The sequence below is a fragment of the Polypterus senegalus genome, chromosome 6 (genome assembly GCF_016835505.1).
Source record: "Polypterus senegalus isolate Bchr_013 chromosome 6, ASM1683550v1, whole genome shotgun sequence".
Classification (NCBI taxonomy): Eukaryota; Metazoa; Chordata; class Cladistia; order Polypteriformes; family Polypteridae; genus Polypterus; species Polypterus senegalus.
This window is the reverse complement of record NC_053159.1, coordinates 3,823,919-3,896,007: the sequence shown is the minus strand read 5'-3', so window position 1 is coordinate 3,896,007 and position 72,089 is coordinate 3,823,919. Positions and strand designations below refer to the sequence as shown.

The 72,089-nt window shown below is 45.4% G+C and overlaps 1 protein-coding gene and 1 long non-coding RNA gene across 3 annotated transcripts; both read right to left on the bottom strand.

Annotated features, from left to right (window-relative positions):
• Nucleotides 1-14,686: 14,686 nt before the first annotated feature.
• LOC120530745 lies at nucleotides 14,687-21,850 on the bottom strand. Its single transcript, XR_005634012.1, has 4 exons — nucleotides 21,795-21,850; nucleotides 21,649-21,676; nucleotides 21,417-21,439; nucleotides 14,687-14,907 (listed from the first exon to the last, which is right to left on the bottom strand). It is a non-coding gene; the product is annotated as an uncharacterized LOC120530745 (long non-coding RNA).
• Nucleotides 21,851-34,038: 12,188 nt separating this feature from the next.
• On the bottom strand, nucleotides 34,039-69,593 carry mrasa (muscle RAS oncogene homolog a). 2 transcript variants are annotated; one of them, XM_039755293.1, is made up of 6 exons: nucleotides 69,279-69,593; nucleotides 47,129-47,334; nucleotides 40,276-40,429; nucleotides 37,602-37,701; nucleotides 36,021-36,100; nucleotides 34,039-34,884 (listed from the first exon to the last, which is right to left on the bottom strand). In XM_039755293.1, the coding sequence occupies exons 2-6, from the start codon at nucleotides 47,319-47,321 to the stop codon at nucleotides 34,785-34,787; spliced, it is 627 nt and encodes a 208-aa protein (XP_039611227.1). In that variant the 5' UTR covers nucleotides 47,322-47,334; nucleotides 69,279-69,593; the 3' UTR covers nucleotides 34,039-34,784. The 2 variants fall into 2 exon arrangements, with proteins under 2 accessions (XP_039611227.1, XP_039611228.1); XM_039755294.1 differs by lacking the exon at nucleotides 69,279-69,593 and adding an exon at nucleotides 54,302-54,515.
• Between the last annotated feature and the right edge of the window lie 2,496 nt (nucleotides 69,594-72,089).

The following is a 72,089-nucleotide window of genomic DNA, read 5'->3' as shown; positions in this document are numbered from 1 at the left end:
TTTAGTTCAGTTGATTGTCTTTGCTTTCTTGTTAATCATACAATTAGGTTTAGTGGCTCTTACCAGTGGGGTCTCCAATTAGGTTACGGCCCCAGAGTGCTGCGGTCATTAGAGCTGCAGTCTGTTTAAGACCCCTGCTGCCACTGCCTCTGTGCTGTGCCATTAATTGCCTGGCAGCTCCCCTGTGCCTTTACTGACCGTTTGCTTCTTTCGACTGTTAATTTGTTTTGGATTTTTGTTTCATTTGTGGCCACCACATTGTGTTCCGTTGCCTAGGAAGCTTTCCCATCGCCAGGGTACGCACCGGGTCGTGACCCTCAGGCAACAGGGATTGAGAGGTCGCCCAGTTCATTGTGTTCTCACTCAGATTGTGGATATCAGACCCGGCTCCGTTCTTTATAAAGAATATTGATTTTTTTTCTTTGATCTTTGGTTTTCCGACTTTTGATTATCAGCTTCTCGTTTTGGTTTTGACCCTTCGGTTTCGGTTTTCTCGAACTCTCAGTTGGGACCCCCTTATTGTGTCTCTCATCCAGAAAACAAGTTGGCATGCTGGCACAACACTGACTGTTTTTTTTTTTTATGTTCGGCTCAGATTTGCGATTGACGTCTTCTCTTAATTGCTTGGTCCCTCATTTTGGTTTTCTTCATTTTTTTTGCTGTTTGCTTTTGTTCTTCATGAGGAGTTTTTGTTTTTTTGTTTTTTTATCCTTATTGATTTATTGATTTTGTTTTTGGATTTTGGACTTCAGTATTTACTATTATGAATTCCGTATTAATTTAATTTGCCATTTTGCGAGTATTGTGTCTCATGTTTCAGTCAGGGTTTCTCGCCTGGCTGGGGTTCGCATCTCTTTTCTTCATTTTTCATTCTTTACGTTCTTTTTGTGTCTCATTTTTGGTTTTCTCAATGCATGTCAGCTGTCTTTGGTATATGCCATGTGCTTTGTGGGTGGTCCCCCAGGAGGCGGGGCCACCTGCCCATCACCCGCTCGCCACCATGTAAATCTGGAGGGTCTTCCACAGTCTCCGGGGGTTTGTGGTGAGTCGGTGGCTCATTTTCTGTTTGTGCTGTGCTTGTGCCTTTCATAAATTTTGAAACTTCGACTTTCTTGACTGCGATTTTGGATTTCTGCATTGGGATTTTGTTTGCGTCGCACCACGTTGGTGCTTTTGAGCAATTCCAGAGCTTTGTTGTTATTGAAGAGCATTTTAACAGAATAAACTTATTATTTTATGAAGACTCGCTAGCTGGGGTTGGATGGTGATATCCCCCTCTAGTGGGCTTTTTTGGAAGTGCTTTTGGAATCTTTAGGAAGAGATGTGCTTTGGGACTCCGGGGTCTCGACTTCGTGTGAGCTGTGAGTTTTGACAGTTCTGGCCATCCTGTTGGCTCTGTTATCCCCACACATGTCACTCTGGGCAGCACAGAGCCCGAGGTGACAGTGTCTCTGCTGCTCCAGGTCACGGATATCATGGCATTTAATAGAACAGCAGCAGTATCTGTGAACCTCTCGGCCTCCTTCATGGTCTTCACATCCACTGCACCCCTTCACGGTGGCAACGGCAGTTCAGGCAGTTGGAAGAGAACCCCCATCTCTGCCTCACACCGCCCGCCTCACTTTTTATAGATATCAGGACATTATGTTTCTTCACCACCGTGCCTCCGCAAAACTTCCCAAGTTTTATTTTTTTGTTTCTATTTTATTTCTAGAAACTCCAGGGACCCTACTGAAAGAACACACTGTTGATGCACATTCTGCCTGAGAGACCGAAAAACTGAAGCAAATCAGCAGCACATGGCGTCCACAAAGCCAAAAGCAAAAACACGCCAAGCCTGAAATAAGCACCCCCCCTCCCCCTTACTGGTGGGCTTCCACTGTGGAGCCATTTAGGTGATTAGACAAGAAGATGGGATAATTGGAGGGGCCGTCACTTGATGTGGAGCGGAGTCTAATTAGAAAGACGAGCGGAGAACTGAGGATGACAGGTGAAGAAGGCAGAGGGGCTCACGTTCAGACCATCGATAAAAAAGAAAAAGAGGCGAGTGACACAGAAGACCAACTTCATAAAACTCACCGATGACAGGCATGAAAGCTGCTATATAACAGATAGATAGATAGATAGATAGATAGATAGATAGATAGATAGATATGAAAGGCACTATATAATAGATAGATAGATAGATAGATAGATAGATAGATAGATAGATAGATAGGCACTATATAATATTATATAATAGGTCTAATCTACTATAAAATGTTACATAGATAGATGTGAAGGACACTATACAGTCAAGAGACTAAAGGCACTATATAACTAATAGATAGGCAGGCAGCTGTGCTCAAGGCTTTGAATTTGAAACCCTGAGGCTGTTGGTTCAAATCGCGCTGCTGACATGGTGTGGCCCTGAACGTCACTTCACTTGCCAGCACTCAAACTGGGGAAAAAAAAACTAAAGAAATATAACGGATTTTATCTCAGAAGCTGCAAGTCGCCGTAGGTAAAGCTTAATAATACCAGAATCACCGTTTTTGTAAAGCATATTAGGACGGTGGTCTTTATTGACAGGTCAGTACCCACCACCTTTACAAAGATGTCTCCCAATGCCGACTGGCCTGAGCTGTGGGGCGCTGTGAGCTTCGCGATGGACGAGCGCCCCCTAGAGGTGAAAACTATTAAGGCACGCAAGAGAAGAGGAAATGTATGGCGGTGTGGTGCCTTGCAGGTAAAAAGGAAGCTGAGCCCTCGAAATTCAACAATCAGTGGTTGCCCCCAACCCCACAATACCCATAAAGAGAGTGTATGGAATATGAATGACAAACTAGGAGAAGGTGGTCGCGTGGCTCTGTGGTCGGTGCAGAGGGGACTGGGCGGTCTCATGGTCTGGAATCCCTACAGATTTTTTTTTTTTCTCCAGCCGTCTGGAGTTTTTTTGTTTTTTCTGTCCCCCCTGGCCATTGAACCTTACTCTTATTCGATGTTAATGTTGATTTATTTTGTTTTATAATTATGTCTTTCATTTTTCTATTCTTTAATATGTAAAGCACTTTGAGCTACTGTTTGTATGAAAATGTGCTATAGAAATAAATGTTGTTGTTGTTGTTTTGCTTTGTGGCTTCCTCTTCCTGGGTTTGAACCCCGGCTGCTCGTTGTTGTTGTGAAGTTTCTGTGTTCTCCTTTTGTTTCCGTGGCTCTTCCTTCCGTGCTCCTAAAGACACACGCGTTTAGTTGATCGGTAATTCAAACTGGCGGGCAGCTTCACCCTCCATGAGCGGCTACTTAAAAAAAAAAAATGAAATCGACAGCTAAACGCCCGAGTCGTCGGACTTTCGTTTCGCGTCTTTTTCTCAATCGGAATCCGCAGCCCATACATTATAAACAGGGCGGCACGGTGGCGCAGTGGTAGCGCTGCTGCCTCGCAGTTAGGAGACTTGGGTTTGCTTCTCCCCGTGTCTGCATGGGTTTCCTCCCACAATCCAGAGACATGCAGGTTAGGTGCTTTGTGTTTGTGTGTGTGTGTGCCCTGCGGTGGGCTGGCGCCCTGCCTGGTGTTTGTTCCTGTCTTGCGCCCTGTGCTGGCTGGGATTGGCTCCAGCGGACCCCCGAGACCCTGTGTTAGGATATAACGGGTTGGAAAATGATTGACTGCCTGACATCATAAACATCTCTTTAACTAACTAAATAAATAAATGAATAAATAAATAGGAAGAGAAGCGCGAGATCACTGAGCTAGAGAGAATAAGATGTATCGACAGAAGCTCATTTAACGACTGCAAATCGATTATTGATGGCAACTTCAAAAGAGCTAACGAGCGACGAAGATTAGCAAGATGTGTGCGTGTCATGAAACAATCAAAGGCCGCTGAGAGCAAAAGAAACAAACTGTCAGCATCTGGGAGGACAAAGCGACAGTCCGGCGAGCAGAGCAGAGGAATCAGAAGGGCGCTCCGCAATAAATACATAGAAGAAAGAGGCTATATAATCGATAGGAAGCCGCTATATAATGGATTGATAGATGCACAAAACACAATATTGTAGCGACCCGTGGAGGAGTCTTTTAAGATTTCGAGCCGAACTCTGCCGTGCACCTCTCCGAAGCTGTCGGCTAGCGGCTTGCCAGCGTCATGCACGCAACTGCACCCAGCTCTTTAAGAAAGAGAACACTCGTGCCCCATACACCGCACGACTCCGAGTGTCTCGGTAGTTTGCTTAGATAACATCTTAGCAAATAAACAGCTCTGTCCTGTTGTATCTTTTTATTACAGAAGATAGTCAGAAACAAAAGCTCAACATTATTGCGCGGCCATTGCCAAGGTCAAGCACGAAGACACATTTCAATAAATTGGTACTTTTTACAAAATAAATAACCCCCGGACGGCGATAACCCAAACCCACCCAACCAATTAAATACAAACACACCATTATTTACAACACAAATGACAATACGTAAATTCCGACATACAATAAGCTTTTTATAAATTACCCATAATTTCCCCGCAAACTATTTACATAAATTACCCATGAGGCGTCACTCCGCCAGCGCTTGCTGCCGGGTTGTTACACAGCCCCCTCCTAAGAGGGTTAGTGTCCCCACAACCCTACTCATCACAGATAAAATCACGTAAATGTCCTGGCCGTCGACGGACACGCTTTGTCCTGCCGGAGGTGCCATCACTGGTGTCGGGCTCAGTCCTGTCACTGTCTGACTCGGTGCCGGGGGTGGAGGTTGGAGAACCGCTTATATTTTCGAGTTGTTGTTGCTCTGGGGCCAGTGGGTGGTATGGTGCTAAACGGTCCTTGTGCAGCACCACCCGTCTGCCTCGTCCAGGCATTCGGACTCGGAAAACTACCTCCGATATTTTGTCCAATATTTCTCCCGGTCCTTGCCAATGGTGGGCTAGTTTTGGGGACAATCCCCGTTTCCGTTGCGGGCAAAATACCCACACTTTGTCCCCTGGCTTCAGCGTCGGGCCATGAGCCCGCGAGTCATAAGCCCGTTTTTGGCGTGCTCCAGCTCCCTCCAGGGCCTCCCTGGCCAGTCGATGAACGGTGTCCAGCCGCTCTTTTAGCCGTCTAAAATAATCCATTTCGGGCCCACCAATAATCTCAGGCTCAGGGGGTGAGCCAAACACTAAATCCACCGGCGTGCGAAGTTCCCTTCCAAACATCAGCCCCGCTGGCGTGCATTGGCTCGACTCCTGCACTGCTGTCCGATATGCCCATAGGACCAAAGGCAGATGTTGGTCCCAGTCCCGCTGGTGTTGACTGGTCAGAATTGCCAGTTGAGTGGCCAGGGTGCGATTAAATCGCTCGACCAATCCATCACTTTGTGGGTGAAGGGGGGTGGTCCGGGTCTTTTTCACCCCCAGTCGCTGACACACCTCTCTGAACAAACGGCTCTCAAAGTTCCGCCCTGATCGCTGTGGAGCTCGTCCGAACTCCAAATCGAGTGAACATTTCATCCACGAGTTTTGGGCAGCTGTGGGGCACTCTGATCCGGAACTGCATACGCCTCTGGCCATTTGGTAAAGTAGTCCATTGCTACCAAAACGTAGCGATTTCCGGCTTCCGTTACAGGAAAAGGACCCAGTATGTCCACGCCAATTCTCTCCATGGGTGCCCCGACCAGGTATCGTTGCAATGGCGCGTGAGAACGTTGACCAGGTCCTTTTTGTGCAGTGCAGACGTCACAGCAGTGGACGTGTAGCTCTGCGTCTTGCCGACACCCGGGCCAATAAAACCGCTGCCGTAGTCGACGCACTGTCTTAGCGTTCCCGTAATGTCCGGATCCAGCCGCTCCGTGGACCCATCGGAGGACCTCGGCGCGCAAAGCCTGGGGAACCAGTAGTTGTAGCCGGTCAATTCCTCCCGGGTGCGTGCCACCGCCTGTAGATTACGCCATCGTGCAACTCCAAGTTGCCCAACTGAGAGTGGAGTATTTTGAGTTCAGGCCCCTGTGACGACACGGTTTGCCAGTCGGGACGTTCTTGTGTCTCCAACCAGCCCTTTACCTTTTCTAGTGCTTGATCGTTCGCCTGTAACTGCCTCAATTGGTCAATAGTGTACGGCTCCCCTACTCCAACAGTGTCATCTATCCTTGCGGATGCGGACGATGGCCCCAGCCCCCTTTCTTCCTGTCGGCGGCAATATCGACATTCATTGCTGAGGCATGGACGCCTGGAGAGGGCATCAGCGTTGGCATGCTGCCGTCCCGGTCGGTGCTGTATCTCAAAGTCATATTCTTGTAGAATCTCCATCCACCTTGCCACCTGGCCCTCTGGTTGCCTGAAATTCAACATCCAGGTGAGGCTAGCATGGTCAGTCCGCAGTGTGAACCTAGTGCCCAATAGGTAGGGCCGAAAGTGCCGTACCGCTAGGATCACTGCCAACAGTTCCCGCCGAGTGACACAGTAATTCCTCTCCGGTCGACTGAGGCTGCAGCTGTAATAAGCTATCACTCTTTCTCCAGCCTCCCCCTTCTGTGAGAGCACGGCCCCAATCCCCACATTGCTAGCGTCAGTGTCCACCACAAAAGGTTGGTTGGGGTCAGGGTACGCCAGGACCGGCGCGCTGACGAGGGCAGCCTTTAACTGTTGGAAGGCGGCTGTGCAATCCTCCGTCCACCCAAACTGTTGGCCCTTACTCGTTAGTCGGTGCAAAGGGCTGGCAATGGTCGCAAAGTTTTTCTGAATCTTGGTAGTAGGAGGCTAAACCCAAAAGCTCCGCAGTTCAGTGATATTGGCTGGTGGGGCCAGTTGCTCACGGCAGTCACCTTGCGGGTCTGTAGCCACCCCACTCTCGCTGATTACGTGCCCTAGAAACTGAGTCTGTCGGGCGAGAAGATTGCATTTCTCAGGGTTTAACCGCAACCCGGCGCTACGAATGGCGGTCAGGACCTCCCTTAAATTGTGCACCGCCTGGTCAAAGTCTCTGGCATGAATCAGCAGGTCATCTAAATAGACCACACAACGGGTTCGGGGAATGTCTTTTAGGACCCGCTCCATTAGTCTTTCAAAGCGTGGCGGCGCATTACAAAGTCCAAACGGCATTACCTTAAACTGCCACAGCCCTTGTCCGATGGTGAATGCAGTTTTGGGTCGGTCCTCTGCTGCCAGTTCTACCTGCCAATATCCACTGCGCAAGTCCAAAGTGCTGAACCAACGGGATCCAGCCACATAGTCCAATGCATCATCGATGCGAGGCAATGGGTAAGAGTCTTTTCGGTGACTGCATTTAATTTACGAAAGTCCACACAAGGGCGCCAACCCCCCGTTTTCTTCCGCACCATGACCATGGGTGCGGCCCAGGGACTGTCAGAAGGCTCAATGATGTCGTTGGTTACCATCTCGCGAATCAATTCTTGGCAGCTTGGCGTTTTGCAAGAGGCAATCTGTGGGGCAACCGAATGGGGCGTGGCCAGTGTCAATGTGGTGTTTGACTAACGAGGTTCTGGTGCAGTCCTCTTCTCGAGCCGCAAAAATGTCCACAAAGTCGTTCAATACTTTCTGGAGTTGCTCCTGCTGTGGCGTGCTCAGCTGTTCACCACTTCGATGGCCCAATTCTTCCACAGCAGCAACCGTCTCAGTGGATGGGTGGTCGTGTGAGGAAAACCGTTGGGGAGCACTGGTCTGAGCTGCAATACTCTCCTGGGGGTCTTCTTCAGTCCCTGCATCTTCCGAACAACGGTCGGGAGCCGGTGAGCCGTGGTGTCCAGGCAAATCCAAGCTAACAGCCCTTCCAGGATGATTCCAGCCCGATTGGGCGACACAGTCTCATTACCTACGCGGAGGATGGCCCTGGACACATCAACACATGCTCCCCAGTGGGCCAGCAAGTCTAACCCAATTATGCATTTGTCTTTAATGTCCATGAGCCAGAATTCGTGGCTGGTCTGGCTCGTCCCTACTACTACAGTCAATAGTTTCTTTCCGGGCATTTTTGTCCGTTCACCCGTAACGTGCGCAGTTCGATGTTAGAAGGAGTCCAGTCTTTTGGAAGAGGACCAGCTGTTTGGGCAACACTCCTCTCTGTAATAGACAAATAGTGGACCCGTGTCCACTAAGGCACTACATGGCCGTCCGTCTATAATGCAGTCTAGGTACAGTCCACCTGAAAACCCACAGCGCCCCACTTTAGGGCAGTCATTGCGGAGGGATGATGATGGCTGGGCGCGACTGACCTCCACACCCTCAGGTTGGTCCCTTTCTACCACTCGCTCAACTGCTCTCGTTAGCCGGCTTGGGCGTGATGATTGACGTGCCGGAGACCCAAGCTGTAGTACCTCTTCAGCCCGTTCAGCCTCCCGTAGTGCCTCACTCAAATGTCTGGGCGACAGCAGACAGGCGTGCTGACGGAGACGCTCTGGTGTAAGGCCCGCAGGAAAGCATGAACACTGAGTTCTTCCCTTGCTGCTGTCGAGAAAGTAGGGTAACCTTTCCGTACATAGACCCTGATGTCAGCTGCAAATGCTCCCACACTCTCACCTTCACGCCGATGTCGGTTTGTCAGCTCCTCCCTGTTGTGTTCCGCTGAGGTTCTCTGTCCAAAACGACGGGTGAGAGCATCGGTGAGGGCCTGAAGATCACGACACTCCTCAGGCGGCAGGTCGATGAGTACCTGAAGTGCGGGACCCTCCAAGGCAAGGGCCAAGTGTGTTGCAGCTTCCTCGCAGCTCCAACCATTGTGAAGAGCAGCCAGATCCACTTGTGCAAGGTATGGCTCTAGGGGCGTCAACCCGCTGTATCGTGGCAGCTTAGCGGGTGACCGTGTGGGGAGGACCGGCCGACTGGTGATTTGGGGTGTCGTTGCGGCAGCTACAGGTTCATTCCGGCCGTGCCTAGAAGATCGCAACACTGTCCGGGGAATACTGGCACCCTCAGGCCAGTTTGTCCTTTTCTCCGTGCAGTTCTGCTGATCAGGCGCTCCAACATAACGCTATTTTCGAGATGGCACGCTCTATTTCTTCAAGACTCTGTTCCATGACGGCGTCTTCTTAACAGCCTGGTCTCCCACTTCTGACACCAATGTAGCGACCCGTGGAGGAGTCTTTTAAGATTTCGAGCCGAACTCTGCCGTGCACCTCTCCGAAGCTGTCGGCTAGCGGCTTGCCAGCGTCATGCACGCAACTGCACCCAGCTCTTTAAGAAAGAGAACACTCGTGCCCCATACACCGCACGACTCCGAGTGTCTCGGTAGATTGCTTAGATAACATCTTAGCAAATAAACAGCTCTGTCCTGTTGTATCTTTTATTACAGAAGATAGTCAGAAACAAAAGCTCAACATTATTGCGCCATTGCCAAGGTCAAGCACGAAGACACATTTCAATAAATTGGTACTTTTTACAAAATAAATAACCCCCGGACGGCGATAACCCAAACCCACCCAACCAATTAAATACAAACACACCATTATTTACAACACAAATGACAATACGTAAATTCCGACATACAATAAGCTTTTTATAAATTACCCATAATTTCCCCGCAAACTATTTACATAAATTACCCATGAGGCTCACTCCGCCAGCGCTTGCTGCCGGGTTGTTACAATATGAAGGCAATATATAATGAACAGATAGACTCCATATAACAGACAGATATGAAAACACTATATAATAGATACATAGATGTCAAAAGCATCTATGAAAGAAAACAGATATGATAGCCACCCAGATCGAAAAGGGACTATATAATAGAACTGAAAGACAATGCATAATATTTCATAGAGAGACCTGAAGTATATGATACTTGAAAGGCACTATATAGTAGATACATCCGGATTGCAATATATAAAACGTAGATGGAAAGGCACTAAAATAGTATATATATGTATGTGTCTATGTGTGTGAAGGCACAATATGACAGATGTGAAAAGCACTACATGGTAACATCAAAGGCAATATATAATAGATGCAAAAGGTATATGATAGATAAATGTCTGCGGTGGACTGGTGCCCTGCCCGGGGTTTGTTTTCTGCCTTGTGCCCTGTGTTGGCTGCGATTGGCTCCAGCAGACCCCCGTGACCCTGTAGTTAGGATATAGCGGGTTGGATAATCGATGGATGGATAGATAAATGTGAAAGGCACTATATTATAGATAAATAAGAAAGGTACTATATAACATACCTAGGTAGGAGAGGAACTATATACAGGGGTGGGCAAAAGCAGGTTTACTGTTGTTCGTATGTAGAAAGACATGCAGGTTATGATTATTACAATAGCTTTATTAACTCAACAGCTTTAAGAAGACAAATAATGCTAAGAAATAATACAATAATTAATAAATAATAATACAAGAATAAACTCTGTGTTTCCTTGTTCTCAAAATTTTAAACCTTCTTTTGCCCACCCCTATATAATGGCTACATAGACGTAAAAGGCACTGTATGCCCCGACGACGAGTCATCTCCGCCCTCTTGCGGCGCCACGCTGCATTACACTCTCAACGGTCAACAGGCTTTTGCTCCACCCCTTTCTTCATGTCACTCTTATTGTAAGTTAAACTCCTTGTCCAATCAGACGTCTCATTGTCTCTCGGGCGCTCCCAGACGGGAGTTGTGCGGTCAGTCTAAAGGATCTCGGAGGTTTAGAAGTGACGCTAACCGTTGCCGCTTTATCTTTGACTGGCCAAGGATTTCTTTATTTTCTACATTTGCTGCTTTACTTTGCCTCCTATTTAAGACTTTAAAGATGTTTTTGTTAATTTATCAGAATTCACAATACGAAAAAGACGTCAAGGACTAATCCATCAAAGTGGGCGGTTGTTTTGCTCCCGTTTGCAGTGTCATCGTTAAGTAGCTTCTTTTAATGAAGTATTATAGAAAAGAAAAAGAAAAAAAAGAATATTACAAGTTCTAATTCTAACACGAGTTGGAAGAACTTACGGGCATAATGGAATGACAAAAGACACAGTGAGTGGACTACAACATCAAATGTCCAGCTCCTTAAATTCAAACACCTGGATTCCCATTCAGGAAGTGGCCTGAACAAAAGCTGCTGCGACCCACAAGTGCCCGCGCTGTTGTGAGTGTGCCAAGGTCAGCAGAGGGCCAAGCGCGGGCTGCATACTTCATGGAGGATTCTGCTTGCACTTTATATTTATTGTATTTGAGAGCACAGCCACTGAGACGACATTTATGCAAGTTAAAGGGTACCTGGTGCTCAGTCCTATGACGGGGACAAACTTGTCATCCAAGTCTAATAATACCCGCCATAGAAAACAAGGGGCGCTATTTGTCTATCCTCCCCACCTAGGGCTCCAAGTGGGCTGTTGCTGGCACTCATGTGTTTCTTTAGGACTTCACGTGCTGCTTTATTTTAGCAAGAGTGCACTGAAAGCCGGACTGACAACTCAAGTCCGCCTTCCTCCTCAGCGACTGACACCACGCCACCCTACACCACTTTTCTGTCGATTTTCAGTCGCAGCCTTCGTTTATTTTCTTCTTTGGACTCATTTGGAACTTCAATGCAGCGGCAAGGAATTAACAACACGCAGATATTGGACCTCGCAGGCAGAAGAGAAGCTCATCTGTATTAACCTTTTGTACCAAAACAGAATTATGGGGTTGCTGAACTCCCCTCATGAATGGACCCTTTGTCCAGCACCGGCTCTGTCATTCAGCCTACTACTGACCCTACCAAATGGCCAGAGGACTACACTGGAAGGTGGGCACCGAGTCATTAGGCACCGCCGGCAAGCATTCAGTCGTGTAAAACCACACAGTGCGGCGTCGAAATCAGAAACTGCGGTCAGCAAGGCCGACATACCCTACAGCTAGGGGTCACGTAATGTGCCATCAGCTTGAGATGCAGTGTCTCCAAAGGTGCCACCGGGCGTCCACGGAGCAGCATGCAGATGTCAAGGTCTTTTGTCCGAGTCTGCAGATCGACAATGCTGATGAGGCCTGAGCGGACATTCGGAAGTCCAGCAGAGAGCCCACTCAACAGACAATAACACATGGAGCTAATTAAGACCTGCTAGTCACCCCAAGGTCTACATCTCCGGAAAGAGAGACAGAAATCCCTTGAGGTGGTACACACCGGTGGTCTCAGGCAACACAACCGAAAATCAAGGAGGCGCCACCTGTGGAAATAAAGCCGATTGGTTTACAAAACATGTTACTTGTCTCGCAAACGCAAAACTATTAAAAAAAATGAGCTGTGGCATAAGCCAACAGTGCCACCTAAATGCCACTCGTATTATCTGGTAGCCAAGAGAAACAGGAGCTAAATGCATCGAGTATTTTTTTCCAAGAATGAGAAATTGCGCAACAGACTCGTGCAAATAAAATGAACATAAACCAGGAGAGGCACGTCGCATGTCCACTGGTGTACTGATGGCCATTTAGCACATGTCTTTAATGTTCTGAAACATCTCTAATCCTTATGCAAGATTCCAAAAGCGCTATCCAGTAAATGACTTGAACACCAAATCCTAGTACAGAAAACAGCAATGATCTGCTTGTTAACGTGGACATCTGCCACAGATCTGGGCTTGTGCTCCGAGACCCGAGTGCAGCGTGTGAAACCGTAGACCACCTTAGACAAGAGGCGGGTTTAACTGGCAGGGGCTTTAATTGGTTTCAGTCCTGTTCAAGAGGTAGAAGCTTCTGCTACGTGTGGTGATATTAGTTCGGAGGTCCACGATTGTGAATATGGCCTGCCACAAGGACCTTGTCTGAGCCCGCCGTCCTTTTCAGTCTCCATACTCCCATTAGCTCCGATTACCTTGAAACACAAAGCGAGCTGCCACGGCACCGGTACTCGCCGTTCAGCACACGACTGCCCTGCACTCAGGACTCTCTCTCACACCAAATGTCTGCTTTGTAGTAGTAATTAGCTCAAGCAAAATGTAGAAGGGTGTTTTAGCCTTTTAGCCATAATGGATGAAAAGAAAAAAAAAGTCGAGTAAAATGACACCTTGAACAGAACAGACGACAAAATGCAAACTCTCAGGGCAGGTTAGGCCACGACGTCAGGCAAGTTCCTTTAAGGGCGGCCCCAAAAACTGGCATATTGTCACCTGTTCTGTCAGACAGTAAAGTGTCAATTTGCGCAAATTAAAAATCACCCACCCACCCAAGGTTTAGTTGTTGGTGAAAATGGAAATAAATTGGACCCCATTAGCAATAAAATCAAGGAGGAGGAACCGAGTGTATCACGGAGTTGGACTTGGACTTCAAATGGGGAAACATGCGGTCCTGGTAATCTGGTTAAAGAATACTTCAAACAATACACCACCTAGAACAAAGCAAGACAAATTCAGAGTTTTAAGTCGGTTTGATTAATGGAATGCACTCCTAGCTGTTGTACCCAAGATGGCCATTAATTGCTGTTAAATTTCAGAATGCAGCGGCAGGAATCTTAAACTGAAAACCCGAGCACATCACACCACCTTCAGCATGGTTATATCGGCTACTCGTGTCCTTTTAAATTCATTTTAAAATACTTGAGCCTTAAATTTTGCTCTCTCTGTTTTGGAGCACACATCTCCCTACACTCCAGGTTGTATCCCCGTTTGATCTTGTAGTGGTGGTCCGCTTATTCCAAGAGTATAAAAGTGGCGAGGTGACCTTTTGCTGTTATACTCAAAAATCTGAAGTACTTTACCTACCAACAGAGAAAGCAACACTGTGGATTTATTTTATATACCACACCCACCTATTTACCTCTATATCTCTAGAGATAGAGATATATATATATATATATATATATATATATATGAGATAGATCGATATACGTCTCTCTCACCAGTAACGTTGTAATGCACGATAACATGCTGTGAATACACGACTCGGCCATTCCTTGTTTGCCTCCCCTTTCTCATTCGTGTGTTCAGAGGTTGATGCGCTTGCTGCTTCCTGAGCAGCTTCTTCTCTTCTCCGCCCTAGCGACCCGCTTCTTCTCTTCCTTCGTCAGCATCTTTTCACGTTAACACTTAAGTTAGTGTTTGTATTGCAATTAATTACTTTTTAATTTTTCACTTGTCTCCAATCTACTTTATTAATCCCAAGGGGAAATTCACAATCTGCCTCAGGAATGATTCGCGAAGGTGGTAGGGAATGAGAACGGCGCCCAAACGCATGCGCACCACGGCCGCCCTGCTGCGGGCTGTCGAGAGTTGATTCTACAATAAAAATATCACCCAAAAGTGGACTGTAGACGTCACGTAGTATATGTGCACCAAATTTCAAGTCAATAGGTAAAACGGTTTGCGAGCTACAGGCGATTTAAAATCCTGGACAGACCGACGAACAGCCACGGTAGCTCGAACGCACGCACACGCACATATAACCCTAAACACCCACCATTCCCATCGCTCGCTGCATTTCACTTCTTCGCACAGAACTTTCATACTCTTCAATGAAATGTGGAACCTTTGAAATTGAAGTCATTTCTTCACAAACTTGTGTTCTAGAAGTTACTTTTTCTCCATTACATTTTAAATTGCATAGCCAGTCCAAGACATTTTATAAAATTTGGCACTCCAATAGAAAATAAAAGCCTAAAATCTTTCGCCTTCCTTGACATGTCTTTGTATGCAACTGCTTAAGAAATGGCAGCTGTGCAGGATTACAGATTAGTTTAGAGACAACATCACTACAAACAGAATTTTACCACAGACATTTGAATCAGGAGTTTCACCACAACAGAAAGAGCGACTAACAAAAGAGGGCACAAAAAGGACTTTTCCCCTTCTTCAGAGTTTGGAGGATACATTTTTATTGTGGCATATCAAATGAAAAGACCAAAGACTGAACATTTTTTTTTTTTAAGGGGTGAAATCAAAGGGTCAGAGTTCCAGAAGCTTCTGAATTCAGAGTTTAAATCAGGTCCTGCCAACAGGTTTGAATGGCATGGATTTACTTAGACCTCTGCCTCATCTTTCTCCTTTTACGCTTCAGTCTAAATGAATTGAAAAGAAAACAACATATTAAACCTAAATTCAACAGCAAATCGTGTAAAAATTATGAAGTCTATAAAAACATTCACATAAAATATAAAAAGTCAAATCATTTGTTCACGCAAACTCCAATGGCACAGGTCTACAGGTTCACCTCAATGTCTTCCTTTGCACAATGTCTTGTTTGTATTTTAATTTTAATTACACTTTTACTTGCACGTCATGTTACACTGTGGACCCTGGGCGTCACGATTTCGTTTGTCTGTATACTTGTATATGGTTGAGATGACAAAGTTCGCTTTGACTTTGACCTACAATACTAAATATTCACGTCACACATGAGCGGCTGCAGGGTCTTTCACGCCAACTGCTTCAAATGAGACCAAACCCACCATGAAATGGCCCTCCTGTTCAACTAAAGCATGCAGCTCCTCTCTCAATGTGCAAGTAATAAAATTCTTGTTAAGCAACAAAGTCAAAAGATATGTAGGGAGAGGAGCCCAGACAACGTGCTGGATAAACAGACTGACCAGCAGGCCACAGTCCGGGAGACTTTAGGACGGTGTGATAAAACGCGAGGCATGGGCCGCTCTCATTTCTCTTCAACCCATACAACAGCAGCAAGGTCACGACACAAACTCTCCGATGATTCTGCACTAATGGGGTTATTGGCAAAAGGACAGGATTCAGACAGAGAATTTCATTTTTGTTTTGCCCGTGTTGAGCATCAGCGAGACCTCTTACAACACTGCAAGATGCCAAGAAATTAACTCGCAATTTTGCCTTTGGTCAACTTGATTGGTTTCCTGATCATCTGACTGAAAAGATTCACGCACGATCATGTATCACCATTCCATACTGCCAGTCCACAAAATGCAGGCTGGGAATCTACTGGTCCACAGAGGTAAATTGTTAGCAGTTGAGACGCTCAAAACTCCACGGCGGACACAATCAAGAGGTAGGCAAGTCCACTGTAAAACAGTCTGCAGAACGAATCTCAAACTGAAACTGGGGCACTTGAGGTTAAAAATTGGACTGGATTACTGTAATGTACCTACCGTTACAGCCTGCCTGAGGCTATCAAAAATATATTACAAATAAACTTCATGCATTAGGATTAAAAGTCAAGACGGAGGTAAAAAGCTTAGGGGTAACCATTGACTGTAATCTGAATTTTAAATCGCATATTAATCAGATCACTAGGACAGCATTTTTTCACTTAAGAAACATAAGTTAGACCTCTTATATCACTGAAAGATGCTGAGAAATTAGTTCACGTGTTTGTTTTCAGTCAATTAGATTACTGTGACGCACTCCTCTCAGGACCACCCAAAAAAGAGAAATCGTTTGCAATGAGTGCAGAATGGAGCTACTAGAATCCTAATTAAGAAAAGAAAATCCGAACACATCACTCCAGTTTTAATGTCACTACACTGGTTACCTGTGTCATTCAGGATTGACTTTAAAATTCTGCTTATGGTTTATAAAGCCCTAAATAATCTGCTCCATCTTATATATCGGAATGTCTGACACCTTATATTCCAAATCGTAACCTCAGATCCTCAAATGAGTGTCTCCTTAGAATTCCAAAAACAAAACTTAAAAGAAGTGGTGAGGCGGGCGACCTTCTGCTGCTATGCACCTAAAATCTGGAATAGCCTGCCAATAAGAATTCACCAGGCTGATACAGTGGAGCAGTTAAAACACTGCTGAAAACACGTTACTGTAACATGGCCTTTTTATAACTTCAATTTAACTTAATCCTGATACTCTGTATGTTCAATTCCTCATAATAACTATTCATGGTGGCTCTAAAATCCGTACAGACCCCTACTCTCTCTTCTGTTTCTTTTTCCGGTTTCTTTGTGGTGGTCCACCACCACCTACTCAAAGCTTCATGATGCTCCAACAATGATGGATGGATTAAAAGGCAGAAGTCTACGTGACCATCATCATCATCAAGCCCTTCCGTGAGAACCCTAAATCCAAAGAGGACTGTTTCATTTATGTTAGGTAGAATGTCCAGAGGGGACTGGGCAGTCTCATGGTCTGGAATCCCTACAGATTTTATTTTTCTCTCCAGCCGTCTGGAGTTTTTTTTTTTGTGAATTCTACACTGTTACTGCCTGCCATATTTGTTTGTTCACCAATTATTGCTTTGTGATTTATCATTTTCTTGTTTTTATTTTATTAAATAGCACAATTTTAAATTGTTGTTTAACTCTATTGTAAGGTGACCCTGAGTGATAAGAAAGGCGCCTATTAAATAAAATGCATTATTATTATTAACTGAAGATTTCATACAAAGACGCCTATTTGTCTTGGGAGAGGAGGGTAAACTGAACCTAACAAGATCAGACATCAGAGTCTGGTGTTTGTTTCTCAAAAGTATCAATTTCTTTTAAAAACAAAGAAAAGCCAAGCAAAATGACACCTTTTATTGGCTAACTAAAAAGATTACAATATGCAAGTTTTGATTACATCTCACCTGAAGAAGGGGCCCGAGTTGCCTCGAAAGCTTGCATAGTGTAATCTTTTTAGTTAGCCAATAAAAGGCGTCATTGCAACTTTCTACATTCATAATGGCTAACACGGTACAACAACCTTTTAAAAACATGTAACTTCTAGGGGTGTCCATATTGTAGACTGGCAATGTAATCATCCTCACGTGTGTGGGAGTGAATCCTGAAATATGCTGGCAGGCTGGAGAGAGCCAGCCTAAGATATGCTCTGTACCATCAATCTGAAACGGATTTAAGTGTGTTTGGCAAAAAGTACTGAACTGCTCTGGGACATGAGAGAATAATCTAAAGCAATACGCACACTATAAACCAATAATGAATACTAAGTGGCAAAGCGTTAGCACTGCTTCCCCAAAGTAACTCCACATGACAGTATTAAATCAGGCACGAAATCTAACTTTAGGTTTTACCACTGACTGGTGAATGTCAATGCATCTGAAATTATAAGTGGGCTTAAATGTGCAAAGAGTGCTCACCACGGCTTAACTAAGAACGGACTATACGGGTGCTAAAAGAAAATACTGACCACAATTAACCAGAACTATCTGGAAAGACTGCACCCTGTGAAGCACCTAATCAAAGGAGAGAACACTTAAGTTGTAATGTAACCCACTAGCGAGGCTTTATCTGGAGTCCTGTGTACAGTTTTAAAAAAATAAAAAAGTCAAGGCAGTGCTAAAGTCCAGGGGTCACCAACTCCAGTCCTGAGAAAATGCAGGTTTTCATTCTAACCCTTTATTCAATGAGTGCCCCGTTTGGGCTAATTAACTTCTTGTGAATTCATTTTAATTCACTTCTCTTTCAAGTTATGGTCCCCCCTGAATTTCTTCATTTCTTTCCTTAAATGGCACCCAAAGAGAAATGAAATGTGAAGTAAGGGAGCCAAGAGAAGACCAACCAAGTCAGGGCCTCAAACTCCAACCAGCTGCTTAATGAGGTGCTGATTCTTGTTAATTAAACCCGTTCTTTTAATTCTGTGGCTTCTTGCTGCTCTCATGGCACATTAGCAGACATTTACGAAAAAAATGTTCTCTTTTCTAGCACCGATAAAAGGTTTTGTAGACCTGAGCAGAGGGACATTCCCGAGACCTTCACCTTTATTTTCAGATATTGTTTGATGGACACCAGTTGTTTTGCTGCTAATTAAGGAAAAAAAATTAAAAGGCTTGAGTCTTCAAGAGCAAGTCAATTAAAAGGAGTTCAAGAAAAGTTAATTCAAGTCACTCATTAAGAAGGTTAGAATGAAAACCTGCAGCCATGGTGGTCATCCAGGACTGGAGTTTGAGCCCTGAATCTAGAGGACAGCAACTGGGGCAATCATGGGACTATGAGGTACGACTTACGAGAGAATATTGGAGTTGAACCTTTTTGGTTTCAATTAACAGCAAATTGACCCGACTGAAGTGTTTAAAATGACCAAAAGGCATTAGTGCAGTAGACCCAGGCTGTTAATTTAAAATAAATCCTGCAGCAAGAACACGCGAACACTGCTGGCAACTAAGGGAAGATTTTACAAAAGTGTTGTTTTCTTCACGCAAAGAAAAACAGACATGGAATAAGTGACCAAACAATTTGGTGGACTGTGGGTCTTTAGGGGATTTCAAGTCTCGATTTGATGCCATTTTGGACAATCTAGGTCGGGGTATCGATCACCGATCCCGAAGGGTCACAGTAGCAGGCTTTTGTTACAGCCAATTTAAATAGTAACCACTTACTGCTTATCTTATGCCTTAACAATAAGTTAACTTTCCCTTACTGGTAACCAAAGATACAAAGCAAGCCAATGGATGATTATCTTACTCCATTTTTACTAACCAATCTAATCTAGCTGTTAAAGGAATAATGTCCTAAACATGATATTTTTTATTATGTGCACCATGTACTTTGTAGTGATAGCCAGGAAAAACTTGTTAATCTCATCTCATGTTTTCAAGGGAAAAATCACATTGAAGATTTAAACTTAATGGAATCCTGCATTGATCTGTTAGGGACAATGACAAATGTTGGGGGAAAAAAACTCAAAATCCACATCCTTTGTCCAGTTGCAGGTGTGCACAGTTTGCTTAAATACTGTAAAATTCCCTCCTGAAAACTCGGCATTGAATGTCAGCAGGAAAGACCAGAGCAGATTCTTGGACCAACGAACGAGGGACAGAAGCGGATCTTCAAATGCTCTGCACTGTGGGAATGAAGGAATCTTTCCAATGCTGAGCTTTCAAGAGTCAATATTTAAGCAAACAAGCCATTTTGACCATATGAATGGATAACAGATGTGGATTATGTAACACTAGGATTTTTTTCTTCTCTTCACTGACATTTTGTTTCGCCCCCATTGTCCAGAACTGGTCAGCACACAGTTCCGATGGAGTATAAATTTTCAACAAGGTCTCCACTAAGAGCGCGAGAGAGACACATGGGTTGCGAGACTGCACGGAAACATCTCAGGATCCCAAATTAGGACCCGAGCGCAGTTTGAATGAAATACAGTAAGGCTGGTTTACAGTGGCTGGAGTGCTAATCCTACCACCAACCCATGAGGTTTCCTTGCAAGTCAGAGGACCTGCATGCAGGTTAATGTCATACCCAGGACGAAGTCGAGTCACTTCTGGCATTTATGAGATTCGAAACGAAAAAGCTTCCAATTGCTGGCGCAGAATCCTAGACTCAGAGCCAAGGGCTCCTTTTCTTGACCATCACTACAAACTACATGGTAACAAAGTAACAATCATTTTGGGCGGAGTATTCCTTTAACATGGATTTTTTTAATTTTGTCATTTTAGTGTCCTAATTCTGCAACACCTTTCATTTCTAAAACTGATTTTCTTCACCAAAATACCACAAAAAAAATTACACATTCACCATTTTATTTTCAGATATCTTATTGAGACAGTTATATGAAAAACAAGTACAAATGAAATCTAACTGATCTGGTCATCTGTCGGTTCACTTTACCTTTCATAGTTTGGCTGCTGGGTCAAGAAATAAGCAATTAAAATGCAAATCAATTAAAACCAAGGACACGCAGAATGTTCAATCAACATTAATAATATTTGGCTGCTATTGGAGGAAAGTGGGCAGAACGAAGACCTGCAGACACAGCAGCCCCCCCAAGAAACAGTCTGACACCCCCAGCCTAGGTGCTCTTTGGGCTAAATGGCACGTTCTCCTCACAATTGTACTAATCGTACATTATGATAATGGGGCCACACAATAAGCACATCATTGCAAACCCCCTCTATGATGCTAGCAGGCCAAGTAACTTTGCCCCAGTTGGTTTCTCACTCCAGTTGACAGACGCCCAATTCATGGTTCTCACGGTGGAAGTGGACCAAATATCTTTACGACTTGACTGAGAAATTGCAAGTGTATGAACATTGATATTAAAAGGGGGGCTTAAAATACATACTTGTCAGCACTGGAGAAATAAAACGGCGCCTCGCTTAAAAGGGTCAACTGCCACTATTAATTTGCTAAGAATAAGCACCGCGGTCAAATGGTCAACGTAATTTTTCTCAGCAAGCACCAAAAATAAAGAAAACTGTACCCATTTTGCCAGATTTAGAGAGGCAGACACCAACCCACCGTTTCGGAATTCACTCTGACGGATGCCGCTTAAGATGCCATCAGAATACCCACGTGCTGCTCACTTGTTTTAAAAGCAGCTTACAATTTTTTTTTTTATATCAGAATAAACAAAAAAATTAACGAATTCAATTACTGGCGAGAAAAAAAATAATCATTTTAAGTCTATGAACCGCCACTTTACTGCATTGTTTTGAGAATCATTACGATTGACGGCATTAAAACGCAGATGTTTCGACAAATGTCCAGTCCTGTAGTTTTGCGCTCAAGTCATTTTAAGTATTTTATAGCAATTCTTTTTTGTGTCTATACACTGAACAAAACCCTGATATAAAAATCGCTGTGTGACTTAAAACGTTTATGTTACAGTAATGCAAAAATGAAAGAAACCATTTGAGTCAACATACCTGCGCATGCGCTTCTTTCGCCACTGAAAATAAAAGAAAATACAGTAGTTTAGACTCAGGACAAAAGGCGATAAAAATCAAAAACATGCTTGCCAATACTTAAACTAATCTAAATGGAATTACAAAGAGGAATCACGATTATATAACGCTTTGTAAAGCCATTTTCTAATTTTCTGTCGGTGCCGCGTGTGGCCGAGGCTTAATTTACACAAAAAAATTAAAAATCTCTTACCTTGGCCCTCATCCCGCAATGCAGGAAGCTGGAAGAGAAATTTATGCAGTGTTATAACTTCATAAAAATAGAGAATACGTGTTTTGCAAGAAAGGATTGCTTTGGATAAAATTCATTCGCGAAGAGACGCACAGTCTTCAACCTACCTCCTCAACAACGGAGACCGGAAGAGAGAGAGAATGCACTTTCACCCGGAAAAAGGACTCCAAGACTCGTGAGACATGTGATGGTTACCGTAACGAACGTAATATAAGGTAAGTTGCACGAGCCGCAATCGAAGTCCACTTGTTGGTTAGTTTTTATTATCGTGTTTGTAGATTTGTACTTATATAAATGTGAATAAACAGTTTATCAAAAAAGTCATATGAGCTCCAGCTCCACTTCTAGTCCTTACAATACAATACAATACCATTTATTTTTGTATAGCCCAAAATCACACAAGGAGTGTCGCAATGGGCTTCTTGACAGCCCCCCAGTCTTGACTCTCTAAAAAGACAAAGAAAAACTCCCAAAAAAAACAGTAGGGAAAACAAAAATGGAAGAAACCTTAAGAAAAGGCAGTTCAAACAGAGACCCCTTTCCAGGTAGGCTGGACGTGCAGGGGGTGTCAAAAGTAAGGAGATCAATACAATACAATACACAGAACAGAACAGAACAAATCCTCGTCCTGCGCTGGGTTTGCACCCTGCCCAGGATTGGTTCCTGCCTTGTGCCCTGTGTTGGCTGGGATTGGCTCCAGCAGACCCCCGTGACTCTGTGTTTGGATTCAACGGGTTGGAAAATGGATGGATGGATGAACAAATCCTCAATACAGTATAAAAATAAACATTTTTCAAGTACGGAGCAGAATTTAACAGTAGATGATATCCCATAATATGATTTGGATTTGTTTAGAGTCCTGGAGACCTCGTTCATCAAGCTGCCTGCCCCATTGGCCATTCCATGGCTGAAACAGTGCTGGGCCAGCCAATCCAATGAAAGGACCCCTCTACCCTACAATTCCTGCGATCCTCCATCAGGGGTGACTTTACCTTAGGCAGGCAAAAACAACTTGGCATGTGGGCTGTGGCACCAAGTGGCACATTTGAGTACCGAGAAGAAAAACAGAATAGGTGAGCGTCAGTAACAAATTCTAACTATCATATTACTTCTGTTTTAGTGCTAATGACTAACAACAGAGATGCAGTCTGTACAGTTAATCAGCAGCTCTAGTCAGGGTGTGCTAAACTGAAGTAGCGAGTCTTAAAAGCTGAGACCGAAGGGGCATCTCTTATAGTAGCAGGCCGACCAGTCCACAGTTTAGGGGGTCCTGTAACTAAAAGCTCGACCTCCCACTGTTATTTTATTAAACCTTGGAATCATAAGCAGACCGGCATCTTCAGATCTTAGACAGACAGACAGATAGATAGATAGATAGATAGATAGATAGATAGATAGATAGATAGATAGATAGATAGATAGATAGATAGATAGATAGATAGATAGATAGATAGATAGATAGATACTTTATTAAGCCCAAGAGGAAATTCACAAATGTGCACTCTGGTTTGTAAGTCATGATAAGTTCAGACAAGTAAGCCGGACCTTTGCCATTTAATGTTTTATATGCAAAACATGCAGTTTCAATTGGATTTTGTTATACGTCTTTATCTGGCATATAGGATTCCATTTATCTGGATTACAGAAATCAAAGCACATTCAAGTGGAATCTCTGGAAAAAAAAGTTGTCACTTATGGAGAAAGGTGACATTGCTGTGCAGTTGAGATTAAACAAATGATTGAAGAAATGAGTCTGACTTATTGCCGCCAATGCGAACCGAGGTTTTACGAAGACCAAATAACCCGCAGCGGCTGGTCTGGTATCCCATACCCCCGAGCCACAGGGCCGTGTGCCTTTAAACCGACAGACTTTAACAATGAAACATAAAGTTGAGTATATGCTGTGTGCCAAATAAAAAGAAGCTGTTCAAAAAGTTATAACACGCATTTATAAGCCTAATGCACACCTACATTACATTGAGCTAACTAAACAGCCCAATAAACGCTATTGTCTTGCTCTTAATGTAAACCACTCGTTTTAGTCCAATAATAATGCTTAAAGTAAAGATAACAACATCATGCTTGATTAACACTTACATTTTTTTTGTTAAGAGGTAAAGGCAGAACATTCATTAATACTGCATACACAACAATGGCCAGCAGAGGTCGCCAAAAGACTCAAACATTGAACTCTGGCCTGGGAAGAACACAGCATGTCGGGAAAGGCGGCGAAGACCATCGCGAAACAGCAGATTCCTGCTTTTATTCCCAAAGTGCAAAGCTCTGCCGCCAATCAGCAGACACATCGAATAAAAAAGCGTAATCCATCCAAATGCCGATGTTTGTTTGTATTTATATCACATAAAATACAGGCTAATAATTTTGCTCTATTCATCTACTAATAATAGCACGTACTACATCGTTCACAAACAACCATTTGGGTTGTGATATTAATTTTGTAGTGCCGTTCATATAGTAACTATCATTTATATATTGCTTTTTCTATCTATCTTCAGCGCTTTCATATTTTCTGTTTTATAGTGACTTTCATATTGTGTATCTATCTTTAATATCTAATCTGCTATTCTTGCCTACTTGTCTATATAATGTATATAGTACCTTTCCTATTCATTTATTGACCTATTTAATCTACAGAGTGTAATTCTATTATATAGTGCCTTTCATATTAATTTATTGATCTATGTAATTTATAATGTGCTATTCCTATTTCCTTTCGTCTCCTCCTTCAATTCCTATCTATTATATAATGCCTTTCTTATCTATCTTTTAAACAATAGTTCTCCTGCCTGTCTATCTAATTAATATATGACTGTTCTTTTTAATTTTTCTATATAATGTATAGTGCCTCTCTTAATTATTTATTTATTTATTGATCTATGTCATTTTATAGAGTTCTATTCCTATCTATTATATAATGTCTTTCCTATCTATCTGTTAAATAGTACCTCTTCTGTCTGTCTATATAATTAATATGCTGCTATTCTTGCCGATTTGTCTCCATAATATACTAGCAGCAGCCCCCGGCCTTACCCCGGCAAGTCATTTCAAGTTCGGTTCCTTTTTGTCCTTCTGTCAGCTCAGGTGTTTTACTTTCTGTGAGACACTAGGTGGCACTGTCGTTCAAACTGCAGGAAAAAAAAACCCAAAACAATTCAAAAGTACCCCCCTTGGCAAAATTCTGGCTTTCAAAGTAGTGTAGGGTCTCCTCCTGACAAAGAGGGATAAGTTTGCAAAATGTTATTGAGATTGGACCGATGGCGTGGAATTGTATAAAGAACAAACACACAAACACACACATTCGCTTTATGTATTAGATAGCGCCTTTCCTGTGTATCTCTACATCTGTATAATTCAAAGAGTGCTATTCCTATCTATTATATAGTGCCTTTCTTTATCTATCTCTCTATCTATCTCTCTATCTATCTATCTATCTATCTATCTATCTATCTATCTATCTATCTATCTATCTATCTATTATATAGTGCCTTTCATATTCACCTATGTATTTATCAAATATTTTTAAAGCCTAGTTTTAAAAATCGTAAAGCCGGCTGCAGAAAGGCACTATGGTGGCAGAGCCGTAGCGCACTGGCAGCCTTTGGCATGAAGGTCACAATAACAACTCACCTCCTGGCCGTGCATTAAATCACACGTTTCAAGCTGCTTGGATGTGGAGAAGGAATGCTGGAGTTTTTTTTTTTTGTTATGTGGATTTTGTATGTAATTGTTGTAATTGCTGTGAAGACCACCGCATAGGGAAACGTCAGAGGATGGGGAGCTCAAAGTGGGACTGTGAAAGATCAGTGGTAGAAAAGCCCCTCGATGCTGAAAGGAAGAGTGGAGAAGGCGCCAGCAGGTGGCAGCCTCGAGCAGCCAGAGCTGAGATGCGCCCACCTGCAGAGTTTCAGCACCATACGTCACCGCAGGTCTATGCCAGCAGCTAAGCGGTGGAGGTGACGTCACTGCGTGTTGTCACGCATGCGTGTCCGAGGCTCCCTTTAGGTATGTGGTATCCCGTTGATGGGGGGTGGGGGTTGCGCTGTCGCTAACGCTTTGTTCTTCTTTTCTCGAAGAGAGAAACTGCCCAATGAGGACACTTAGCCCCGCCCCTTCTGTCTCGCATGCTATAAGAAGCCCGGCTGCCCAGTCAGAGGGGTCTGTTTATCAAGCTGAGCAGACCACCCGACGGAGCTCCCATGAAGGACCCTATATTATTTTGTGACGGCAGTATGAGCCAGTGGAGTTTCTTTTTGTTTTGCCCCCTGATTGCTGTTTATTTAAGTTAGAGGATTTTATTAAACGGGATGGCCCAGGTGGTGTGCCAGCTATTCTGCGCCGTTGTGACCTGTCACTACTACACCTGGTCACAATGCCTGGACCAGCATAGGTTGGCACCAATCAAACTGAGTGACTCGCTAACCCCACTAACCCCTAATACAAGCACCTAACCCCCCTGATCTTAGCTGTTTGTACCACACGCCATCCACTGCGGCCCCTAATGTTAACTTCTGTTCTGAAACTGCTGCTGCAAACCTCCGGTGTGACATGTGATGGTTGGGGTCAGCTCCAGAGTTTTTTTGCTGCCCCAGGCTAAGTTGTAAAGGACGCACCCACCACCCCATTTGCTTTGAGTGGCATCGACAGTGCCAGGCCTGTCCATAGAAACCTAGAGAGAAGAAAGAGGAGCCAGAACTGCGGATGGCAAAGTACGGCGGGCATGGAGGCAAAATAGTGCAGTTACACTTTGAGGACACGAGAGGCGAGTTTGGCAGCCGATTGAAAACAAAGTAATAAAACAAAAGCAGAGCAGACGGGAAGGATGAGCTCGCTGTCACCTCCAAGAAAGTGAAGCCGCCGTGGATCACCGGGTAATCCGGCATTGTGAGCTGCTAAGTATGCGGCTTCACTTGTTTAACCAGTGCTGGGCGGGCAGCTTATCTGATTCACAGTTTCGGGCGTCGCGCCCCTCTCGAGTGACTTTGTGTTTACGTCTCGAATTACAGAACGGTCACTTGGAGACAAGCGGTCAGGCTGTGGCCCGTGTACAGCTGGGGCAATTTCTTTGGGGTCCTCCTCCTACGTTCTGAAGACTTGTGTGCCGTCTAAATGAGCCCCTGGGGTGTTGAGCAGCTTGTCCTTCAGGGTCAACGTTGCTGTGGTCTCTCCATCTGCACAAGATAAGACCCCATCTGATGGCGTATGCAGCACAACCCTCGGTCCAGCCTTCAGTCATCTCACCTCTGGACCACTGCAACCCTTTGTGCCACCAAGCCGCTGTAGATGACTCAACACTCAGTGGCACGTCTGGTGTTCAGATCAGCACACTGGCACCCTATGGCAGCTGTCACACAGGGTGCATTGGAGGGTCTCCTCACAGGCTCTGGTGAGGAATGTCATAACACTCCGGCACAGTAGGGGGCGCCATTGCTAACGTTGTCATCTCCTTCTCTCTCTCCACAGTGCCGTGAATCCGCCCAATGGGGGCAACAACTGACTCCGCCCCTTTTAGTTCACACTCCATGAAAGCTCGGGCGAGAGGTGCCCGCTGGATGGAGCTCCTGAGAAACAGACTAATCCTTATGGGCTAACCAGCTGGTTTATTTACTTTATTTTGCCCAGATATTTGGTGGGCTAGTAAATCCAAGGGAGTTTACTTTTGTGGGACTTGAAATCATTAAGCAGGGAAACCCAGTTGGCACCCCAGGTATTCATTCCTTTTTGTGGATACTGCACCTGGTCACACAGTGCATGTTAAGTTTAAATCCCTGATGCGTGTCTACAGAGTGGTCAACTGGTCAGCACCTACGTATATGAAGATGCTAAAGGGGTCCTCTGCTCCTCCTCGGGCCCTCAGGTCTGCGGGGTATCAAATCTCAATTCAGACTCTTTTCATGTGAAGCTCCTGGCATCCCACCCAGTATGAACCCTGCTTCCTATCTCAGCAAGGAGGCTGGCATGGCATGCCAACATGGATGGAGTGCCATCCCAACAGGTTTGGGCAGAAGACCATTCCAGAGCTGGGAGGCCAGTATAATGGAAGGACCACAGGACACAGCCTTTCAAGAATATGTACTCCCCCAATACTCTAGGTGGCAGTGCTCCTGGTACAGTGCATCCATGCACACATTTGCAGGGAATGCTGGGACATGTAGTCCCATTGGACAACCCAGCTTAGTCATATGGTGCTTCTTGGGGGGACTGCAGGGAAGGAATGTCTCTACTTTGAGAGGCTTCTACCTCATCTAGAAGTACAACCTTCAGACAATGTCCTGGCACTGGCAAAGGGGGGCAGGGAGAGTCAGGAGAGGGGAAGGAGAACATTTACCTGGGCAGGAGTAGACGAAAAAAGGAGAAAAGAAAATAAAAGAAGAGAAATGTGATTGTGAAGAGCCTTTGACAAAGGTAGTTGGTGAAAAACAATTTTATTTGAACCTGGGACAGTTGAATTTGTAGTTGTGTCTGGGGTTTTGGACTCTCAGACGCCCCCTGCAGGCCACTATACCTATCCATATATACAGTATTTTTTATACAGTATAGCATAACCATCCATCCTTCAAATCGACTTATCCTATAAACCACATAAATAACTGCTATGTTTTATGACAGAGAAATTATTAATGCTAATATTAATAATAATACAGGCAGTATTTGTGATGCACCATCTGTTGGAATGACAACTGCAATGCATATGTCTCTGTAATATGCCATTGGTGTGGGATTTGTAAAAGCAGTGTTAATGTTTTTAATGCACCATCTGTTAAAATTGCTAATGCAATACATTTTATTACTATAAATGTTTATAATGCACCATCTGTTGGAATGATAAGTGCACTGCATATGTCTCTTATTACCATATATGCCATTTAGTATGGCATTTGTAAAAGCAGCGTTAATGTTTGTGGTGTGCCTTCTGTTGGAATGATAAATGCAATGCAATTCATTGCTATGTCTATGATGCACCACCTGTTGGAATGCTATATGTCTATATTATATGCCATTTGGTGTAGCATTCGTTAAAGCAGTGTTAATATTTGATGTGCCCTCTGTTAGAATTGCTAATGCAATACATTTTATTACAGTAAATGTTTGTGAGGCACCATCTGTTGGAGTAACAAATACAATGCATATGTCTCTGTTATATGCCATTTTGTGTGGGATTTGTTAAAAAAACAGTTTATTATATTGGTTATTATATTTGTGTTTATACATTTTGTAAATAAAAATATTCAGCTCTAAAATCCATCCATTTTCAAAATCCACTACTCCAGGGCACAGTTACAGAAAAGCTGGAGCCCATCCCAGCAGGCACTGGCTATAAGACAGGCACAATCCCTGGGCAGGACCCCAGTCCACTGCTGGGCAAACACACACATCAGGGGTCAATCCAAATGGTCTGATGCCAGACTGATGCTGGCACTATTATCCCAGTGTCCGACTGATTTTGTGTGACGTGAAAGGTGTGCGGGTACGAGTTGTCTGCCATGCATTAATGCCAGACCCTCTGGGTGCCAGGCTGTTTGAGCTTGTTCCTGTCATGTTTATGTAGCATTGTTGTGTGTGCCATCAGTTTTAATGTGGTTGAATACGTTACTATTGGCACTATAGCAGAGAATTAGAAATGACAAAAAAGTAAATTACACGTATGGGCCACCATCAGCCAGTTAGGCCGACAGTCCTATCCCACAGCCCCGGGTCCGACTACGTCATCCTCCAATAATCCAGCCTAACGTTCAAACTGCTGAATGAGAGTGAGCCCCTCGGCTGCCGTCTGGGACTTGTTAAGAAGCAACACTCTGTGGGAGACGCTTCGTCTGCTGTTTCTAGCTGCGTGCCAAGGCACCGCGGTCAGCTGGTCGTGGGAATCGTTTCTGTCGGAAGTTCGAGAGCCCCACTCTTGTAGCAGGAGGTGAGAAAGTCAGGCCTGGACGCCTTCATGCTTGGATTTTCTGTCCTCCTACTCCTCCTCCTCCTCCTCCAGGCTGTCGACTGTTTATTCAACAGAAAGTTCAGAAGATGATCCATCGTCCAAACCCGCTTATCCAGAGCAGGGCAGCAGAAGCCAATCCAGCAATCATCAGGCACAAGGCAGGAACCATTGCTGGACGGGGTGCCAGTCAGTCATAGGGTGAACACTCACACACACACCCAGATTGGCCATTTTAGCATCACCAATCCACCTAACCTGCATGTCCTTGGACTGTAGGAGGAAACCCACACAGACACAAGGAGGACATGAGACCTCCACACTGGGAGAGCCCAGAGCTTGAACCCCAATCACTAAACTGAAAGGCAACAGCAGCATCTTGCCACCCGTCACGGCATGATATTCCAAAGAACTGAGGGCAAGAGAGGACCTCATTGTCAGCATAACGGCGTATGTAGACAAAATAGAACTCCACTCACATAACAACTGGGCACAAGATTTGAACCCAGGACCCCGGGTTTGTGAGCCAGATGCGCTACTTCGCCTTGTTAACACAGCATAACATTCTCACATCTGTTTAAATCAAGTCAATGTTACAAGGGGACCAGAGCTCAGCCCAGCAGCAGTGGGCACAAGGTTGGCACCAGCCACAGACAGGGCACCGGTTTACCACAGGGCAAGGAAAGGCAAAGAGGCCAGAAGTGAAGAGTGAAGGCTGAAACAGTCCGGTGAAGTGAACTGAGCAAGGGGTGGCGTCAGAAATTCCACTGGGGGGGGATTCAGGAAACGATTAGGTGGGCAAGCCATTTTTAAAATCAGAATTTTTTTGTGGACCAGGAGGGCAAGTTCAAGGACAGGAAGAATATCCACCTGGGAGATTAGAGCAGCTCAGTTCATTGATGACCGTTCGAATGTCTGGGGGGCTTCAAGTTTAAAGCAGCTCGATTCATTGCTGTATCCCCCCTTGGAAGCAAGCAGCTCAGTTGATTGACGATTGATCCACGCAACAGTCCCGGACTTACAAAAATCACATAGAAGCCTTTGGTGGGCCCTGAGTTCTCAATAGGGATGGCCGGTGCCCCTGTAGCTTCACCCCCTGGGGTGAACAGGAAGCCCAGGAGGTTTAGGTTTGGATGTTTGCAGCTCTTATGTTGTTGTTCTTCTCTTTTGTTCTTTTGGTCCTCATAGGGATGACACACTAGGTCCCCCTACAGGCCGCAGTGTCACGGTGCTAGTAAAATGAGACCAATGCCCGTGTTTATCAAGCGTCTCAGAATTAATCCTAGGAATTGCGCCAGGATACGACGTGTCCTACACCCACTCCCAGCATGGAGCATTGAGGCGGCCATGTTCAAGAATGGGTGACGTCACAATTCGTGGTGCCCCCTGCTGCAGATTGGTGCTCACGGTGACATTTAGTAGTTTTGTGATACCGGCAAAAGAGGGGGGAATCCCATCAAAAACCCCGGCTGAATACAAATAGGGCCATCTCGATTCTTGATAAAATAAGAGATTTATTATTCCAAAAATGTTCTTAAAATACATAAAGCTTCCAAGAGCAAAAAGGAGCTTCCAACAAGTGAACAAATCTGCACTCTGAGAGAGAAAAAAAAAAAACACGAGAGACCTTTATATTTTTGGTTTTTCATTCATTTAATGGTGGAAAAATTCAATAAATACGCCATCATCTCCAGTGCATTTTAAAAATACATAAAACAAGAACGTGTCCGAATGAACCGCCTAATATAAAACAGACACTCCATCATCTGGAGGGAAACGAATGTCATCAGCTCACAGACACCAGGGCCCATGGGGGGGGGGTGCCACCCCCTACTGGCCGGTCCGCTGCCTTCATCCATGATTTGTCCCAAGGTTGGCGTCCTTCAGGGTGTCTCGTGACATTCAAGATTTCTAAGAAATCGCCTCAAAGCAGAAGGCAACTTTCAGTCACTTTTTGAAGAACCTTATAGATAACGGTGGGAGAATTCAGACCCTTTATCCCCCCCAACAGCCCCCGACAAAGACCTTCCAAAATAAAAAGAAGAGAGAGAGAGAGGTGTCGGAATCGAGAGTTACAACCAAAGTCACAAAACGCTGGGCACACCTCCATCGGGCGGGCACGTCTTAGAGAGGGTGGTCTTCTGTGTTTTGTTTTGAACGAGTGGGCTACACGCTGGATGCCTTCCAGTATTTGACACAAAGTCTCAAGTCCCACGCCGGCTGCTGGAATGAATCCTGACCTCCATATTTTCTTTTTCTTTCATTCCTAACACAAACAGGCTCTCCGACTCCGCCATTTCTTCTTCTCTATTATTTTTTCATTTTCAGTCCTCGCTCGTCGTGTTCTTCTTCACGTTTTAAACGCAGACAAGATGGCAGAGCACACCTCATTCTGAGTTCACCAAAAGTGGGGTCTGACAAAGCCAAGTCAACCCTCACGTTCTCCTGAAAAAATGATAGAACACTGGATTCAATAGTTTGGAGCTCTAGAACATTCTACGAGAATGAAAGCCCAAGGTCCACTTATGAGGGAGGGCCCGTGACGGGGGGCCAGGCACCTAAATCATGACGGGGGGCCTTCATAATATCCAAGGATTTTAAACCGGCCTGAAGTGCTCAATATGGCTTAGTGGCTAAGGCATTCGTTGCTGGTTGAATTCTGTGTGACCCCGAGTAAGTCACGTAGCCCACTTGTTGTTAAACTGCACTTGAAGAGTTAGAAAGTGCGTCGGCACCGACTGCGTCCACTTCTCTGTACTTTCGTTTTTAAGCCTGGAGTGCAATGCAGCGGGGCTTCGCAAGTTCAGTCCTAGGAGACCCCACTGTGGCTGCAGGTTTTTGTCCCAACCAACTGCTTCTTCTAATTGGACTCTCTACTAAGTTAAAGAAAGAGTTTGGTGTTTTTCAAGTCAAAGTTATTTCTTCACAATTGTAGCGCCTATGAATTTACCACAAGAAGTTGCGTTCTAAAGTGAAGGGCATCTACCTTAATAAAAGGACAAGCGCCTGTGCGTCCATCTGGAAACTACAGTATGTCTCTACAATTCCAACAAATGGTGCATCACAGATGTCCACCTTAATTAAAAGGACAAGTGTCTGTGTGTCCATCCGGAAACTACAGTATGTCTCTGCCATTCCAACAAAGGGTGCATCAGAGATGTCCACCTTAATGTAAGGGTAAGTGCCTGTGCATCTGTGTGTCCATCCGGTAACAGTATGTCCTTACAGTTCCAACAAATGGTGTATCACAGATATCCACCTTAATAAAGGGCAAGTGTCTGTGTGTCTGCACATCTTTGTGTCCACCCGGTTACTATGTCTGCCATTCCAACAAATGGTGCATCACAGATATCTACCTTAATAATAGGACAGGTGTCAGTGTTTCCATTCGGTTACCAAGTCTCTGCCATTCCAACAAAGGGTGCATCACAAACATCCATCTTAATGAAAGGACAACTGTCTGTGCATCTGTGTGTCCATCCGGTTGCTATGTCTCTGTTATTCCAACACATGGTGCATTACAAACATCTGTAGTTATAAAATGCATTGTATTTGTCATTCCAACAGGCTGTTTTTTTACAAATCCCACACTAAATGGCATATCACAGAGACATATGCATTGTATTTGTTATTCCAACAGGTGGCGCAACACATAAACATTTGTAGCAATGCTTTTTATTATAAGAACTTTTTGTGATGCACCATCCATTGGCATGACAGATGCAATGCATTTTACTGCTGTACGGATTACATAGATGGTGCACTGCAAATGTTAATGCCGAGGCCTACATTGATTACTCACATTCAGTGTCATTTGTCCATGTTGTCTGCTCTGCTTGTCACTTATTGTCACCATCGGAATAAAATAAAGGGAGCAGGCAACACAAATACGAGAATTAAATGAAAATGACAAAGCAGAGTTAAACATTTAAAATATGGTGAAAAAATACAAATATTTCTCATATATAGTTTTCTAAATGCAAAATATGTGGGGGACCAAACAGCTAAGTGACCAGCGAGACAGATTGGGGTACTGGTTGGAACAAAAGCCTACAGCCACCTGATGGCCCCCATGACTGAACCTGAGGACCCCCTGAGATACGCCATCACGTTACTGACCGCCTGTTCTGCAGCTTTAAAAAACAGAAATGAACTTGAGAAAGGCGCTATATGCCATCCAGGGTCATTGGTTCGATTCTGTTCCACTTTGAGATACCAGACTGTGGTCTGCCCTCCGTCAAGAATCCATTCATTAGCTCAGGTATCCCAACATCCGTTAATGTCAAGTGGTCCGTCGGTGCAAAGCCTTTCTCCTGAGGAGGAAGAGGACAGACTTAGTCGCTCATATGTCGCCACGATGAAGGGATGGAGGATGCAAATGCGGAAATGTGAGGGGACATTGTGTGGGAGTGCGGACCCCTCCAAAGAATGGATAAAGGAGAAAGTGAGTGTGGAAGAAGTGATTGATCCCCTTAGTGGAATAGCACAAGCCACCTTCCTGCCATGGTGACATGTTGGCATTGTGGGCTGCTGTTCTTTTTTATGAACATCCCTGAAGAAGACTCCACCAGCGGTTAATGTCGTTACGCATTCCATGGTGATGAAGACGCTGGCCGGCTAATTGCAAAACGGTGGAGTAAGTGAGGATCAACAGACTGAGGGTCATCCATCCTCTTGAACCTTCTTCACAAATGGTTCACCTCATTGAATGGACCACCCCAATACGGGCGTGGAAAAAGTCAGCATTCATTTGACATAAAGCCCCCCAATCCCGACAGTGTCTGACTACCGCTTACGAACAGCCGTGGAGCTCCAGTAGGAGGAACCGTGGAAAAGGCATATGGATATGGTGAGGAGTTTCATCAGCCACACCAAGGGTGGTCCTTCATCTTTAAACAGCCTCATTAGAGGTCACCGGAGCTCAAGACGCCATTTTTCTTTTTTTTTTTTTTCAAACGTTCTTTAAGGGTCTCCTTCACGTTGCTCCATTCTGTCTGTCTTTTGAGGGCAGAGAGTCTTGTGTCTCCTGGGGGGGAGCAGTCACCAGGAATAAACCTTAATAAAAACACATCACAACGGCGGGGGTCCTACCCAGCCCGCGTTGTCTCCTTTGTTCACGGGTGTCCGTCACCTTCTATCCCGCGGAGGTCTGTCACAAGATGACGCAGTGCAGTTTGTGCGAGCCCGTCGTCCTGTCTCCGCGCCACTTGGTCTTCTTTTTCTTTTTTTGGCTCTTTTCTGGTATCTGTTGCCTAGGAAAAGAGAAGACAAATCAGGGTCTCCATATTTACCAAGGAATGGCAGGGAAGGAAAGCGGTGCTAACTGGCACCAAAATATCAGGGGGGCACAGACTTAGTCATAGCAGTAGAAGGATGGGCATCTTATCAAAAGTTCCTAATTTAGGAGACGACTCCGAACTCCAGCAGGATTTAGGAGAGCCCATGAGCTGTCCTGAATGAGTTAGACGTGAATAAGGTGGTCTCGCAAAGGTCTGCCTCTTGTATCTTCTGGCCTAGCTGGGGGCTTTCATCAGAAGTGGGATCAAGCCCACTGGAACATTCGACATTGTTTCTGTAACTCGATGAAAGTTATACGAGTGGGGTGGTTGGCCTCACGCTGAGCCCCCCTACCTGGTGCTGAATTGCGTTTGTCCTCCAGCCTGAAACCTGCCCAGCTTGGCTGAACCTGCCAGGGGGCAAAAGCCCACCGATATATGGTGGTTCTCAGGGGTCATCAACAAGGTAATGGTGGCAATCTGACAGTCCAAAGAGTACCGTCTGAGGACGGAGGTCAGGCCCTCCAGCCGCCATGTCAAGCCCGTTCTGGCTCTGAAAGCTGGCGTGTCGTAAAGGGGGGACATGCCTTCCACAACGGGAGGTCTGTCATATCTTCTGGCCCGAGTAGATCTCTAATGAAGACCCTGTGGTCATAATCTAGCCTCTGACATGTAAAAAGGCGTTGGGTCAGCCTCCTGTATGATTGGAAAGTGGCTAAAAATGTGAAGATTTGTTGAGACAAGAGTCCAAAACGACACGGAGCTTATGGTACAGACACGGTGGTATTAAAGTCGGGTTGTGATGTGTATGTGATGTTTACATGAAGTCACATGGTGATGAGGAAAGTGCGCCCGGGCCTGGAACATTAATGTGCAGTGTGAGTGCAAGCCAGTGGGCAAGTAGGGCAATCGCACTCGGGCACATGACACAACAGACGGGCGTAGTGGGAGACCACCCTAGACCACCGTCTAGGAAAATCTTTTGACAAAATTACAAAAAATATATCTTTAAAAACAAAACAAACTCAAAAATCACAGTCCAGAACGTCTCCATTATTTGTAACTACTGGGAAAGCTCGGGGTCACACCGCGGCGGGGCTGAAAAGCCTTACCTAATTACCCGTACGAGGTCGTGAAATGCTTTGTCCACATTAAGCGGTGGGTCCTTGGCACTTGTTTCTATGTAAGGAATCTGCAAAAGAAAAACAGAAACAAAACCAAAGAATAAGAAAGATGGAAATCGAAAGAGCTCCAGGAGTTGGCACGATAACTGGCAAGCGAGCAAGCGCAGGGCCAATGACAGTGCCAATGATGGTGTTATGGCAGAGGTGACAAAGGCCTAAACACACACAAAAACCATATGGCCTAAAACCTCAAAAAAAAAAAAAAAAACACAAAGGCAGGCCTGAAAAGAGAAAGCCCTAGAAAGAGAAAGGATAACCTCTGAAACCTCTGGCCTAAAAAACAAATAAAACCTTTCTACTTATTCCGGTTAAGCAAAAGAATCCCAACAGACGGAAAATTCTAATAGAACTAAACCCCAAACAAAACTCAGTACAAAAATATTCCAAAGAAAACTAAACCCCAAAATACAGAAATGGAGTTTTAGCCAAGGCAAAATAGTTGTGAGGCCTCCACACGAAGCCATCCAAGCTCTCCAGGTTCTTCACTGGTCTGACCAGTAAAGGCTCAGCTTCATTACCCGCTGGCTTCTGCTGGTTTAGGCCCACAAATGAGGAGCAGGCAAAACAACTAGAAATACAGCATAAAACCCCTCAAGGGGAGGGATAAACGTAAACCCATGGCTTCTATTGAAAAGGACAGATAAGAATCTTTTCAAACCGACAATATGTTTGCAAAATGAGCTAAAAGAGGCACATCAAATACCAGAGTGTGATCTCAGTGATTTGGACCTTGGCATGAACGTTGGTACCAGATGGGCTGGTTTGAATATTTCTAGAACTGCTGATCTCCATGGATTTCCACACACAACTCAGAATGGTGCAAAAAAACCAGACAATGTCCACTGAGTGGCAGTTCTGTTCATGAGAGAGGTCAGAGGAGAGAGGTCAGAGTGGGTCGAGCTGACAGAAAGGCTACTCTACCTCAGATGACCACTCTGCCCAACTGTGGGGAGCAGGGAAAGACATCTCAGAATGGGCCACACGTTAAACCTTGAGGCCGATGGGCTACAACAGCTGAAGACCACGTCAGGCTTCACTCCTGTCAGTCAAGGTGAGGCTGCAGTGGGCACAAGTTAACCAAAACTGGGCAAGTGTAGCCTGGTCTGAAGAATCTCGGTTTCTGCTGAGGCACCACCAGCATGAACCCATGCATCCAAACTGCCAAGTGTCAACGGTCCAGGTTGGCGCCAGTGGTGGGATAAATGTGTGGGGAATGTTTTCTTGGCACCCTGTGGGCACATTAATACCATTCAATTGCTATTGAATTGAATACTGGTGTCATGAACTAGAAGTCCCAAAGCATGTAAATCACAAAATGACTTCCAAAAATGCCCAGTGGGGGGGATTTCCCATCAAACCCTGGGCAGATATAAGGGCAAACACAGGATCTTCATAAAATACCCACACTGCCCCATTCCATTGTGAAGCTGTGAAGAAGCTGGCAGCAAACAAAGTCCTCCGGCGCCGAATTGAGAACACCAGGGGGCGCCATCACCAACTCATACTTACGTTGTATTTAGCTGCCATTTCTTTGCCCTGTTCACTTGAAACTTTGCGTAAGTGCACCAGGTCTACTTTGTTCGCCACGAGGATCATTGGAAAAGATTCCCTAAATGACAAAAAAAAAAAATGAAGTCATTGGGCATATTAATACAAAAATATAATTTCTGTACCACACACTGCATAAGCATACAGTACTTTAGATCTAGACATTATGTATACTGTATCTATATATAGTTTTTCCCAGGCATGTGGTACCAGCCTGGAGCGAAAGGGGGCGCTGCTGCTAACTCTTTTGTCTTCCTCCATAGTGTAAAGAAACCTCCCAATGAGGGTAACCAACTCTACCCCTTCTGGTCCCCAGGCCATAAAAACACAACCACCCAGGAGGAGACACCACTTCTTACCCCAGTGAGTGGGGTCTTTAGTTATTGTGGCCACGTTATTCTGGTGGCAGCAGTTCTTGTTTCAATTTGCACAACATCAGACGTTGGTTTTTGTTTAAATCATTAAGTAAACGGAGACGGCAAAGATGGCAGGCACCATAAAATGCATCCTTATTGAAGCCTGTCATTCCCTCGGACCACCACAATGTATTACTATTAATTACTTAGCTGAGGCCTTTCTCCAAAGCGTCTTACAACTTTTGAGACACAGTTAGTTCCATTTCTTTTGTTTTTCCAGTTGGAGCCCAGGCAGGTCACGTGACTGGCTTGTGGTGTCAGTAGTGGGATTTGAACCCACAGCCTCAGGGTTTGAAGTCCAAAGTTATTTTATTCAGTTATTTATTTATAATTCTATTAATGATTTCTGAATATTTATAAAGTCATGCATTGTCGGCATTCCTTTATATTCAGAGAGCTAAGCGACTAGACGCTTCATTACATATTGTATTGTACACCAGTAGGGGGCGTGCCAGCCACCCAACCCGACACAGGCAGACGCAGGAGGCACACTGATAAAAAACACAAATTTCTTCATTTTTCTTCACTTTGTGGGAAACGCCTTCCTCAATTCCCACAGACACAGCATAGTCTCAAGCACATGACAATGTGTTATTTGTATGCGACGAATGAAATTTGATCTGACGTACTTATCATATCATGTACACAAGTATCTGCTGTATGGGACGGCCGGCAGCCCAACCCAGCCGGGACACCCAAGACATGGAAGGATGGGGGAAAGCAGCACCTTTAGGGCACTGCCCCCCACCAGAACACTAGATGGCAGCTCCCCTGGGTTGCAGCAGTGCCCCGCAGTCCCGCAGGGCATCATGGGACTTGGAGTTCTTTACCTCAGCCCTGTTGGGTAGTGTGGGTGCCACCAGGGGGAGCTGTCATGATGGACGAGCCATATGGCACGGGGGTTTCTGCCTCACCCGGGGTGGCCGATATAAAGGGAGCTGCCGGCCTTACAGAGACGAGCCAGAGTCGGGTGGGCGCAAGGTGGATGAAGCCTGCAGGGAGGAGCGGAGGAGGAGAATGCGACCGAGAAAGAGAAACAAGAACAATTGTGTGTGGGGTGGGAAATGCTTTGGGAAGAGTTGCCCATCATAAAAATGTTTTGTGTTTTTAAACTTGTGCGCTGTGCCTGTCTGTGTTGGGTTTGGGCAGCTGAAGCGCCCCCTGGTGTCCACACTGCTCATAGAATACACACCTCTCCATCACTTAATATAGAGTGTAAGTGCTCACTGAGCACAATCTTGAGACCACTATGCTAATACTGGGTCGGACCTCCTTTGGCTCTCAGGAGAGCCTCAGCTCCTAATGGCATGGACTCCATCAGACGCTGGGCACATTCTTTTGAGTTTCTGGTTCAAGTTGGCATAATGGCATCACACAATCTCTGCTGATTTGTCAGCTGCACATTCATCTCTTGCTCTATCACATCCAAGGGTGTTCTACTGGTTTCAGATCCGGTGACTGATAAGACCACCGAGGACCACTGAAGTCATGGTCAGGCACACAAAACCTCTTTGCTTTGTCACCTAGTGCATTATTAGAAGATGGGTCAATTGTGGCCATGGGTCAGCAACAAGACTCCAGTAGACATTCAGATAATGACTGATTGGTATTAATGGGCTCAAAGTGGGTCAAGGAAACCTTCCTCACACCATCACACTTCCTCCTCCAGGCCATCCAGGCTATCTGTGTCCCCTCAGCTGAAAAATCGAGATTCTCCACACCAGGTTACGCTTTCTAGTCTCCAACTGTCCAGTTTTGGTGAACTTGTGCCGACTGCAGCCTCAACTTTTTATTCTTGGCTGACAGGAGTGGAACCTGGCAGGGTCTTCTGCTGTTGTAGCCCCTCCGCCTGAAAGTTCCACCTGTTGTGTAATCTGAGATGTTTCTCTGCCCCCCACAGAGTTGCACAGAGTGGTCTTCTGAGTCACCGGAGCCTTTCTGTCAGCTCGACCTACAATGGGGTATGAATGAAACTGCCCCAGAATAGATTGGCATCCTGCCATGCAACTGGCACTGCTGAATGTGTTACACCCACCATTGCAAGCTTATAATGGACCGAGTCTTCATTAGAGTCAGCCTTACCAGTTTATACATTTCAGGATCACAGAAGCTGCAGCCTATCCCAGCAGCTTTGTGTGCAAGGCAGGAATCAAACTCAGAGTGGGTGCCAGGCCACCGCGGGTGTCACGCAGCTATCACAGGCACAAAAGTGTCCTCACCTGTCCTTAACTCTCAGAATGAGCTGATGAAAGCGGTCAACGTGCTCAAAGCTGGCTTTGTCCGTCACTGAGTACACGATGAGAAATCCATCACCAGTTCTCATATACTGCTCTCTCATCGCACTGAACTCCTCTTGGCCAGCAGTGTCCAGAACTGCAAGAAAACAAAAGCAGAAACTTTCACAAATCAGCCGTGTGAAGTCTGGGATGAAGCTTGAAAAGGAGAACATCACATATCTAATTAGTGAAGTGTTGACAACCAAATCCCAAACTTTAGCTGCATTTCCCAGCCGCAGCCCTGAGGACACGGCCTTCAGTCCAACACGTCCAGCAACCCCAAACGTACTTGGGGGGCCTTTACTGAAAAAGCGAAATGTTTTGAGCTTCTGTAAAAATTTAAATTAAGCTAATCATCTATCTATTATATAGTACATTTCATACCTATCTATCTACCATATAGTGCCTTTCACTCTATCTATTTATCTTATTATATAGTGCCTTTCACTCTATCTATCTATTATGTAGTGCCTTTAACATCTATCTATCTATCTATCTATCTATCTATCTATCTATCTATCATATAGTGCCTTTAACATCTATCTATCTGTCTATCTATCTATCTATCTATCTATCTATCTATCTATCTATCTATCTATCTATCTATCTATCTATCATATAGTGCCTTTAACATCTATCTATCTGTCTATCTATTATATAGTGCCTTTCATATCTATCTATCTATCTATCATATAGTGCCTTTAACATCTATCTATCTATCATATAGTGCCTTTAACATCTATCTATCTGTCTATCTATTATATAGTGCCTTTCATATCTATGTACCGATCTTTTTATGATATCTTCTTGTTTGTCATGGTGCCTGACAGTGGCATCGTGTGGCATGTTGGTTTGACATCCATCCATCCATTATCCAACCTGCTGCATCCCAACTACAGGGTCACGGGGATCTGCTGGAGCCAATCCCAGCCATCGCAAGGCACAAGGCAGGAAACAAACTCCAGGCAGGGTACCAGCCTACCGCAGGGCACGCACACACACCCACACACCAAGCACACACTAGGGACAATTTAGAATCGCCAATGCACCTAACCTGCATGTCTTTGGACTTTGGGAGGAAACCGGAGCACCCGGAGGAAACCCATGAAGACACGGGGAGAACATGCAAACTCCACACAGGGAGGACTCAGGAAGGAAATTAGTTCATTCGAGATTTAGTTTATTTTGCTCAAAGGGTGTACGACTGTAATTCTCACTCTGAGACAGCAGGTGGCACTGGTGTGCCAACTGTAGCACGCAGGAAATAAAAAACACTCACTGGAAAGGTCAAAATTTGGGATTCCAAAGTAGTCTGCCTTGTCTTAGAGAGCAACTATATATATATATATACAGTATATTGTAGATGCCCAGGTGGACAGTAGTCTGGTTTTCCTGGCTAGGGACATATAACAGGAGGACAGGCAAGGACCGTGTGGCTGTGGCTATGGCATCCCCCAATACATCAGATGGCAGCAGCTCCCATTTGTACTGCAGTCCTGACGGAGAGCCCTGCTGGGACACGTGGGTGCCACCAAAGGGAGCTGTGGGGTGAGGACTCACTCATTTCAAGGAGGTCCCAGGGTGTAATCCAGTAACACCAGAAGTACTCCCAGGTCAGGCATAAAAGAAGCCGCTCCACCTCATCCAGGTGAGTTGGGAGTCGGCAGGTGGAGGACAAGCCTTGCGCTTGTGAGGGCTTTTGTGAAGAAAGTTTTTTTTTTTGTACAATAAAATGCACTTCATTTTAGACCAGTGGCTGTGTTTGGAGGCTGGGGCTCAATGGCGCCCTCTATCAGCCACAATACAAATTGTGGTTTCCTACATTTTGACCTTCTTGCTCTGTCGGTTTTGTCGAGCACACACTTTGCATATCGTATTGGGACTTTATTTTCCTTGGATTGCCTAAGGGGGGGCACCTTTTGTTTTTGCTTTTGTACTCCACTGAGCTTTTTTAGTTTATTACAGAACAATTTTAGATAATAAATATTTTATTCATAAAGACCCAGTGACTTGCCCTGTGTTAATGGTTTTAGCCCCCCAGTGGGCATTTTTAAGGTTATTTTGGGCTCTTTTTTTTTTGCTTTCTTAAAAGGCCTACACCATTTTTGGTGCTGTTAAAGCATTGAAATGTGGGGGGATTGGGGGATTCCGGTTGGGACTGCTGCGTGCCTCCCCTACCTTATCATTTTTTTTTATTAATTTGTACCATTAGGCCGACAGCGTTCGGCATTGTGGGAAGGGGGGCCTCAGTGGTCCGGAGCAGAGCTCAGAGAAGGTTCAGAGGGGCACATGAAGCCAGCAGCTGCGTCAGGAGAACTTTGGCAGGCTGGCCCCGGTTATGTAACACACCGTATTTAATGATACAGCCGTTGTGAAAGACCCTCCTACACACACGTCAAAGAGGAGCCTGAGGCGCCCGAGAACACCCAGATCACAGCTGGTGACGCGTGACAGATGATAAGAGACGGGCCGGAAATTACCGGAAGGGGGCTGACACCTTCCCGGTTTGTGAATCACAGCATGAGATGACGCGATGGCTTATGCAACGCGCTCTGAAATTCCTTCAGAATATTTGTGCAATTACAGCTGGATTCTCTTCCCAATTTCCCAGCTCGATAGTCAGGGTGCTTAAAGAAACGGAGCCCAACACACAAAAGGGGACAATCTGGTCCAGCGCCTCCATTTTCTGATACAGGGGACCAAAGCGGCAAAGCCTTGGGGAGGAAGCCACCTGAACACGGGGAGAACAGGCAGACGCCAAATTGAAGGCCGCCTACGGATTCTTTCAGCGTGCAGGCGTCCACCTTATAAACTCGGAAGATGGTGGAGACATACGGGGAATGGCAAGCGTTAACAGAGGGCGCCTTTCCTATACGGTGGATCGAGAAAGTCGTCAGACTGCCTCTTCGCTTTATCATCCCGTGCATTACACACCCATCGGTCTACACCCAGGAACCCATAATGACAAAATGGACACACGCGACCGGAAAGGTCTGCAAACGTATTACAAATCACCAAGTGAAACCAACACAGACCCCTAATTTAGTAGTCATGTGATGACCTCCCATTTGGTCACAGGCCACTGCCATTGAGGCTCTGGAGGGGGGGTCTGGTGCGGTTCACTGCTACACGTACTTTAAAGTCTCGGTGGCTCTGTGGCCAAAATGTAACGACTGGCTCACCCAAGTTGGCAAAGCAAGAATCGAAACCTGAAATCAAGAGAGTCAGATGTCGAAGACAAAACACGCAGCTAAAGCAGGAAACTGAAAGGAAGGCTTTTCTTGGAGCGTTTGTCCGTAATCTCGGACAGTGCTGACCTTACGTCCTGTGTAGGAGGAGAACAGGCGTCCTGGCCGGGAAGGAGGACAGTTTCTTACCCAGACGGGAGGCCAGAACACAAGGACAGATGTGGTGCCCGGCCAGATGAAGAGTTAACTCTGTGCCCAGCCGGACTGACTAACATGCTGCTTGGACCAGCGGAAGCCAGGAGTGGGGGGACAGTTCCATCCGCCATACGGCAGGTGGCAGCCCAGTTGGGACACCCGCATGGATGCTTAAGAGTTGGGAGTCCGGAAGTACAACCCTGTCGGGGTCCCTGGGTGCTGGTAGAGGGGTCCTGTCGGAGGGAGGACCTCCCTACTTCCTATATGGCACCCAGAAGTACTTCCAGGAAGACGCGGCGTGGCACCAGAAGCATTCCTGCTGAGTTTGGCTTGAAAAGAAGCCCCCTGCCTCACATCAGATGAGTTAAGAGCCGGGGGGCAGCGGGGCAACACTCAACTGGAGGACAGAAAGAGGAAGAGCTGGTTGGATTCATTGATCTTTAAAATGAATAAAAATCATTTGGATGAATAAAAATCTTTTATTTTATCCTAAAAGTGTGTTGGGCTTTACTGTGTCTGTGGTTTGGGGCTCGGTGAGCCGTCATGTGCTGCGCGGTCGTTACCTAGCAACGCTCCCATGAAATGCTCCAATAAGAGGCAGCCCCAAAGAAATCACAAAAAAAATATTCAACATCGTCAAATAATCGTCAGACACAAAGGATGTTGCACACTTGAATTCCCCGAAATTCAAAACTGAGACCAAAGGAGTTAAAACTGAGAAAAATAAAACAAGAAGCTCAAAAAAAAAAATGGTAATAAAAATGGCTTTACCACCCCTTGGGTTCCACTGAGTTTTGACATTCGCGTTCGTGTTTTTGGCGCTCATTTGAGGTTTCGCTTTTGGGTTGTGTTCGTTTTTAACTCTTTGACAGCTGAATGTTTTTTTCGTCAGAACTAAAGGCGGATCTGGCGACAGAGTGACGTGAATACGCAAAGCGAAATACTCCATATATAAACGTAAAGAATTATTATTATGATTATTATTATAGACGTCTTTGTGTTGTCACACACGTGCGATTGGGAGGCAGCTAAAGGGCCTGAATAATGGCAGGTCCACACCAGACCAGGGGGTGGCGAGGTGTACTGACTTTCTCTCTCGATCCTCTGCAGACCACCCACGGGAAATCCCACATGGTTCTGTGCCAATGATGACGTCACCTCTGGTCCAGAGGACTTCATTTCTGTCTCTGGCAGAAACAAAGATGTTACTTCGTTTCCGGTGCCTCTGACTACGTCATTTCCATTCCCTGAAAAGGCCTTAATGATGATGTCACTTCCGGTTCAGTAGATGTCACTTCCATCTTTCCGGCACTAATGATGATGTCACTTCTGGTCCTGAAGATGTCATATCCGTCTTTCAGGCGCTAATGAAGACGCCACTTCTGGTTCCGGCGCCAATGATGACATCACTTCTGGTCCCCGAAGACGTCACTTCTGTCTTTCTGGCATGAACGATGATGTCATGTCCAGTTTCGGCGCCAATGATGACATCACTTCCGATTTTTTTCCCCAGCACCAATGATGACGTCACTTCCAGCCCAGATAGCTGCCACTTCTGGTTCCGGCACCAATGATGACATCACTTCTGGTCCCCGAAGACGTCACTTCTGTCTTTCCAGCACTAATGATGACATCACTTCCGCTTTGGGCACCAATGATGACGTCACTTCTGGTCCCCAAAGACGTCACTTCTGTCTTTCTGGCATGAACGATGATGTCACTTCCAGTTTCGGCGGCAATGATGACATCACTTCTGATTTTTTTCCCCAGCACCAATGATGACGTCACTTCCGGCCCAGAGAGATGTCACTTCTGTTTCTGATGCTACCGCCACTGACGACGTCACTTCCGGTCTCGGCCTTTAGAGCCGCCATCTTTACACATCTCAATCAGTTTTTTGTGTTGGACTTGAACCTGAACACAACTCTTTTTAAACAAACCCATTTTGCAGCCAGGGCATAATCTACGGGTGGCTGCCCCAAAACGTTTTTGATGTCTTCTGTCTATTCTTGTGACAGCTGAATCAGATTCTTGACTTCATTTGTGTATCGGCCGGCAGCTGCGTGAAGACACCACCAAATGTCACCATAAGTCGACACCCGCGTCACAAGAGTTAATCGCCTCGTTCTAAGGCCGCCATCTCTATTGTGACCATTTTTTGGCCTGTGGCCTGGCTATGGGGGTACGAGTGACTTTTTCTTCACTCTGATGTTGTGTCTGAGGTGCGATGTCCCCACTGGTCCCATTTTAACGGAATCATCACGGCGGGACAGCAGTAGGCGATCAGTTCCATAATGGATGGCAGCTGGGGGGGCCGATGACGGCAGCAGGTGCAGTGATAAGGTCCGCTCTTGGAGAGGTGGCTTAGTTTGGAGCGGAAAGTGATGGCAGTTCTACTAAGGAGGTCCGAAATGAGACCCCACCTTCCTTGAGCGACTCCCTTTTTTATATATACTGAGAGGATCAGAAGGCCAGGGCAGCTTCCTTGGCTTTGTGAGGGGAAAAGAGGAGACAAGACTGCTATCAACAGCGCCCCATCTAGTCCTGGCGGGGTGGTACCACACGCCTCAGGTGAGCCTGGAAGGCGATCGTCTGGCACACATGCATGATAAAGTTTAATTATCACTCTGATACAATACAACAGAAGACGTGTGACGATGACATCACACGTAGGGCAACTACGGAGAATTTGGGGACACATCTCCATGGCAACAATCAATGCCATTGTCAGACTAAGGCAACGTCCACAAGCAAAAAAGAAAATAACTTCCTCGGGGAGGTTTGGATCACAAAATGAATTCCTTGGGTCTGAAAACGGCACAGTCGAGGTCCAAATGGGGCCAAACACTTCAAGAGGCGCTAGAAACATGAAAACCAATCAGAGCAGGGTCACCAGGTGAACTGGAACTGGATGACTGGAAAGCCAGTGGTGGGCTTAGAGCACAAGTTGACATGGATAAGACGAGTGTTACGATTCTGGGGGGGTCTTTTTCCTGCCTTTTTTCTTGCAGTCTTATGTGCACAAATGGGTTGTTGACCTCACGGAATTCGATATTTCCTGCTATGTGGAATCCCGTCCCTGTAATGGCGCCATTCTGCATGAGCCGTTGCTTTGGGTATCTCAGGGGATTCCCCGGAAGTGGGCAACGTGTGATGTCATCTGAGTGACCACCTAACGGGTCACCACGGCTGCTTTCCCCCCTCGTCTGAGTTTTGTAAATCAAATTCACGTTTGCCGATTCCCCTCACTGTCTCCTTTAACTCCTCACCTGACTAATGACTTCTGATTTTTGTTTAGCGTTTTCCATCTTTTTTCTCTCCTCTCTGGTATCGACCTTCCCACATCCTTATGACCCCGCGTCACCTCCAGACCCCCGATTTCGCACAAATGTTTTTCTGCCGAGTCAGCTTACCGTCGAGGATGGCCCACTGGCCGTCAATTTCGGTGTGTTTCAAGTAGGAGTCCTCTATCGTGGGGTCATAGTCGGGAACAAAGATTTTCTGGAAAAACTGGATGGTAAGGGCGCTTTTCCCCACCCCGCCATCTCCCACTACCACTAGTTTGTAGGTTGGGAGGTTTTCACTTGGAACTGCGCTGGTGGCCATGGCTTCTTTACACCTGAAAAGACACAAAGGGCCAAAACAAACAAACAAATCAATATACTTGTTGTAAAGTGCCAGTCTACCCACCAGAAGGGGGCGCTACCATCAGAGGAGCTTCACTCCATGATTTAGAGAACACCTTCAAGTCAGCTGTGACGGGGCGGGTTGGCTCCTGGCCCCCTCTTCCATTTTGGGAGCCTCTTGAACCCGACGCCGTCATAACCGTAACTGAGATGAGGTTGGCAGATGAGGACAAAACACACATGAAGCAAGGGAATGGTGAAAAAGGGCGCAAGTGCTTTCATTAAAAACAAGTCAAGAAAAATCACAAGGGTTCAAAAGTGCAGCGTTTCAAAAATGCCAAGTGGGGGTCAAGAAAAAAAAAAAAAGGAAAAGAAAAGAAATCACCGGAATGGAGGCTTCCTTACCTGAAGATCCAAGCCCCGCCTACTCTGCTACAGTTTCATATAAAAATGAAGCGATGCTCCGCCCACATTGGTGTTTTCACGTAGCTTATGAAAGTTATGTCCACTTACACCTGAATGATCGAAAACACACACGATGCAGGCATTCGCCTACACAGGGCATGCGCACATTCATGGAAAAATCCTTAAAGGGACGGATAACACCGACGGCATTGCGGTTTTATCACAAAATTGTAGCGACCAGTAAATGCTTTGCCTTTTGCACACGTAAGCAGCACTCAGACGGTACACAAACACAATTTAGAGGAATTAAAGGTAAGCCACACACACAACAAGCGCCACAGAAAGTAATTCCATGTTGGAATACGATTGGGTGAAGGGCGACCAATCAGAGGCTGAGGTGGGATAATAAGGAGGAACCAATCAGGCGCTTTGGGGCACTTAAAAAGCACCAACCAATCAAAGAGAAATTAGATTCGGCACTTCCACCCATCCATTCCCGTCTTCAGAAGTGCGCAGCCCTCGGCAGCGTTTTCAAGATGGGGTTTAAAACATGCCAGGGTAGTGTGGCAGAAAAGGCGAGTTTTAAAATGTAGATGTAGCAGTGTGGGCAGAACCCCAGCCCCTGGGGTCACACTACCTGACTTCTAGGTGGAAGAAACTGGGTCGCTGGTCTCATTGTGCCTGAGGACACCAAATGACACAGTTAGGAATCGCAGGGGGTGACAAACTACACGACTGCATGACAACTTTGGAGCTCACACCTTTGATTTTTAAAGGGTGGGTCACTGGGGATGTCACACTACATGACTTGTAAGCCAGATGGGGGGTCAGCAGTCGCTGATCTCGTCACCTATGGATGTTAAACTATACAGCTAGAAATCTCAGTGGGTGACAAAAATAACACGACTCTGTGACAACTTTCCAGTTCACATTACTGAAGTATCATGAGCAGACACCCTTTGATTTTGCCGTGGTGGGCTCGAGTTGCTGGGAATGTCAACCTACATGACTGTGGGACAGTCACACTAAATAACTTCTAGTCAGAAGGGATGAGCCAGCGCTGGAAAGTTGTCACAGAGTCGTGTAGTTTGTCATCCCCCAACATTTCTAGTGGGGATGGCAAACTACACGACTGCATGGGACTCTGTTTCAATTCAATTGCCTGCGTCACACTAAATGATTTCTAGTCAGTAGGGACGTTAAGTTGCTGCTCTTGTCACTTAACGATGTCACAATTACACAACTAGGAATGTCAGGGGATGACAAACTATCCGACTCCATGGCAACTTTCCTGTGCTGGCTCACAATTCCAGAGTATCAAAAGCTGACCTCCTTTGATTCTGTCAGGGTGAGGCGGAGTTGCTGAGGATGTCAAATTACACGACTTCTAGTCAGAAGAGATGTCAAAATTGTCAGCGGCAGTTGCTAGACCTGTCACCTGAGTACGTCAAATTACACAACTAGGAATCGCAGTGGGTGACAAACTACACTGCTGCGTGACAACTTTCCAGCATACTTGGAGCTCACACCCTTTGATTTTTACAGGGTGAGTCCCAGTCACTGGGGATGTCACACTGCATGACTTGTAGCCGGAGGGGATGTCAGAATTGACAACTGCAGTCGCTGATCTTGTCATCTATGGGTGACAAATTACATAGCTAGAAATCTCACGGGGTGACAAACATAACTGCATGGGTCTCCATTTCAGTTCAAGCCAGCGTCACACTAAATGACTTTTAGTCAGCAGGGTTGTTAGGTTAAGTCACTGCTCTTGTCACTTAAATGAAGTCCAATTACACAACTAGGAATGGCAGGGGATGACAAAGTAAAGGACTCCATGACAACTCTCCTGCGCTGCCTCATAATTCGACAGTATCAAAAGCTGACCCCCTTTGATTCTGTCAGGGTGAGATGTCAAACTACACGACTGTGGGACAGTCACACTACATTCCTAGTGGGGATAGCAAATTACACAACCGGGTGGGTCACCATGTCAATCCAAGCCAGCGTCACACTACATGACTTGTAGCCAGAGGGATATCAGAATTGACAACTGCAGTCTCTGATCTCGTTGGATGTCAAATGACCCCAGTAGGTTTCTCTGGGGGTGACAAACTACACGACTCGGTGACGACTTTCCAGCGCAGGTTCACATTTCCAAAGCATCACAAGCTCAGCCCTGGTGATATCAAACTACACGATATGTCACCATTTCAGTTCTAACCGGTGGCACACAATCTGACTTTCACTCGGAAAGGATGTCAAAATTGACAACTGCAGATGCTGATCTTGTCACCTGAGGATGTCAAATTGCAGAGCTTGGAATCTCCTGGGGTGACAGGTGCCATGACCTTCCAGCATAGGCTGACATTTCCAAAGTATCGTGAAGTCAGCCCTTGGATTCTGCCGGGTCGAGTCCGAGTCACTGGGGATGTCAAAGTACACGACTGAAGTGGGTTGCCATTTCAATCCACGCCAGCATCACACCACATGACTTGTATGCCAGAGGAGGCGTCAAAATCGACAATGGTTGATCTTGTCACCTAAGGGAGTCAAATGACACAGCTTGGAGTCTCAGGGAATGACGTACTCGGTGACTGTGTGACAACTAGCTGGCATACATTGACATTTACAGGGTGAGTTGGAGTCACAGGGGACATCAAACTACACGATTTATAGCCGGAGGTGGATGTCAATAATGACAACTGCAGTCGCTGATCTTGTCACCAATGGATGTCAAATTACACAGCTAGAAATTTCAGGGGGTGACAAAAACGGCACGACTCTGTGACAAATTTCCAGCAGAGGCCCACATTTCCAAAGCATTGCAGGTTCACCCCTTTTGATTTTTTCGGGGTGACTCTGAGTCGCTGGGGATGTTAAACTACATGACTATAAGGTGGGGGGTGTCACAGTGAGTGCCCCTGCCACGCTGAGATTATGTAAATAAAGTCTGTGATGGAAACCCATCCATCCAGCCATCCATCTTCTGACCCGCTGAATCCGAATACAGGGTCACGGGGGTCTGCCGGAGCCAATCCCAGCCAACACAGGGCACAAGGCAGGAACCAATCCCGGGCAGGGTGCCAACCCACCGCAGGACACACACAAACACACCCACACACCAAGCACACACCAGGGCCAATTAAGAATCACCAATCCACCTAACCTGCATGTCTTTGGATTGTGGGAGGAAACCCACGCAGACACGGGGAGAACATGCAAACTCCATGCAAGGAGGACCCGGGAAGCGAACCCGGGTCTCCTAACTGCGAGGCGTGATGGAAACCCACTTTAAAAATCAGGTATTGTGAAGAGACCATTAGCCAGTAGAGTTTCTAAGGTGTCTGGGAGGCTCTCACTTGATGAAGATGATGATGTCAGATGGCATCACCAATGAGCAGGTGCCAACCGAGACACACCGCTGATTGATTTTTTTTTTGTGACATGAAAGGTGTGTGAACCTGCGTGTTTCGCTTGTCATTAATCAAACAGGGACAGATATGATTACTGAGGAAAGTTCTGGAATGACCCCACCATAAAACTCGTACCAATTGTGACACCAAGATTGCCAGCCCAAGAGTGCAGTGCTAAATGGCGGGCCAGTCCGCCTCACAGTCCTTGTCCCTTCATTCACCTCTCTGTGGCAGCCATGGCCAGCGTAGACACGCACACCTCGGAGAAGGAGACGTCTGATTTTCCAAGACAGCCAGGCGGGCAGGAAACTCCGTCTAGACACACAGATCACTTTGGGCACACCAGGGCGTGGGCACACTTGGTAAAGCAGCAAGACAGAAATGCCAGACACCACCTGCTGATGTTGCATGAGTCCGTCTATCGGAATAAGAAGTAGCTGAGTGCTCCGACCGTCCTGGGCGAATGTCACCGTGGGGGGTCTAGAACAGGAGCAGATTGTCCCCAAGCACCTAGCAGGAAGCCAGTAAGAGCAAATAATTTCCAGCTCAATATCTGCTTGTGGTCGTCATGCGACTGTGCAAGTCATTGTTGCACGAAAAGAGATTAAAACAGAAAAAAAGCTCGGATGATGTTTATTTCCTTCTGATATTCATCTTCATGCATCACGATGACAGGCGACACCACCGAGTCCCTCACAGCCACTCAAGCCAAAGGCACAGCTAAAGCAGAGTCCTGTGGCGCCACCTATTGGTCAGCTCAATGCCGACGCGCTCCGTGACCCTGGGCAAGTCACCTGACACTGACACCCCCCCTTAAATACTAGTTGGTAATCAACCCTACAAGGCACTATATCAGATCTCACGGGTTTCTGTTTCAGTCCCTATGACTGATGCACGGTGGGACCCTGAGGGAGCCATTTAGTCTGGTGGCCCTCCCATTGCCCAAATATAAAAACCAGCTGTTCTGTTATCACTTTGAGAAGGCTTTTGGTTATGAAAGGCGCTACATAAAATCACCAAGGTCCGATTTCACCCCACACCATCACCACGATGTCACCCCGAGGGAGTCACTTAAGCTGGTGTTGCTTCCTCTGATCAAACCCTGAAACAGTCAGGCTCTCTCTGGGAAGCACGTACTGAAAGGCGCTATATCAAATCACAAAGTCTCCAAAACCGATGCATTAGGCTAACAGCTACACGGCCCCCCCTTCAAGCACCTCGGGATGGGATTTAGCATAGAAAGGCGCTATATCATACCAGAGGGGTTCAGTTTCAACACCCAGCACTGTGTGACCCTGAGTGAGTCACTTAAACTGTCATTACTGCCATTAATCAAACACAGAAACAGCCTGAGTCCTCCCTAAAGTGCCAATCAGTAGGGAAAGGCGCTATATTAAGTAATTTCCTTCGGGATTAATAAAGCATATATAATAAAATAAAATTAAAATATATATATATATATATATATATATCAAGTCAAGGGTTCCATTTCAAGCCCACCTCCCCCACTGTGTGACCCTGAGTGAGTCAGCTATACTGGCATTGCTTCCTCTGATCAAACATGGAAACAGACCATTTTGGGCAGGCCTATACTATGAAAGGCGCTATATCAAGTTCAGGGACATCATCACTGATGTCTTATGATACCCTAAATGAGCCACAACTCACAATGCAGAAATATGGAAACAGCTACACGGCCCCCTTCAAACACCTCGGGATGGGATTCAGCATGGAAAGGCGCTATATCAAGTCAAGGGTTCCATTTCAACCTTCCCCTACTGTGTAACCCTGAGTGAGTCACTTAACCTGCCGTTACTCCCACTAATGAAACACAGAAAGTGCTGGGCTACGCTGCCCACTTAGGATGCCACTAAGGTATGGAATGGCACTACTATATCATACCAGAAGGGTTCTATTTCACCCCTCCAACACTGTGAGACCCTGAGGGAGCCACTTAATCTGCCATTGCTCCCTCTGATCAAACACTGAAACAGTTCTACCCATAAAGCTCTTTTTGGTCAGGCATTTACCATGAAAGGTGCCATATCAAGTTATCCCCTGCCACTACTAAGTAACAAGTGAGCCGCTACTTACGATGCAGAAATATGGAAACAGCTACACTGCCCCCTTAAAGTGCCAGAGGACTGCAGTCGGCAAGGAAAGGCGTTATATTAAATCACTCGCCTCACTCTGCACAGTCTCAGCCCCACAGCCAGTCCTGCAGTCTTCTGCCACCCCAGTGGCACAGCTAAAGCAGAGTGCTGAGGCAGAAAGTGTCGCCCCCTTCTGGTCAGATCACTTTGTGACCCCCACGTGAGTCTAGAAGGAAAACAACAGCACTGCACAAGCCTTGAGGTGGTGATTCCCTCTCGAAAGGCGCTATATCAAATCTCACGGTTTCTGTTTCAGTCCCCATGACTGATATTGGTGCCTTCATCCAAGGCGACTTACGGCATTTGAGGTTCAACTCAAGGTTCCATTTCTTCTGTTTTTCCAATCAGAGCTCTGGCATGTGAAGTGACTTGCTCAGGGTCACACACTGGTGTCAGCAGTGGGATTTCAACCCACAGCCTCAGGGTTTGACGTAACCACACTGCCTGCAGGAGCACTCCCACCAATTAAAGGCAAAACCAGCTGTGCCTTTTTAATTTCAAACACAATGAGGGAAGGCTTTTACTTATGAAAGGCACTACATGAAATTACAAAGCCTTTACTTTATATAGCGCCTTTTACAAAGAGCAGCACATCCCCTCAAGGAGTTTCACTATCCAAACAATCAGAGATTCAAACCCTCTGTTTGATTTGCTTGTTACCGTCTCTCCATCCAGCCATTATTAAAGCTCATAAAAGACCATAATACTTCCAAAAGGGTCACAAGAGGCTGAGACCTCCCCTGGCAGCATCAGAAGCAACTCAAGAACCAAATCCCGGCAGCAATGCCAGTCCACCGTAGGGCAGATTTAGAGACAGGTACAACTATCGAGACCACCCACGCCTGATCCTCTTCAGCTTCAACTGCTCTCAGTTTACAAGTAAAAGCACAGAAGACATGCTAATCCAAAAGTGAGTGCCCCCCCGTGGACCAATGTGGTATTGCAGTTTGTTTCTGCCAAAGCAGGAAAGTGTGAGGTGAGCTGACCTTAAACCAAGAGTGGACCAACAGACTGAGGTCCGTGAAGTCCTATGGACAGCAGCCGATGACTCTTCTCCCAGCCGTCACGAGGACCCCCTTTTCTTGTTGGACCCGCCAAGTCTCCACTGATCCCAGTCTCTGGCGGATGAGAGCAAAACCAGTCTGGTGGCCACTTCGCCAGCTCGCTGCGTCACAATCACCTGCAAGGAACTGACAGAGAAACACGTCGACGGGCCGCCAGGCAGGCAGGAAGTCTCAACAAGTGCTTTTCCGCCACCGAACAATGTCAGGAAGTGGGCAGCTTCCCTTTTCTTCACAAGTCGCATAACAGCCAAGGAAAATAAAATTTGAAAAAAAAAACAAAAACGCAGCCGCTTGTGGGAATGACGACAGGGACAAACGGCTTTGGCCTGAACGGAAGGGCACCCCCACAGCCCCCGTCATGGCATTCCAGAAGCGGGACCCCCTTCCGGCAGCTGTGTGAAGGAAGCCGAGCCCATTTGAAATATGAGGACTGGGCTAACGGCGGGTCACGGGTGCCAAGGGGAGTGAGGCCAGTAACCCGGAGATGAGCCTGCATCTCCAGACTTGTGGTGATCTGATCTCGGGGTTCACTAACCTCAACAAACTGCAAGGTGGGGGCCCCTAAACGCTCAGCCTATTCCTTTAATATACAGGCATGTGAAAAAGTAAGTGCACCCCTCCATTAATCACCACTTCAACTCCATCAGATTAGAATGGGCGTCCCAGATGAGGTGCCAGTGATCTAAGCCCCCTTTAGGGAGTCTGCTGGTGGACCTGAATGTCGTATTTAAGCCGCAGATATCGAGGGTCTGCAGACCCTCCTTAGCTATTGACGTGTGTGGTGTCATCATCCCAAGATCTAAAGAGCTCTCCAAGACCCTTGGGGAGAAGGTTGTGGATGCCTGGGAGTCTGGCAAGGGAATTAGAAAGATGGCCCAGTTATTTGAAATCAAACATTTCACTGTCTGTCAGAAGCATCTTCTGCACGTGGCGTCAATTTCAAACGATTGCTAATTTCCACCCATGGGCTGACCATCTGATATTAAAAGAAAAGCCTGCAAGAACCTCAAAATTGTACAGGTGGGGGGTGGGGTCTGGGATTCTAGGAAAAGTTTGGTGTCACGGCGTGTGCCAGGAAAATAAAAGACATTGATTTCCGAAAAGAACAACAGTTTGGCATCGGACATCTACAGTATCACCGTGTAGCCCTGACAGTTCATCCTGCAGCTTCTGCCAGCAGTCGTATCATCAAGCGACACCAGTGAGTGAATTGCATTGGCAGCCATGCATGACACGGCCTCCTCCGTGTTTCACAGGTGATGTGCTATTCATCGGATCAGGAGCCGTTCCGTCTCTTCTCTATCCATCTTGATCTTAGTTTCCTTTGTCCAAAGAGTATTGTTCTAGAGCTGGAGGAGGAAGAGGAGGAGGTTGGGGGCAGGCGCTAATTTTACACCACGTTGCCACACACACCACACGATGAGCCACCCACATTGGGAACCGAGTGCAGCGGGTGACCTCTCAGCAACACACTGGGACTCTGTGGCAGGAGTGCCAATCCTGCCACCAACCTTCAAGTTTTCCCTGCCAGTTGAAGGACCTGCTTTTGGGTGGCTGGATGCTGGCTAACGTCACACCCAGGATGGAGTGATTGTCGGTTAAGGGCCTTGCTCAGGAACTGGACCGTCGAGTCAAGTCAAGTTGGGGGGCATGCACTGGTACAGTGCATCGCCGTACCCACCACACGACGAAACAGCTCAGGATCCCGGGTGGCAGCCCTCCAGGAAGACACGCAGTCCAGTCCCACCCTCCGGAAATGACCCTCAATCTGCTGCAGCCTGGTGTTATGTGGGCGACCCCCTGGTCTGGTCCTCAACAATGAAGGTCCTGTGAGCCGGATCACCCTCGGGTAATCGTGCCACGTGGATGCAGTGCCGTAACTGACGCTCCCTCACAATGCAGGTTATGTGCCACATTCAAGACCCTGTGAGCAACACAAAGTCAGACCACCAGCACCCAAGAACCCTCTGAAGAGACAAACATGAAGGAGTCCAGTCTTCACCTCAGGTCACTGGATGGCATCCATGTCTCACAAAAGACTTGGATATTCATCCTTTTGCAGATATCAGGAGCGCCACACGCCCCTTTCCAGCAACCTCATGACCCCCCATGTTGCTACATGGGCGTCCCCTTAGCCTGGTCCAGCCATTCGGGTCCTCAACAATGAGCCGGATCACCCTCAGGGAATCGCGCCACATGGCCACAGTGCCGTAACTGACACTCCTTCACAATGCAGGTCATGTGCTTCATCGGGACTCCATGAGCAACACAAAGTCAGACCACCAGCACCCAAGGACCCTCTGAAGAGACACACATGATGGAGTCGAGTGTTCATCTCAGGTCACTGGATGGCGTCCATGTCTCACAAACTGGAAGCAGCAGGACTCTAAAGACTTGGACCTTTGTCCTTTTGCAGGTATCGGGAGCGCCACACACCCGTTTCCAGTGACCTCATGACCCCCCATGCTCTCCCAATCCGTCTAATGACTTCACAGGAAGAGTCACCAGAGACGTGAATGTCACAGCCGAGGTAAGTAAACCTCTCGATGAGGTCGACACTCTCTCCGCAGACAGACACCCTGCTGATGGCCGTGCCCACTTAATCATTAAAGGCTCTGATCTTTGGTTTTTATCAGGACGCTCGCAAGCCCAGACCCTCAGACTCCTCATTCAGTCTCTCAAGAGCCCTGATCAAAGCCACCATTGACTCCATGAAGACCACAGCATCGTCAGCAAAGTCAAGATCAGTGACTCTCTCATCAGCACTCTCTGTCAAAGCCTAATCTGTCCTTCCCGTGCTTGAGGCTCACCGGTGGTCTGCACCTTGCGGTAAACCCTCTGGCTTTACTTTCATGAAGTCTTCTCTTGATTGCAGACTTTGACAATGTTAGGCCCACCTCCAGGACAGAGTGGTCTTGGTTTGGCTAAATGTCTTCTTCACCAAGGACAGAATTCTGCGATCATCCAGCACAGTCGTCTTCTGTGGTTGTCCAGACCTTCTGCTGTTGCTGAGCCCACCGGTGTGTTCCTTCTCTTTAAGAGTCTACCAAACGGTTGACTTGCCCCCTCCTGGTGTCTCTGCTGTCTCTCTTGTGGGTTTGTTTTGCTTACTCGGCCCATTTTTACTGTCATGGACGGCTCTTTGGACCTCCTATTGAGACTTCACAGTTTGAGCTTCCAAGTGCAAATTCCACACCACCACCTGCTGAATAGTTGATGAAGTAACGAGGGTCCTGGCTATGGAACAGCTGGTCAGGCAAATGTCCAAATACTTCTGAGCCCCTGGAAATGGGGGGACGGTGTATGATGATGGCTGGCATTCCTAAACGGCTCATACGATATGTTTGGTGAACCCCTTAAAGTATCACATCTTGATTGAGGCGGCACACAGAGTCCAAAATTATGAAAAGGGTGTCACTGTACAGATACGTAAGGACCCGACTGTATATAAAATGTGAACTAATCTTTGACTTCAATGAAAAGGGACGGTGCAGAGTCAGATTATCAGCAGGCCTAGGGGCCACACGCGCACCCCATCACTGTACCCTGATACCGGGCACCATGACTGCCCATGTGCCCCAAGGGTACACCAGAAGCATTAGCTGCCCACCATGAACGTGTGACCCCACCACTGTATGATTTTTAATTAAAAGGCTTGGCATTCTGTCACCTCAATTAAGAGTGAAGTGCATTTCTTCCATAACTGGACAGACTTGCACCACAAAACACCAGACGTTTATATGACTCCTTTATCAAAAGGCGACTTACAGCATTTATGATATAACTGGTCCCATTTCTTTAGTGCAGGCGGGTGAAGTGACAGTAGTGGGATTTGAACCCACAACCTCAGACTTTGATGTCCAAAGCCTTAACGACAACTTTGCAGTGCCTGTGCAGCCGTCCTCGGCGGTTAAAGTGGGACCCCCTGAGCTCCACGTCCTCCTCCACCGCCACCAACAGGCTCTGCTGAACCTCAAAACAACCGACGCCCAAACCGTCCTAGCAGGACGCTGACGACTCTGAAGCTCAAGCCACCTCACCGCTCGTCTCGCGCTGTTTCCCCTCAGGAGACACTGGTGACTCATCACCACAAACCCTTTGTCATTCTGCACTCCCAAACACTCGTGTTACATAACAAGACATTTCAAAATTGTAATGTGCTCAGGAGATAGAGAGAGAGAGAGAGAGAGAGAGAGGGAGAGAGTGAAAGAGAAAGAGAGGGGAAGAGTGAGAGAGTGAGAGAGAGGGGAAGAGTGAGAGAGTGAGAGAGAGAGAAAGAGAGCGGGGAAGAGTGAGAGAGTGAGAGAGAAGAAGAGAGAGGGAGAGAGTGAGAGAAAGAGAAAGAGAGCGGGGAAGAGTGAGAGAGTCAGTGAGAGAGAGTGAGTGAGAGTGGGAGAGTGAGAGAGTGAGAGAGAGAGAGTGAGTGAGAGAGTGAGGAGAGAGAGAAAGGGAGAGAGTGAGTGAGAGAGAGAGAGAGAGAGAGAGAGGGAGAGAGTGAGTGAGTGTGAGAGAGAGAGAGAAGGAGAGAGAGAGTGAGAGAGAGAGAGAGTGAGAGAGGGAGAGAGAGAGAGACAGAGAGAGAGCTGTCAGCTTGGGCACACAAGAGGGGCAAGCAGGCCCAAGTGACTCACCCGCATCTCAAGTGCCAAGCATTCCTCCTTCGGAAAATGGCATCACAGAGAGGCGGGCAGGAGGAGCCGGGCGGCACTGCAGCCTGTAGGAGGTCCACACAGAGCAACGGAGACATGGGAGGTCTTATATGTGAGCAATGATAATAACAGGAATGGAGAGCACACCGTGATGATTGATGTGTGCGTGCGCGTGATAATAATAATTATAATAACAAATGAACTGCAGTGATCTGGCGCCCTGCCTGGGGTTTGTTTCCTGCCTTGCGCCCTGTGTTGGCTGGGATCGGCTCCAGAAGACCCCCGTGACCCTGTAGTTAGGATATAGAAGATTGGATAATGGATGGATGGATGGATAACAAATGAAACAATCACGCCAGAGAATGGACTGACTGACCAGAGGTCAGGATACGAGTTTAGAGGGTCAGGTGGATCTACCGAGTATTGATGGCGCCAGGGAGGAGGGCCGCCTTGCTGCATGTTGATTAGCACAAGCAAGTCACAACTTCAGTAGACAGGAAGGACATCACTGTGCGTGTAACTCTTCCCACACCTGGCTGCCTGGCCAAACTGAGCAACGAGGGGAAAAGATGATCAAGAACCCCAAGGTCATTCTGGCTGAGTTGTAGAGAACCTGGCTATAGGTGGGAGAAACTTACAGAAGGACCCCTGCTACTCCACCAACCCATCGATCTCGGCTTTCTGGCAGAGCGGACAGATGACAACATGGGAGCTCGTCTGGGGTTTGTGTAAAAGGCACCTAAAGGTCTCTCAGACTGTGAGCAACAAAATTCTCTGGTCTGATGAAACCAAGACTGAAGTGAACTGTTTGGCCTCAATTTTAAGCATTATGACTGAAGGACACCCGCACCGCTCATCACCCGCGTGATACCAATCCAAAGGAGACACATGGTGGTGCTAGCGGAGAGGAGTCACGGTTGAGGGAAACCTCAATGCAGCAAAGTCCAGAGATACCCGTCATGAAAACCTGCTGCAGAGTGGCACAGGGGGTGGTCAGGGTCGTGTGCCAATCCCTTGGACCTTTACCAATGGCCTAGTGCCAAGGCACAGGAGACAGAGAGAGTGTGATGAGCTAGAAGGTCTGCACAAGAATGTGTCACCATCACCGGCTTCACCCCGACAGGAAAGAGGAACAGCACAGGGCAGCACCGCATGATATGGCAGGTTTATAGAGGAAGTGGTGCCCCGCCATGTCTGTGCAGGGTTGTGAAACTTGGAAGACGGTGACAGGACAAAGACCAGAGGGCTTTAACTGCCCTATCGCATATCTAATCAACAGCCCACGACCTGCAAGGTGGGCACAATGTCAGACTTTGGCACAGCGAAAATCACACTGCAGGGAAACAATAAATAAATAAATAAAAGAATAACGTGCTCGATGTGGACTATTAGTGGACTACATTAATGAAGGGAGGGGACGCTCTTCCAAAAATGCATTGGGGTCAACTGACTTCAAACTTTGAAGGACACCCACACCAAGAGAATGGTCTCCCACTGCTGCTCAACTGTAAGGAGCGCCCGAGAGGGCCATCTCACACATTAAGGGCCGCTCAAGGGGGAAGCCTCCCAAAAATATGTGGACCCTCCCTGTGCTCCAGTGTACCCCAGTACCATGTTTGTTTCTCTTCATGATAAAAACAGGGGAGTCCAGATTCACATAATAAATATAATCTTGTTCTTCTTTGTTGTCCTGCGGTGGGTTGGCACCCTGCCCAGGATTGGTTCCTGCCTTGTGCCCTGTGTTGGCTGGGATTGGCTCCAGTAGACCCCGTGACCCTGTGTTCGGATTCAGCGGGTTAGAAAATGGATGGATGGATGGATGTTCTTCTTTGTAAGGAGTGAGAGCCCCCAATGACTGAAATATCGGGCCACAAAAACATCAAACGCTGTTGGCTGAAGACTCAACGCTGACATGAGTGCCACTCTGAGCGAGTCAGCTCAACTGTCACTACCTGTTAAGAGCACCTTGGGTGGGCATTCACTGTGGAAAAGGGGGCTATAAAAACTGGCACGGCAAGGCTCATTCATTAGCACTGACTCACTGAGTGACGAGTCGCTTCATTAAAAATATGCAGGCTCTAAAAAAAGAGGACCTAAAACTATAGAAATGAAGCATTTGGGGTGGGCTTCAGTGTTGAATAAGAATAACAATACTTGACCTGGAAACGCACTAGATAGATAAATAGACAGACAGATAGATAGATAGATAGATAGATAGATAGATAGATAGATAGATAGATAGATAGATAGATAGATAGATAGATATGAAAGGCACTATATGATAGATAGATAGATAGATAGATAGATAGATAGATAGATAGATAGATAGATAGATAGATAGATAGATAGATAGATATGTGAAAGGCACTATAATGATAGATAGATAGATAGATAGATAGATAGATAGATAGATAGATAGATAGATAGATAGATAGATATGAAAGGCACTATATGATAGATAGATAGATAGATAGATAGATAGATAGATAGATAGATAGATATGAAAGGCACTATATGATAGATAGATAGATAGATAGATAGATAGATAGATAGATAGATAGATAGATAGATAGATAGTGAAAGGCACTATATGATAGATAGATAGATAGATAGATAGATAGATAGATAGATAGATAGATAGATAGTGAAAGGCACTATATGATAGATAGATAGATAGATAGATAGATAGATAGATAGATAGATAGATAGATAGATAGATAGATAGATAGTGAAAGACACTGTATAATAGATAGATAGATAGATAGATAGATAGATAGATAGATAGATAGATAGATAGATAGATAGATAGTGAAAGACACTGTATAATAGATAGATAGATAGATAGATAGATATGGAAGGCACTATATGATAGATAGATAGATAGATAGATAGATAGTGAAAGACACTGTATAATAGATAGATAGATAGATAGATAGATAGATAGATAGATAGATAGATAGATAGATATGTGAAAGACACTGTATAATAGATAGGATAGATAGATAGATAGATAGATAGATAGATAGTGAATGGCACTATATGATAGATAGATAGATAGATAGATAGATAGATAGATAGATAGATAGATAGATAGATAGATAGATAGTGAAAGACACTGTATAATAGATAGATAGATAGATAGATAGATAGATAGATAGATAGATAGATAGCTAGATAGTGAAAGACACTGTATAATAGATAGATAGATAGATAGATAGATAGATAGATAGATAGATAGATAGATAGATAGTGAAAGGCACTATATGATAGATAGATATTAACAAAATGCAGTAATAAGAAAGTGGACATTATACAGTAAGTAGACCTAAAGTAACAAACACATGTACTGTACATAAACAAACTCTAGCTACCCCATCAGGCCTGACTAATAGAGGTTTTGCACCCCTGTCTGTCTATCTGGCTACCTGCTGCAGTGACTTATGCAATTACTCATCTTAAAGATAACGTTCCATGGCTCATCCTTCATCTGTTTTGCTTTCAAAATCTTTTCTCCCACCTCTGGCCTATCATCCACCCATCAGTTGAACCCTGGTCACCTCCAGATTTCCTAAGTCCAAGTTTAACTCCATACTGGACAGTTGAGGCTTTTAAGCCTGAGCAATGACAGCAAAATCCCAGGATTTACTACCAGGGTCAGGGTCAGCCACTAGAAACCCCACAGAGCTCCACCTTGAGCTCCCTCTTGTGGCCGTAGCTATTCCTGCTGTCCTGAGTACAACTTCCTGATTACAGGACAGACAACCCCTGTGTCATCCACACATTATAACAGGTAGCAGGGAGCCAGCCGACTTTACTATCTAAGTTTTACTGGAGTACCTTCTAACGTCAGAAGACCCAGCACTCCCAGTCTTTGCTCAAAAGTCACTGGCAAGGTCACAAAGGCTACCGCTGCCATTGCACTGACCACTAGAGCTCACTTTGAAGGATTTCTGTTCTGTACTCTGGAGAAACAACTGCAGTTCTGCTCCTGATTGGGCCCTTTGTCACAACAGACAGACAGATGGACACATAGAGTGAAAGGCACTATATAACAGAGACAGATAGATAGATAGATAGATAGATAGATAGATAGATAGATAGATAGATAGATAGATAGATAGATAGATAGATAGATAGATAGATAGAAAGGCACTATATGATAGATCTTTTGGTTTCTGTCTTCTTTGTTTCGAGACTTGAAGACCAATCTCTACATTTGTTCTCTCCTTTATCTATGCCTTGTATTTCTGAGTTATGTCATTTTGGTTTGCCATTTATTTGTTCCTATTATTGTTAGTTTTTAATTTGCTTTTCTTTTCTTGAAAGTGGAACTTATAATGAAGAAGAACGATAACCACAGAATTCTTCTGGATGATCTCAAACTGCCAGCTAGAAGGTTGAATCCTGGACACAGTCGGGTGTTCCAACAGGGCGATGACCCCAAGCACATATCCAAGCTGGCTAAATCAGGTTAATGTTTGGCGTTTGGAGCCGCCAGACCCTAACCCCACTGAAACTATGTGGACTCTACTTGCACGTCAAGGCTGTGCCAGCACATCTGGCTGAACTTCCCCAATTCTGCCAAGCAGTGGGGTTAAATATCTAACCAGAATTCTGCCAGAGGCTTGGTGATGGCTACCAGAAGCCCCTAAATGAGGTGAACTGTAGCGAGTGACATTTAGCCAAACATCAGGTGTGCTGTATTTATGATTTTGAGTCTGAGGTGGTTTCGTAAAACCCACAATAAATTAAAATTGCTGTGCTACATTTCCGATTCTGTTTTTTGTAATAAAGATGGATGCCATCAAATCATTCTGCTACAGAAAAAGAGCAGCTGTAGATCTGACTGGCAGCCCAGTGCTGCCCTGACATACGTTGCCGTTAGAGAAGTCGATGCAGACTGATGGGCAGATAAGACGCTATATGCACTACAGATACATGGATATGAAAGGCACTTTATAAAATGAGGTATTAACAGGTAGAACACCTAATGCTGACAGAGTTGAACTGCCCTTGAATTTTTAGATGTGGACTGAAGGCTGTGTCCAGCAAGGTGCCCATGGTGGTTTAATATGTGAGTGTTTGCCACCAACTATGCGCATCTGACAGGGTGACGGATGGCAGCTTTGTTGAGTGTAATCTCAGGTGTTGACAGCCAGGGTGTTGTGTTTCAAACGGAGACGTTCAGCTGCTTCAGCGATGTTTTGAACTCAAGCCGATGTGCAGATTCGGCCCAGAAGACGCCATGGGAGACGTTGTGGCTCCATTATGGCGTATTGAGGATCCTCTGTGGCTCTGAAGAGGAACTTAAGTGAAAGTTGTGCCAGGTGCTGCATGGCGCTGTATGGTCTGTAGGTGTGTGAAGTGATGATGAGGCAAAGGTGGAACAGATTGAGTGGACATGTGGACAGATTGTCATGGAGTTGGTAAATTATATGGGGGGGGGACAGATGGTCGGTTAGGTGAGGAGTTGCTCTTTAATGGAGGCAAAGCAGGAGAGCCCAGAGATCAGGGGGACCGAAGGGCTGATGGCACAATAGCAGTCGTACTGTCACAGGGAGAGAAGAATGACCCTCACCACTAGAGATGGCCACAACTACTAAGGAAGGGGACTTTGGAGACCCTGGAAGAGGGAAGACATAAAGTCGCTTTTCATTTCTTACAATGATGGGCTTTACCGATTAGCTCAAATCTGTGGATTATCAGAGCGCCAAACTATCAAAATGTGAACCAAGTAGTGGCTGTGGGCCTTGCTGGGGGTCATGTCCTGCTGATTTATCAAGCATGCCATTCATGGCAGAAGGGGACACAGCTGATCTCTGGGCTGCTCCTCTGCCTTTCATTCATCTACTTTCTGAGCCCACAGCATGTCAGAGGTTTTCAAAGGTGATGAGGAATTGAAACTAAAATACAATTAAAAAAATTATCCATCCACCCACTATGAAACCAAATCAGAGGTCCAAGGAGCAACTGGTGACTCGGCCAAGAATATACAAGTTAAAAAAAAAAAAAAGAAATGGGCAAGAGGACACAAAGCATGTAGAATACACCAGCACATCTGGGAGGTTACAGACGTCAAAGAAAACGTCACTGGAGGTCACTTGAGAGTCGCTTTCATTAAAGAGAAGATATCCTCATCCTCAAGAGGACAAAGGAAACCTGCGATTTATGAGTGGACACATGGGAGGGAGCCATGGCTCAAACACACCAAGGGCGGGCTGGGGGTTGGGGGGGGCGAATGTCGATAAGCCATCAGTCCTCATCTTGTAATTAAGAAAATGAGAACCGAGGCCAGTGAAGGGAACGGCCATGTCCAGTCAGCTGAGCCGCGTCTGCAGCTCCCAGACAACTCAGTGGGCACCGACTGTACCCACCGTGCCCTCCTCATTAACATCGGCCTCTGCAGTGAAATGATTCACACCAGAAAAATAGCCCCCATAAATAAAAACAGTAAAACTGTCCAACAGGGCAGACACCACATAAAGGATGGACAGAAATAAAAGGTGCTGTATACAATATGGGAGATAGAAAAGGCACTATATAGACGGCATGGCTAGAAATAAATAGATGGCGCTACATTCGGTAGATTGATGACTAGATTAAAACTAAAATGGCCGTATAAAATATACAACTAGAAATGAAACACACGTTTATACAACAGACAGATAGATGAGTAAGGTACAATAGAACATATAGAAATCAAAATGCAAGGGGCTGTATACATTAGGTAGATGGAATAAATAACATAAAAGACAATACATACAAGATCTAACTGGAAAAGAAATATATACAACAAACTGAGAGAAAAGGCACTATATAAATGTATGGAGAGAAATGAATGGTGCTATATACAATAAGATAGATGGGAAAGGCATTAATAAAATATATAAATGAAAATGAAAGGTCCTATATACAATGGAAAGATACATTGGTTAAAATGCAATAAAATCTAAATATAAAATATAAAGTGATATAAAATATAAAAGAAAAAATGAAATGTGCTACACACAATAGATAGATAGATAGATAGATAGATAGATAGATAGATAGATAGATAGATAGATAGATAGATAGTGAAAGACACTGTATAATAGATAGATAGATAGATAGATAGATAGATAGATAGATAGATAGATAGATAGATAGATAGATAGAAAAGGCACTATATAATGATAGATAGATAGATAGATAGATAGATAGATAGATAGATAGATAGATAGATAGATAGATAGATATGAAAGGCACTATAAAACTAAAGATAGATAGATAGATAGATAGATAGATAGATAGATAGATAGATAGATAGATAGATAGATATGAAAGGCACTATAAAACTAAAGATAGATAGATAGATAGATAGATAGATAGATAGATAGATAGATAGATAGATAGATAGATAGATAGATATTAACAAAATGCAGTAATAAGAAAGGGGACATTATACAGTAAGTAGGCCTAAAGTAACAAACACATGTACATAAACAAACTCTAGCTACCCCATCAGTCCTGACTAATAGAGGTTTTGCACCCCTGTCTGTCTATCTGGCTACCTGCTGGAGTGACTTATACAATTATCCATCTTAAAGATGATGTTCCATGGCTCATCCTTCATCTGTTTTGCTTTCAGAATCTTTTCTCCCACCTTTGAACTCTCATCCTCCCATCAGTTGAACCCTGGTCAGCTCCAGATCTCCCGAGTCCAAGTTTAGCTCCATACTGGACAGTTGAAGCTTTTAAGCCTGAGCAATGACAGCAAAATCCCAGAGATTACTACCAGGGTCAGGGTCAGCCACTAGAAACCCTACAGAGCTCCACCTTGAGCTCCCTCTTGTGGCCGTAGCTATTCCTGCTGTCCTGAGTACAACTTCCTGATTACAGGCCAGACAACCCCTGTGTCACCCATCCATTATAATGGGTGGCAGGGAGCCAGCTGACTTTACTGTCTAAGTTTTAGTGGACCACCTACTAACGTCAGAAGGCACAGCACCCCCAATCTTTGTTCAAATGTCACTGACAAGGCCACAAAGGCCACCACTGCCATTGCACTGACCACTAGAGCGCTATATGAAGGATTCTGTTCTGTACTCTGGGGAAACAACTGCTCCTAATTGGGCCCTTTGTCACAATAGACAGACAGACAGACAGACAGACAGGCAGAAATGTAGAAAATATTTAACTAGAAATGAAATGTGCAATATACAATAGACAGGTAGACAGAAAAAGCACCATTTAAAATGCATGAGCATGAATGAATGGTGTCATATACAACAGGACTGATAGACAGGAAAGGCACTATATAAATCAAAATCAAAGGAGCTATATACAGTAAATGGAGAGATATAGAGACTAATATAAAAGACACTGTATTAAATATTTAAATAAAAAATGAAATGGTGCAATATACAATAAAACAGACACTGAGAGATGGGAAAGACACTATATATATTTAAATGAAAATGAAAAGTGCTACATACAATGGATATATAGACTGACTATGCCACGCATATAACTAGAAATGAATAGTGCTATATATATAAATATGTGTGTGGGTGGCGCAGTGGTAGCGCTGCTGCCTCACAGTTAGGAGACCCGGGTTCGCTTCCCGGGTCCTCCCTGCGTGGAGGTTGCATGTTCTCCCGTGTCTGCGTGGGTTTCCTCCGGGCGCTCGGTTTCCTCCCACAATCCAAAGACATGCAGATTAGGTGGATTGGCGATTCTAAATTGGCCCTAGTGTGTGCTTGGTGTGTTTGTGTGTGTCCTGCGGTGGGTTGGCACCCTGCCCAGGATTGGTTCCTGCCTTGTGCCCTGTGTTGGCTACAGCAGAGCCCCGTGACTCTGTATTCGGATGCAGCGGGTTAGAAAATGGATGAATGGATATATGTGTGTGTGTGTGAAAGGCACTACATAACAGATTCATACATATATAGAAAGGAAATGCACAACATCAATGTATAAATCAAAATGAATGATGCTATATACAATATATATATATATATATATATATATATACAATAGATAGGTAGAAAGAATGATTCATATAAAAGACAATATGTAATATAAAAAATATTTTTAAATCCCTCTACTGACACTGTGTGACCATAAGCAAGTCACTTCACCTGCCTGTGCTCTAGTTGGAAAACCAAAAGAAATGTCACCGGTTGTATCATAAATATTGTAAGTGGCCATAGATAAAGGAGTCATGTTAATGTACAATATAACATTGATTGATTGATATAAAAGACACTATAGAAAATATGTAACTGCAAATAAAACATGTTGCATACAATCGATAGATAGATCAGATAGATATAAAGCACAGTACAACAGGTGGATAGAAAGGAAAGGCATTTTATATAATATAAATATATAATGTATAACTAGAAAAGGAAGGTGTTAGATAGATAGATAGATAGATAGATAGATAGATAGATAGATAGATAGATAGATAGATAGTTATATGAAATTTGTAAATCAAAACGAAAGGTGCTATATACAATTGATTGGTACATTTATATGTAAGGCACTATGTAACACAAAGCAATGAAAGTTGTTATATAACAGGTAGAAATGAAAGGTTCTATTTAATAGGTAGATCGATAGTTTTGAAATAGCTAGTTATAAAAACGAAATAGCAGATAGCTCGACTAATTGCTATTTAACATTCATATCCATAAATATAAAAATCCAAATAAAAACCGCAATTAACAATGGCTTGACTGACTTTTCAGTTAAGCAACTGAAGAACTTCTTAAAATATACGCGGAAATCCTGGCTAGTGAGCAAAAACCATTTTCAAATGTCTAATTTTAAAATTCATGCAGAAGAAAACTTTCCCTTGAAACTCACGAATGCTCCATTCGATGCTGGGCGCTTTCGCCCAGAAACCGTGCGTGTGAGAAGTCGGCCGAGCGCCGTTCCTCGGTGCCCGCTCCCGGGCTTATCTGTGTGTACATTTCCAAATCTAACAGGCCACAGTAGACGCGCATTGTTCGGTGTCGGAGTTTACACATGAAGACAAACACAAACACTGTACGAATGTGGCCACACAGACGCAGCCACCAACTGCCGCTGGCACAACCCGCTTGCCACACACAAAGTGCGAATAGGAAAATATGGGCTGAGAAGAGGTGAAAAGAAAGAAAAACGACGAGTAGCAATCTTTAAAATATGAAATCCGTTAATAACGGCATCCATCCATCGCCAGCCAAGCTCACCGAATTGTATCCCACCGAAAGGGGTAAACAACTTACCGAAATGTGCGAGGCTGGGAAACAAGTATCCGGCGTCCAGCTGTAAGCCGCCTTCCTCATAACTGAACAGATGATCGCGGCGACTGTTTTTGTTGAAGTGCGAGAAGGGGCGCGCGTCCAGAGCAGGGAAGAGCAGAGCAGCTTGTGGGCAGCAGGAGGGTCCGCCGCCGTCGCCCCTCTCTCTCTCTCTCTCTCTCTATCTATCTCAGTCACTCACTCACTCTCTCTCTCTCTCTCTCGCTCCCTCCCGACTGTGAAATGTACACTCAGGCTTACAATTCTTTATATTGCAACAGCTGATGCTATAAATAGCAGGGCTTTGCAGAGAGAGAGAGAGAGAGAGAGAGAGTGCGGCACACCCGCCCTGCTCCGGCAGCTCCAATCTGACAGTTGGCTTTTGTGCGCCCGCGCCGCTCGCATCACTTCACATGCACTCGGACTGCAGGGAAGGAACCGCGTTGAGTCCGAATGCAGCTCCGCTTACACACTGACAGACACCGTTACCGACATTTTCAGTGTTTGAGATCTAGAAAAAAGAGACCATTCCTCCTCCTCCTCCTCCTTCTACTACTACTACTCCTCCTCGTCCTCCGCTGCACGTCGCCCTTGCCTTGCTTAAGGTGGAATCTAAAGAGTTCGGCGTTCACTAATCTATTGTACTCAGCTGTGACTTTTCCTGTCTTTAAATGAAGGCAGATTACACGCCTTTATGTTTTACGATTTGTCATCCTAAATCTCACCGCCCTTAGCTCATTTAATATAGTGTCTGTCACGGTGGCCATGATCACAATACATAGTGCACACGGGATTCCGTACGCTGCCCTTTACTTTCAGTCTTGTTTCATTGTAGTTTATGGAGGCTCCCTTTCTGATTTGGTGGCACAATGGTTAGTACTATACTGGTTACTGTCCCTTCTAACGTTTTGGAATAGCCAATCAACCGAACGTACACATCTTCGAGATGTGGGAAGAAAACTGTACTGAACGTCGTGGGCGACAAACCTTCACAGACTTCGACAGCTGAAACAGAATTCAAATCCAAAACGCCGAGTCCGTTAGGGAAAGAAGGGCTAACCACTGCGCCACTATTTCGTCCAACACCGCGCTGACAACACGTCATTTTATTTTAAGAAACGTCAGTGTCATTTGTGGTTTGTCTACTTGAAGCCAATTAGCCCAATGAAAAATGGAAAGTTCTCAAAGAAAACAAGAACAACATCAGAGTGTCATTAACAGCCAATGGCTAATAAACGGCATTAGAAACACCGACGAGCATTCCTGAGCAACCTCTGGTGGTTTTATTTAGTATGGACGTTATTGGAAGAGCCTTTTATTAATTTGATGACAGGTTAGGCCAGTGTGAACATAAAGAGTGCAGTTAGTGCTCGTTGTTATACACTCCTATTATTGAATATTATATTAATTTTATGAATTAAATGAATTATATGAATGGGATTAATAAAGTATCTATCTATCTATCTATCTATCTATCTATCTATCTATCTATCTATCTTATTATTACAACTTATATATTACTATTATTATTACTACTACAGTAAATATATTACTACTAGTATTATTCATCTACTTCTGCATCATGTTCTCTGACTTCTCATTATTATTATTACTACTCCTACTGCTACTACAGCAAATGTTGTATATTACTACTGGCATTCATCTTCATGTTCTTATTATTATTATAGGTAACATATTACTACTAGTATTGTTATTCTTCTTATTATTACTACTACTACCTCTATTACTACAGCAAAATATTAGTATGCATCCTCTTATTATTATTACAGGTAATATATCACAACTGGTATTCTTATTATTATTACTACTGCTGCTACTACTACTACTGGTATCCTTCATCTTGTTCTTGTTATTATTATGGGTAACATATTACTACTAGACAGACAGACAGACAGACAGACAGATAGATAGATAGATAGATAGATAGATAGATAGATAGATAGAGTAAAAGGCACTATATGATAGATAGATAGATAGAGTGAAAGGCACTATATGATAGATAGATAGATAGATAGATAGATAGATAGATAGATAGATAGATAGATAGATAGATAGATAGATAGATAGATACTTTATTAATCCCAAGGTGAAATTCCCATACTCCAGCAGCAGTATACTGATAAAAAAACAATATTAAACTAAAGAGTGATAACAATGCAGGTATAACAGACAATAACTTTGAATAATGTTAACGTTTACCCCCCGAGTCACATAGTGTGGGGTCTCCTCAGTCTGTCAGTGGAGCAGGACGGTGACAGCAGTCTGTCTCTGAAGCTGCTCCTCTGTCTGGAGATGATCCTGTTCAGTGGATTCTCCATGATTGGCAGGAGTCTGCTCAGCGCCCGTCGCTCTGCCATGGATGTCAAACTGTCCAGCTCCGTGTCTACAATAGAGCCTGCCTTCCTCACCAGTTTGTCCAGGTGTGAGACGTCCCTCTTCTTTATGCTGCCTCCCCAGCACACCACCATGTAGAAGAGGGCGCTCGCCACAACCGTCTGATAGAACATCTGCAGCATCTTATTACAGATGTTAAAGGACGCCAGCCTTCTAATGAAGTATAGTCGTCTCCGTCCTCTCTTGCACAGAGCATCAGTATTGGCAGTCCAGTCCAGTTTATCATCCAGCTGCACTCCCAGGTATTTGTAGGTCTGTACCCTCTGCACAGTCACCTCTGATGATCACGGGGTCCATGAGGGGCCTGGTCCTCCTAAAATCCACCACCAGCTCTTTGGTCTTGCTGGTGTTCAGGTGTAGGTAGTTTGGGTCGCACCATTT

Excerpts from the sequence above, each read along its gene's own strand:
- mrasa (XM_039755293.1), bottom strand. The coding sequence starts at position 47,321 with ATGGCCACCAGCGCAGTTCCAAGTGAAAACCTCCCAACCTACAAACTA. Across the intron at positions 40,430-47,128 it reads CCAGTGGGCCATCCTCGACG|TTCTGGACACTGCTGGCCAA; the intron begins GTAAGCTGACTC and ends GTTTTCTTGCAG. Across the intron at positions 37,702-40,275 it reads ATTCTGAGAGTTAAGGACAG|GGAATCTTTTCCAATGATCC; the intron begins GTGAGGACACTT and ends TTTGTCATTTAG.